This window comes from Apteryx rowi, unplaced genomic scaffold, assembly GCF_003343035.1.
Source record: "Apteryx rowi isolate R43461 unplaced genomic scaffold, aptRow1 scaffold_86, whole genome shotgun sequence".
NCBI classification, from domain to species: Eukaryota; Metazoa; Chordata; class Aves; order Apterygiformes; family Apterygidae; genus Apteryx; species Apteryx rowi.
This window is the reverse complement of record NW_020451160.1, coordinates 279,298-345,439: the sequence shown is the minus strand read 5'-3', so window position 1 is coordinate 345,439 and position 66,142 is coordinate 279,298. Positions and strand designations below refer to the sequence as shown.

Below are 66,142 nucleotides of genomic sequence, written 5' to 3'. Positions count from 1 at the left end.
CCCCCCCCACCCCGCGGGCTGCCTCCGGCAGTGGGAATTGGAGACTGAACGCCGCCCTCCTGGGAGCGGGATTTGCCRAGGGGGGGATTTAGGGACATTCAGGAACGGGGAAGGCTCGCAGGGGGCTGGAGCGGCGCTTCGCCTCCGCTGTCCCGACGGCCGGCTGGTGCCGTCGCGCCTGGCGGCGAGAGATAAGGAGCCGCGGGGGGCGGCCGGGGGGGCCCGGGCAGGCACCGAGCTCCCGCCGGCACAGAATCGACCCAGTGGCACTGACGGTGGTGCAGAGCACTCTGCACCCCTGGGGCCGGGAACGCTCCGGGCACATCCATGACCGCCGGGCCGGGAAGCCCCCGGTGAGGCCACGACCGGTGCAACGGCAGGCGCCCGCCCGGGGGACACCCGCGGTGGGGGGGTTAGCTGAAAAAATGCTGCTTGTGTATTTAAACTCAGCTCAGCTAAAATCAGCCCAAGTGTGCGGACAGGAGAGGAGCAGACCGGGGTCTCCAGCCCTCCCCGTACGCTGGATTTCCACTGCCTGATTTTACCCCCCCTTTTTTTTTTTTTTCCCCCCCTGCTGCTGCTGGGTGCAAAGCCCAGACGGTTCCTGGGGGGGGTCCCGGCCCGGGGCAGCGCTGGGAAATGCTGTTCGCTCTCGTGACTCGGAGCCCGTGGCGGAGCGGCTCTCGGTGCCGCGTCGGCAGGCAGGAGCCGAGCTCGGTGACACTGAGCCTGAGCGCCAGCACCCACCGCCCGCCCCGGCGCCCGAGCACCCAGCTCTGCTTCGCCGGGAGGGGACGTGGCTCCTGGCAGGCAGCGCAACCGGGCCAGAAACGGCATCGTCCCAGTGTCCCCCCGGCCATGCCGTGCCCCCGCCGGCCGCCTCCGTGCTGCGTTCGCCCGAGGGGCCCTTGAGCAAGCGCCTGGCGCCCACGCGCTGCCATCGCCTCCGGGCCTCAGCGCCGTCCCCCGCCGCCCTCTCCCACGCAGCGCGGCCGCCGGGCTCGGCGCGGGGCTGGAAACGGCGCGGGAGAAGGGGCTCGAGTGATGGCAGCCCCTGCCGGGCCTCTGATTACAGTCGAGCCGGGGCCGCCGCCGCGTGCGCGAAACCGGAGCCGCGGTGGGGGGGGAGCAGGGTGAGCAAAGCGTCCGTCTGCCGGCGCAGGTGTCTGTCCTGGCCCYGCTCCAGCTGGGGCCGGCACGGGCGGGCAGGCAGGTCACCGCTGCCCCCGGCCCCGCGTCCTCACGCGCCGCGCCAGSCTCCGGGCCGGCCCCGCTGAGCAAAGGCCTCTCGTGCCCCTGCCAGGCGTCAGCTACGGGCTCCTGCCCCGGCCCTGCCGCGCGCTGGTGCTGCTGAACCCGCTGAGCGGCCCTGGCCTCGCGCTCAAGGACTTCCAGGCYGTGGTGCAGCCCATGCTGGCCGAGGCCGACATCGCGCCCACCGTCTTCGTCACCGGTAAGTCAGGCCAGCGCTGCTGCCCCGGCGGGGATGGGGCTGCCGTCTGGGGCGCGGGGATGACGGCGGCAGCGACGCTCGGCTCTCTCTGCTCTCCTCCCTAGAGAGACCCCAGCAYGCTCACGAGAAGGTGCGGGATGAGGACCTGGCGCAGTGGGACGTCTTGGTGGTCATGTCTGGAGACGGCCTCCTCCATGAGGTGAGGAGGGGGCACGGACACCCCCCCGCCGGGCCAGGGCATGGAGCTGGGGYGAGCGGGCGGCACGGGACAGGAGCCGAGCACTGCTTCCCATGGAGAAGAGGAGCAGGGAAAGGCGTCGGAGAAGCAAAACCCCTCCGAGCAAAGCAAGGCAGCCGCGGTCCTGGCTGTGGGCACCCCGGGGGTGCCGGTGCCCTCACGCTACCTCTCTCCTTCCCTCGCGCAGGTGGTGAACGGGCTCATGGAGCGGCGGGACTGGGAGGCYGCCGTGAAGAAGCCGCTGTGCATCCTGCCGGGGGGCTCCGGCAACGCCCTGGCCGCCTCCATCAACCACTACGCAGGGTGAGCGGGGTGTGCGGGCGCTGCGCTGGCACCGCGGCCGGGCGGAGCGCGGGGATGCCCGAGGCCACCTGCCGCGCCGCGGGGAGGCTGCTGGCACGGGGACGCCCGCCGCGGTACCCACCTCCCCGCGCTCCTCCCCGGGCGGCCCCCACGAGCATCGGGTTGATCCCTGCTATCCAGCTCCCCCCCTTTCTCCTCCCTAGGCTCCGGATCCGGCACAGCTTTACCCCAAAACAGCCAGGGACTGGGCTGAGCTGCCCCAGGGCTGCCCTGGTCTAAGCCCCAAGCCGGACCCCTCTTTTGAGGGCTGGTTTATCCCTCCCACCCCCTGCAAAACCTCCCCCCCTGTGCAGGCAGCCATTCCCGAGGGAGGCTGTCGCCCAGCCGGGACGTCATCCTTGGGAGGGGGGGTTGCACACAGACGCTGGGCAAAGCACGGCGGGATGCTGTGGCCCCGAGTGCCCCAGCCGTGCCAGGGCTGAGCGAGCCGCGGGGGCCGCCGGCGAGGTCCCCCGAGGCTGCTCCAAGCCCAAACTCACCCTGTCGCGTCCTTCGCAGCAACGCTCGCGCCGCCAAGCAGGAGCTGCTGACCAACTGCGCCTTCATCCTCTGCAAGGGGCTGCACACGCAGATGGACCTCGTCTCGCTGAGCACGGCCTCCGGCAAGCGCCTCTTCTCCTTCCTCAGCTTCGGCTGGGGCTTCATCTCCGACGTGGACATCGCCAGCGAGAAGTACCGCAAGCTGGGCAACGCCCGCTTCACCGTGGGCACCATCCAGCACCTGGCCCGGCTGCGGGTGTACCAGGGCCGCCTCTCCTACCTGCCCGCGGACGCCGCGCCCGGCGCCGAGCGCGACGAGCCGCCGGCGCCCGTCCCCAACGGCCACGCGGGCAGCATCCTGCCGCCGGCGGAGACGGAGGCGCCGGGCGCCCGGGGCGAGGGGGCTCTGCCTGAGGACTCGCTCCTGGTGCCACTGCAGCAGCCGGTGCCGGCGCACTGGACCGTGGTGCCCGAGGAGGAGTTCGTCTTCGTCTACGCCATCTACCAGTCGCACCTGGGCTCCGACCTGCTCATGGCGCCGGCGGCCCGGCTGCACGACGGCCGCATCCACCTCTTCTTCCTGAAGGCCGGCGTCACCCGCGTGATGCTGCTGAAGCTCTTCCTGGCCATGGAGAAGGGCACCCACCTGGACTTGCGCTGCCCCCACCTGCGCTACGTGCCCGTGCGGGCTTTCCGCCTGGAGCCGCGGGCCAGCGCCGGGGTCATGACGGTGGACGGCGAGGCGCTGGCCTGCGAGCCCGTGCAGGGCCAGATGCACGGCCGCCTCTGCCGCGTCGTCTGCGGCTCCTGAGCGCCGCCGCGGGCCCCTTCCCTCCGCCAGGTGCAGCGCTGAGCCGCGGGCACGGCCCGCCACGAGGGCGGCACGGCCTTCCTCCCACTCAGGAACACCCTCCTCCTCCTCCTCCTCCTCCCGTAGCCGTAGATCTCAGGGGCCGCGGCCGGCCGCCTCGCTGGGCGCTTCGCCGCTCTCTGCACTTTATGGAGACCAGGATAGCTTTACCCCCTCGGGGCAGGAGCCGCGGCCGGGCCGGCCCTGCCCCGAGAACCAGCCGCCAGCCCCATCAGGTACGCGGTGCCGGCGAGCCGCCGGCGCCTTCCTTTTTCTTCTTTTTTAAAAATCACGGTCAGCGGTACGAGGCCCTGTCCCCCGGGCGGCTGCGGCGCGCACAGCCCCGGCGCCCTCGCCAGCTCCGACGCACACGTTGGCACCGTCGGGTCCCCCCGCCGCGGAGCCCGGCTGCTCGCGGGGGACGCTCAGGACCAACATCTATGCCAGGAAATCAACTTTTCTTTCTTTTTAAAGAGAGCGTTTCTACCTAAAGCTTCCCGTAGAAGCAGAGTTTATTCTTGTGAGAAATCCAATAAAGATCTAGCGTTTGCAAAAAAAAAAAAAAAAAAGCGTCCCCCAGGTTTTAAACCCGGCCTCGATGCTCCCTGCCCGGCCAGGGCTGTTGTGCTGCCGCCCCCAGCGCTGGGGGTCCCGCGCAGCCTGGGCGCGCGGCTGTCGGGACGGGTCTGGCTCAGCGCCGCGGCCCTTTGCTGCCCGCGTGCCTTCCCGTGGGAACGGCGTTTCCCACCACGGTTGCGCCGGGGTCAGGATGGCCAGCGCCCCGCTCACCACGCTGCTGGGAGGGGGGGGACCGCGGCCCCAGCTCCTGCATCCCTCCAGCCCACGAAGGGAAGGGCACCGCGACCTTGGCGGCCCCYGGGGCCAGCTGGAGCCCTGCAGCAGGTGGCTGCCGTGGGGGTTACTCAGGCTTTTTGGTATAAAATTGCAGTAATTAAATCTCGTTTGCAGCGCTCGAGTACAAAGTAGAAGGGTAAACAGCAGCCGCTGTTTGCATTTATTCGTCTGCAAACGATGCAATTAGGATGGCAAAGCCGGGGAAGAAGAGCCCATTTGTTCTCCCCCCCCCAGGCCGCTGGCAGGGAGACGAGTTGGTATTTTCAGGCCAGCAAGGCAGGCAGCAGACGGGAACCACGGCCCAAAATAAAGTTATTTCCCCAACGGCATTAAGTCAGGTGTAAAAATGGACTCAGCAATGCTTTGCTAAACTCTCCAACTGCCTAAGGCTGCTCTCCGTCGGAGGAGGATTAGGCTGTCAGGGAAGAGCCCAGGGCAGGGGATGCACTCGGACCTTTTAGGCTGCCCAGGGGAGCCAAGCAGCTCTGGGTCACAGCGCCCAGAAGACTCTCCGAAGCCTCCTGCACGCTTCTCTCGGGACAGCCGTGCTGTCCAAGGCAGGACTCTCTTTTCCTCGAGTTCCCAGGCTTTGCTGCACCAATTCYTAACCAGATTGCCTCCAAAAACCTGCCTGGCCCCAAGCTCCCAGCCCGTTGCCCCAGCAGCCGAGGGCTCTTCCGGAGAGGCCGCCCCACCGCCGTCCTGACGCTCTGCAAGGCTGCGGCTCCTCCCGTGCAGCCTCTCGCTCCTGACACCCAAAGGACCCCGCGGAAGGCGGAGGCTCAGGGCTTTTAGACCAGTCCTCCAGCAAAGCCACCAGTCCCAAACCCCTGACACGGGGGACGGAYGCGTACCCGGTGGCAGCTACTGCCGCAGGCATGGGGTGTCTCGGCAAGCACACACTTACCTCCGCGCGGCGGCAAGGGCTGGAAACGCAGCGCCGGCGCCGAGCTCGCCTCCCGCCGGGCTTCCCAGGGCTGCAAAGGGCGTCGCGGCAGCCGGGGTCCGGCCCATCTGCCGAGGCAGCGGCCGGCTCAGCTGCCAGCCGTGCCGCGACGCCAGGTTATCCTGCCGGCTGCCAGGCCGTACAGCTGCCCCGGGTAAAGCGCCTGACACGGATGTCGCGGGAGTTTTTTGAGCCTATTTGCAGCAGCATCCATAAGCTGCAGGGGAAAGCGGGCAGCTCCTTGCAGCCCGATGTGCCCGGCTCGCCCGTGCTCACAGCCCCCGCAGCGCCCCCGACTCCAGGCAGCGGGACCCCGACCAGGAAAGAGAAATTAAAAAAAGGGGGGGGGAAAAAAAAAAAAAAAAAAAAAGACAACAGGCAGAACTACTCACAGAGGCAAAATTTAATGGCAAGTCATCTTCCCTCCTTTATTACACCTTGGTTAGCCAAACAAAAAAAAATTCTGCAGGTAAAAAAAGTTTTAATGGTCACACAGCACTTTATACATATATCGTAAGCAACCAAGCATCCACATCTGCACGTGAACAACACACCTCTAAGCATGGCCTCAATAGTCAGTTTTTTTTTTTTTCCTCATTTAAATACTGTACAGAATCAAGGCTACAAACTGATTTTGTTATGCTTCTTCCCCAACCCCAGCACTTAAAACAGTTACAGGCTGTTCTTATTTATACATCACACAGTCGTGTAGCCAGTTTTAAGGCTAACAATATGCATCATGCTTTGGCTTTTTTTTTTTTGTGTGTTTTTAATTTTTTTTTTTTTAAGGTTTTAGCCTTTTAAATTTTGTTACCCTTAAATATTACATACATACACAAAAAATTACATAGCTGCAGTGTGCTCACCACCAACCTCATCACCCAGGGGCTTCACATTATCAAAAGCTTAGAAAATTTGTAAACCTCTGTGCACACTTCGGTTTGGGACAGCCAGCTACGGAGAGCGAGCGATGCTATGGGTAGCGGCAGCCAGGGAACAGCACGTCCCCTTCCAGCAGGCCGATAAACATCTCCTCGGTAGGAAGCCCCAGGAACCTGTGCAAAAGCTCTTGGTTACGATCGGAGGAAACAAAGACTTTTTTGGGTGAAGGGGAGGAACTGCCGGGCAGAGCGATGCCGGCGGCGCCGGGTCCCTGCCCTCCTCCCCGGCGGGTTGGCAGCCCGACCTTCCCCTGCTGCCTCGCTGCCGGCGCCGAGCCCTTGCCCACCACTTTCCCGTGAGATGAGAGAACTGCAGAGCGTAACGGGTGGGGGAAGCAGGACCCAGCACCACCTCCATCTCCCCACCCCGGCCACGTTATGGGCCTAACGGGTTTTCTCCCYGCCGCCGTCTCCCTCCCCGCTTGGAGGGGGCAGAAGGACAGCAGCAGTGGGGAACGCAGCGGACAGAGGAATTCGGCATCTATAGGTCACCGACTGTAATTATGTCCAGTAAGAGGGTTAATCATCTGTGGAACAAGCCTCTCTACTGCCTGCCTTGCCCTTCCCTTGCCCCGAAGCAGCAGCCGCACACCCCCACCCACTCAGTCCTTTACGCTGGAGTTCCCCTTCTCGCTCACAAAGTGATTCATTCATCGAGCATCAGCGACAGCCAGGGAGAAGCCGCGAGTTACACGTTCAGCTCACGCTGCCCTGCCCGCGGCTCAAAGCATCTCTCCATGCCCCAGCTCGGGGCTTGCCACGCTGCCCAGACCACCTGCTTGCCGGACACGGAGGGCTCTCGGGGCTGGAGCGGGTGATCCACCCGCAGGCCAACRCTTCCAGAGCTCTGCGGGTCCGGTCTTCATTCATGGCCAAGTCCTGCTTCCTCCAGAGCGCCGGGAGCAGGATGAACCCAGTGAAATCCTGGCAGCRGATGGTCACGCACAAAGGGCTTGTGTGCGGGCAGGCTGGCTCTAGAGCATGGTGGGGGCAGCTAAAGACACCAGGTGCAGAGACCTGGGTTGGAGGGGAGGGATTTAGGCCAGTAGGTTCAGATCCCAGCCCTTCAAGTAGCAGAAAACACTTTGTAAACACAGTGGGATTAGACTGCTGCTGTTCCCGGTTTCAAAATGAGGAGACCTGGGTGAAGGGTGGGGGGGAACACAGGCATGGCTGAGCTAGAGTAAAGAGGAGTTTTGTCTCCATCCTTACTTCTGGCAGAGCTGAGTGATCAGCCCGATTCCTCTCCAGCAAAGCCTGGCATCAGCAGCTCCCCGTGGCGGCTGGAAGGAAGACTGTGACACAGACTGTGCTCCACATGGGTGCCGAGTGGGTGCTTCTCCAATGCCTAACACTGGGCAAATGCAGCAGTGCTGGAGCGTGATCTCCCAGCTCCAGAAGTGACAGTACATGTGTGCACACACACAGAAAAAAAGGCTTAGGCAAGGTGTCCTGACTAGGAGACTCTGGCTCTGATAAGTCACTGCTTCAAAGTGCTCAAGGTCACCAGCTCAGACAGCTTTCTCGCTGCTGAAACATGGGCTGATCTTGCCAGCYGTTTCCTATAGCAGCATCACAGCACCGCAGTCGAGATTAAGGATGTTATGTGCTGTATCCGCAATGCTACCTGCCACAGGGGATTTGGGCCATCATAGGAAACGGCTGGCAAGGGAAGGAATTGATAACAATCCACACCAACATCTGATGTGCTCCAGTTACTGGCTGAGCAGCAGCACAGAAATGGTCACGAACTGCTGCTGCTACAACAGGACCTAGTCACAACACAACAGATCCTTTCCCTTCAGCGACCCTGCCTCAAACAGCTCCAAAATACCCATCTACAGCCAAATGGTGGAGAAGCAGCAGCCATACCAAGTTCACCATCCGGACTAGCTGCTAGATCTACAACACGCACAAGATCACTCTTCACCTCCTACCCAGGCGAGGCTGAGATCTAGGGGTACCTGTAGTGCTGTGTGACAGCCAGGATGGCTGGGAATGAAAGATTCAGATACCTAAGCAAATACCAAGGGCAGAACCCTGAATCCCATGTATTTCTAGAAGACAGGCATGCATGGTAGGGAAAGGGAAATTTGCCTTACTCTGGAGAATAAGAAGTGGGGATGCCTAGAATTGCTTCCAGAAGAAAGACCAGAAGACACAGAACGAGATGGAAACCCCGCAGCACTACCAGGGCTGAACAAGTACTAGCGCAGAGCTCTGGCTCTGCGTACCAAGTCCTGATCAAAGAACCTTGTAGCTATCAGTGAACAACTAAGACTACAGCAACTCTGTATGGTGTAGACAACTTCAATGCAAACACAATCCAATGTCTAAGTACATATAAGCTGGGGTAGACTTTATAAAACCCATGGTAATGCAGAGAAAAAAAATGAAATATTGGGAGGGCATTGCCCTTCATCTCCAGATACTACACCAATCACTTCTCTTGGCTTGAACCCCAACAGAACAAACTGTTGGGTGTAGCGCTGGGTGGGAAGAGTCTTTGTGTGGAAAGGTGCCCCAAGATGAAAGTGCAGAGGGAATGTGGCTGCAAGACTGCTTCTGTGCAGGTCTCAAATCTTACCATTGCAGGATCAAACTCGCAAGAGGAGCACGTACATAGGACAGGGGGGAAGGAAGGAGGGCTGGGGGCAAAGAGTTATTCATGCTTAGACAACCTTTCCTTGGAGGAGCAATCAGGCCTACCAACTTCTTTGGAACAAACCAAGCTGAGGAAGAAAAGCTGGAAGGAGAAGCCAGTTTACTTGTAACAGCATTTGCCAATTTCCTTTCTGCTGCTTTCCCTTCTCCCCTGCACCTGCCTGTCCCTAACCTGATGGTTTATTTGTCCTCTGTCCACTCTGGGATATTGGCCCCTGCTAAGGCAGCCCGGTACTGCTGCAAGACACCACGGATGCTTTTAATGAACCCCTTGGACAAAGGGAAGAGGGGGAACCCAATATCGGGGTAACCACTCTTCTCCGGAAGGAAACTCCTGTAGCTCTTCCTCCTTTTCTTTGGTTTCACACTAGGCTGCAAGGCAGAGTCCTGGGCAGCCTTCCCCTCGTCCGTTCGGTCTCTGGCCAGGTCTACCTCCCTGGCTTGGCCTGTGCTCTCCGAGTCTGAGTACTGGTGGAGATCACCGGCGTTGGGTGTCGAGGTTGTGAACTCTGACTCATCCAGCTCCTCCTTCCCGTCGAGTGCTGAGTCGGAAAACTCTGCTGCTGCCCCCTGCTCCGAAGAGCTGCCGTACTCCCCCAGTAACTCYGCATTGTCTCCTGGGCTCTCAGACAGGGTGCCGCAAGCTGAAAGGAGGGAGGTGGAATCTGCCCCATTGGCCTGTTCGTGGCTCCGCTCTACCAGCTCGTTCGTCTCCAGCCAGGACTCAATGCGGGACACCAGGCGCCAACCGTTGCAGCGAAAATGCTCACGGATTTCGTGCTCAAAGACTTCCACTGGCCTGCGCAGCAGCTGCATCATCGACTGCACCACCCGGATCAGGGTCATCTCATTGTAGCAGCGGCTGTTCTCATAGCCCTCCTGAAGGCCACGGTCGCTGTCAAACCCTGCCTCGTTGTAATAGGGCTCATTCACTAGGATAAGACCTGCCAGAAGAAAGGGAGAGCAACAGGTTAGAGGAGGAACTTTGCTGGAAATAGTCATCCACAGTGGAAACCGCTGGGCCTTGATTTTTGCCAACATGTTTGAGGTTCAAGTTTCATGGCACTGTCTCTCTGAGAGATGACACCAGCTTCACCTTTCAACCACGTTGATGCAAACAGCTCAAGACTGGCAGGAAGCAGCACAGGCAAGGAAGGCACTGCAGGAGATCATATAGCAGGGAAGTTGTGCTTTGACTTCAAGCACTTAGTAGAGGCCAGGTTGGACAAAGGGGAAGACGCATTGGACTGATATCCCACGGGGAGCGCTTGYGTGAATGGGTCTGTGGCCTTCTGCTAGGGGCTGGGGTTCTCTTAGGCCCTGCCAACGGCATCGGAGTTCAAGATCCTTGGCTGGCAAGCACAGGCTTCCACCAGCACAATGCAGAGTGCACACAACAGCGCACAGGAAGGCAAGAGGGAGGGAAGGAGAAAGATTTTGTAGCTCCCTTCCCTCCCTTTCTGGCAAAACAACCATCGGAAAATTACAAGCAACATGTAAACTAATCTAAACACACCCAAAGCTTTCTCCTCCTTAAATACAACTTTTTTCTCCTCTTAATCGGAAGGCCAAACATAGGTAACCGGTTTGAATCTGGTCCTACTGCTTTTCCCAGAATAGGCCCTCAGACGGAACAGTAACAAGACACAGTGAGTTTGGTGACAAGTCACCCGTACCAAGCTTTCTCCTGCCTGTTTCTAGCTTCATGTAGTTACATGCATGTAGCAACAGCACCAATGCTGCCAGGCTGCTGGCAGCCCGCCACAAACTGCATTAGAGCTGGCAGAGATGAGATCACGAGTCTCTCAGAGCCCAGGCAGCAGGAGGGGGAGAGGAGATTTGTCACTAGCACTAAGGTGCTCCAGTAAAGCACTCAGCATTTCACCTTCTAAATTTGGATCCTCAGCTTTGTAAATGAGAAAAGGCATTTCTCATGGTGTTGTCTCTCAAAAGAAGGATACAGGTAGGCTGAGAGACTTCAGAGGGCCAGGAGTAGCCTGCTGATTCAAGGCAGGAGCCCTTGGTCTGTGTCAAAGGTTTCCCAAGTCACATTCCTGGGCTGTCTGGATAGAAAGGAGGCCTTGGGGAAAACACTTCATTTGGCCTGCCTGCTCTCAAACCAGACTGTGGCAGAGCAAAACCCTGAGGCAGGAAACCCTGAGGCAGGTCTAGGCACACCTCTAATTATTCAGCTTTGGAAGCCGTGTAAACACCAGYATTGTGTGCAAAAATATACTCAATGTAGAATGGGCGGCTGACTTGGGATAAAAACAGCCCCGTGAAGGGAGCCCGGTTTAGCAGCAACTTCAACTCTGTAACTCTAGTAACTGGCTGAGGACACAGTRGTTCACCTTTGTCAGCTCAGAATAACAAGCAGAACAGCTCTGCAGTTAGCTGCTGCAGTGAGAAGGGAAAGCATTGTGTCAGAGACCTGGGATGCAGCCAAGAATCAGGGCATGAGAAAAGCTTGCACCTGTTTGGACTATCGACTTGGAGAGATAAGGAGAGGATGTTGCTTTGTCCAGCAAGGGGAGAGCACAGCTGGCACCGCCTTGCGCACAGGGAGTTGCGGATCCCATTTGCCCCTGCCCCCACCCCACACACTTCGGCCTGCATCCCCTCTCCTTTCCCCTGGCTCTTCCTGTCCTGCAGGCTCTGCAAGAGCATTTACCTTGGATGGAGATGAGTACTTGAAGGAGGCTGGATTTACTAGTCCACCTTTCTGTCCCCTGAAACACATACAAATGAGTCAGTACAAAATAAAGGGCTGAAGCAGCACTGGTTTGCTCTGTGTGTGTGTAGAGTGCTGGATGAAGGCAGGCCCTAATCTCTAGGCTGAGCAGACATAGATGGGAGTTTCAGGTCCCCCTCCGCATCCCTATTGCTAAAGTCTTGCGGTTTGCAGAAGGAACGTGACATGCTCGCGTCCCTGTTGTGCCAACCCAACTCTCCGTCGCCTTCTGCTAGTCCAGCCCTGTGCTCATCACCCCAGTTGGGCCTGCAACGTTGTAAGCTTATTGCATCAGACACCAGCTCCAATCCCCCCAGAGCTACCCCAATCTGTCTACCCAAGACAGACACCATTCCACCAGCTCTGCTTATTCCCAGTCCCCAGCTGGGCTTTGTGCCACACTGCAGTCCTCATCCAAAGTCTAGGTGATGGGGACTTAACCATAGCAGAACACCCCATATTTGTGTTGGAATCTTTTCTCCCTCTTGGCTCTGTCCAACCACAACACAGTCTGGCTAGTTGGACTACAGGCTTCTTCATCAAGATAGGACTGGCAATGGCCAAACACAATCCCAGAGGAAGCCAAAATATGCTAGTTATCTACTCCAGGTATCTAAAGCAGAGCCCAAAGTCTAAGCCCCCTCCCAGTTCAAGCACTATCTGAGACCAGAAGTCATCCAGGACTTTTGGCCTGGCAGGAAGTGGCTTGCTCTGAAAGCTGGCCTTGTGGCACGACAACCATTTCCTGCGGAGGAGCGAAGACAGCATTACCTTGCCTATCCATGTCCCCAGGAGGCTGACGCACACTTTGCCATTGTCGTACAGGTTGGGATTCAGTCTCCCGCTGCACTGGGAGAGGTAGCGAAAGAGAGGCGGGACAGCAGGGTAGATGTTGGGGAGCTGGATATCGAAGAGAAAGAGGCCATCTTCATAGGGTGTGCGCGTGGGCCCTTTTATAAGTGCTGAGAAGAGATCCTGTGGAGAGAAGCAATATGAACTACTAGGCACTATGAATGTCCTCTTACCATGGCAGAGTTGAACTTGCAGAGAAAGGACAGGGGGGGCTACAATTAATGCAGCCCTYGTTGTGGACCTGCAGGGGTCAGCTCAGACAACACCTCTAAGGGCATTTTTACTTCAAAGCTGCGTTTCTACTACGGTCCCATAGCAGACCCAGCCTCTGGGTCTGAAGCAGGGCTTCAGAAGATGGTCAACCCCCACCACTCTGCCCACTGGTTACACCATACCTTGCTGACTGCCGACCTGCCTTTTCTGCGCAGCAGGACATGCAGCCCAGTGGGCCAAACTCCTGAAACAGGCTCCTTGCTGTGAGGAGGTCTGTGTTGTTTGCCACCCCGGTTTGGGGAACATGAGAGAAACCATTTATGATAATTAGAGCCTTACTTAACAGGCTGCACATGTTCATGCAGCTCCAATGCAAGGGATTAAGGCTAAGCAGAGAATTCTACAGCAAGCCACCAGTCTGCAAAGTCCAGCACCAACACACAAGCACTTGAGTGCAGACACTTGCCATTCGGTCCTCAAAGGTTTTGACCATGATGCCATCAGGCAGGGAGGTGGCCAAGAGAGCCATCTCTTTCCGCACGGTGCTAAAGAACTTCTTTGCTTCTGGAGGCTGGAACTCCATTTTCTTGAAGGCATGGGTATCTGCGGGGCAAGGAGCAGAAAGGGATTGAAGCCTGCCTTTGGGAACCGCCACAGGCTTTCTGAATGCAAATTTTTCCACACATTATTAAGTGCATCTTTGGGAAGAGAAGAAATAGGGAATACCAGCAAGGGAAGCTTCAGAAATATCTTGAAGACCCCTGACTCTTGTAGCAACAGGAAGCACCACAACTCCTCAAGCTATCCCAGCTCCTGTGTCAACCCAGACCAATTAAACTTGCTCTGGTGCTGAGCCGGGAGACAGCCTAGAGATTATTTTTTCCCCACACTGTACAGCAGCCACGACCTGCATCTTCTGTTCTCATGGCCCTACACAACATTGCCCCTGTGCCCCACAAGGCACCCTGCCCCATAGCCGGGACAATGATGCATCAGAGTGACAACCCTTTCTCTGCAAAACCTGAGTGCAGCTTGTATTTCTATTTATACACCCCTGCAGGTTCAGAACAGTTTGGCCACCTTTCCTTCTCAGGTCTGGCCCAGATGGCTGGCTTGCAAGCACCTTGGGCTCTGCTGTCACCAATGTTCCACACAACCAGATGCTCTTTTTTATTTTTGGCTGAGTAACATTGGCACAAGTGAACACGGACACTCACCCACCAAGGACACCCAGCACAAGAACACCAGCTGTTCCTGTTCAGCTTCTCAACCAACTCATCCCTGCAGAAAAGCCTGAACAAATCCTGTAGCTTTAAAGAAAGTATCTGCAATGGAAAGTGACTGATCTCAGAAGCCCTTCAAAGCTGTTTACAAAGTAGACAAAAGGGAAACCTGTTTTTGTGGCTTGAGAAATAGTGGCGGTGTTTAGAAATGCCTCCTAAAAGCCAGGTTTAGGTGCCAGAACAAACTGTGCTATAGAGAAGCTGTCTTGAATTTCTTCTCCCCTGTTAATGAACTGTGATAAGGACTGGAAAGACGACCAGACACCCAGTCCAAAAGGCCTAGAAGCAAAGGCTGTAGAGAAGGAGAAACACTGCAAGACAGTCATGAAGGAGAGAGTCTACCAGACTGGCCTGACCTGACAGACACTCACCTGGAGCATACTCCAGCACAGAGAAGACCTCTCCCTTGGCGCTGGTGAAGGTGACTCCAGGCTTGCCTCCGCTCTGCTGACAGAGCACTGGTGTCTCACTGGGCCACTCTGACCTCACCGGCGTCTGGGCCTCTGCTTTTTCTTCCTTCTTCTCTGTCTCCACCATGGCTTCCATCTTTTCCTCCTCTGCAATAGCCACATTATCCAAGGTCTTCTTTAGATTTTCCTGTAGCTTTTTAATGTCATCCAAGAACTTCTTCTCCCGAGTGGGCTTTTCCAGCTCCACAGTTGGGGAGGTGGGAGAGCCAGTCAGCAGCTGCTCCACAGTCATATTTTTCAGACTTTCTAAGATCTTGATGGCCTCTTTTAGCTCCCGGAAGCTCTTTGGGGCTCCATCCTTACCAGCTTTCTCTGCAGCGAGATCTGCAACTGCCATAGCCACAGCTCCCTGGACTTGTTCCTCTACTTTTTTCACCTCTTCTGCTGCTGGTTCCTCTGGCTCCAAATCCTCAATTTTTGGGTGGTCATCTTCCATGAGGCCATTGTCTGTCTCCCAGCTGTCGCTTTCATCCTCCCACTCAGAGGATGCCCCACTGGTGCTGCCATCGACAGAATCATAGTCTGACTCCTCAATCTCCGATTCAATGTTGTATAAGTGCTAAAGGAGACCAAAGTTAGAAAAGACACCAATGTATTCATGACTAAAGCACAGACTTTTAGTTGTTTGTAAATGTGGGCAAGTCAGTCCTCCCCATGAAACGGGAGCTACCAGCTAGAATTTGTTGGGTTGTTTCAGTCCCCTTCCATCTATACTGAATGGATTGTGTTTGATCCAAATAATGYGCTCATGAATGACCTGCACAGATTGTAAATCAGCATAGCCCCATCCTCCACCTTCAAAGTAGTGCACTGTGGGAAAACTAGGGCAGTTTTAGGTGGGCTGCAGCATTCCCAGCAGCTGGAATCCAGCCGACCAAGGACAGTATGCATGCACCATCAGCTACACAGATGTCAGAGGGTTCTCTGACTGTGGAGCTAGTTTAGAAGATATTACATGTTGTTATGTGTTGAGTTAGTATTTCTGGTCTTGCTTCCCCACCAGCAACTGCATTGGCATGGAATCCCAGTTTGGCTGCGTCCGCACTCTGTGCTTCCAAAGAGACGATGCTGGAGCTGGAATAACATTTACACACCAGCTCTCTTCTCGTGCAGCACAGAGTAATTGCCAGAGCTCTGCTACGCTTCTTTAGCTGTTGTACCTCACTGTTGCTTAAAATTCAGCTGGGACAATGAAACCTAACTCAAGCTGCTAAACATACTCTTATGTAAAATAGTCTCTTCCCTTTCACTTCCTGGAAGTTGAACCTGCTCACCTTCCATCTAGTCCCATCTCTTATAATCACGCTCTTGCACACAGCTACATCTCTCCTGAGGTCCCCTTGCAGAGGCATACAAACGTACTCACTCCAACTACAACCTCCATCACAGGAGCAGGAGATTAAGAACAACTTTGCAAGGCTGCATTAGGAGAGCTGCAAGATGGAGTGTTTTATCCACAGGCTTCTAATGCTTGAACGATGGTCCAAGAATCCTCTTAATCTTGCAAGATATGATATTGACCCCAGAGGCTAAAGTACACGGACACTCAGTACTCTTGTCAAAGTCTCGAACTGAACCAGCACTGTTCAGCCAGTCCTGTGCCACCCAGAGACAGGCAGCCAGCAGAGGTTAGCTGGGTTCAACACAAGTGACTGCAGGCAGGAAAAGCTATCAAAACTCACTGCCCTCAAAGCCCTCACAGCTAATCCAAATCTGAATTGGAAAGTTAATTAGCCAGTTACGCCATCTTTATTTTTAGAGCTGAGAAAAAGCACCCAGACAGCTCTTCTCTGGGCACATGGACAGGCATTGATAAATCAGTTTTGCCAACTGATAATTCATGCTCCTGACATTTCCCCAACTCCCATAATTACGCAGACAAGCAGAATCGAAGGGACTGGCGTGACACAGCAGGAGCTGCTGCAGAGCCCCAGCGCCGCAGTGTGAGAACAGCCCTTTGTGGAGCACACATCAGACCTCTGATTGTGCCCGTGATCCAAGCACATGTGACAACAGGGGGAAGGGAGACAGCAGCCTGCTTTGTAACACCCTAGTCCATTGCCATAGTGCAGGCATTGACTATTCTACTGTAATTAATGCAGAGCTGCTTGGTTTAAAAAGAAACCTTGATCAAATACTTCCACACGCAAATGCATTTCTGTAGCAGAGGCAATAGCGTTCTCTGCCACACTGATGGAGATGGGACCCTAGAGAAGGTTTTCTTTTGTCTTTGGGCTGTCTGCCTTAATTTGAGGCAACAAGGAGAAGAGACACAGGATTAAAGTGCATGCAGAGCAGTGAAGAACATTAAAAGACAGTACAACAAAACCCCTGAAAACAGAATAATGCAGAAGGCAAAGGAACGGGACTAAGTGGATTAGCAGTGTGATTCTACCTACATTTTTAAGCTTATATTCAACTTCTTTCCCTTCCCACCTTGGGAAGAGATTATGGTCTGATCCCTAGGTCAGCTAAGGTCACATTGTGTGTCTCTAGCCCAGCTTTTGGGGGAGCTTCTTTAGCCAGGTAAAACACTACGGTGTCATTTCATAAGTGAGACTGAACAATCTGCCTTTTAATTAAGCGGTGATTTAGTTGGGCAATGCAGTGAGCCTGGGCTCAAGTCAGGATTGGGGATCACTGAGTTTTGCAAACCCCTCTGCAAAGCAGCAGGCTCTGGAGGCCAGGAACAGGGTAGTGGTCAGAGCTGTATGCAGCGTAGTGAGCGAAGGCAGCAATAGTCTGCCCATGTCTTCCTGGCAGCACAGTTTTTTTTTTTTTTTTTTTTTAATTCAAGAGCAGTGAAGACCAATTAGTTCCTTGGTCCTCCTGACAAAAGCAAGGACTTTAATGTGCTAACAGAAGTGGGAAGTCACCCTATCGCATGGAAAGGGAGCCGTAAATAGAGCAAGACTCCCTTACACAGTGAATCTCTTTGCACTCGGGATTTAAAACCAAGACTTGTCACTCCGACAAGTCACAGGGATACCATGAGCTAGAAACAGGACCTCACCTGAGGCAGAATGATGGTCTTGGAGTTATCAGCCCACACCACTTCCACTTTACTGCTGACATCCACACGAGCCACCTGTCCGACTGAGGGCTGCAGAAACAACAACAAATTGTCAGTCCCCTTTCTTTCCCAGGCACTTGTAGAGCTGGAAGGTTTTGAGAAACATATCTTCCCCAGGTTGGAGGCCTGCATACCTGGATTCTCCTTAACAATGTTCTCATGCTTGCAATTTGGCCAGAGCCAGCTGCAGCAGAAGTAACAGGAGTCCTGGGGATCCCATGGGAGGGGAGAATCCTACACACAGGGTTTTGCTGTTAATCTGAGCTGACAAAGGCAAGACTACTATTTCCTCAGCCAGTTGCCCAAGTTAGAAAGATGAAGCTGCTGTTAAACTTCCTTTGCAGGACTGTTTTATCCCCACTGAGTCACTGCCATGGAGACAAAGAAAATTTACCCCCCACTTCCTCCACCAGGAGAGGACTGGGAGGGGCAGGGCTGACAGCAAACCCTGACTTCTGATCAGCATCAGAGCCATTCAAGGGCTGTGGCCTCTCTGGAAGGCAGCACCACCGGGGGCTCTGCCAGAAAGGGGACAGGAGACCTTCCTCTGAATCGGGCTGCCCTCTAGTGGGATGCCACGAATGGGGCCTTGGCGCTCAGCCACCCAGCAGAAAGGGCTCTCGCAGCAGCTTTTCCCAGCAGAGAGTAAGCGCAGACATGAACAAACATGCCACAGTTGGCATACGGCACGCACAGTAAGTAGCRTCTTACACTGGAAGAAGGTTATTTGGGTCAGCTGAGCAAGCACAGATACATTTCACACCGCTGAAACTAGAATCGCAACAAGAGCCATTCTAAACCTTTTAACCCTTTTTTAGGGCAGCCATCTCAAAAGCTGGAGGTCTTACAGGCACAATAAGGAAGCCTGTTTCCAAGCAGAGAGTGTATTCTCTCCAAAATGAATTGTTCCTTCTTCCCCGCCCCCCCCAGAAGATCAATCAAGTCAACAATCCAAATTAAATGTGTACATGGTAAGTCAGATGAAAACCAGAAGCCCAGTCTTTTGTTAAGTGAAACAGGTTTCTCTAGCTCCAGACAAATTAACCTTTACTCTTGGCTCAGGAATCCATAGAATGGCCTCATGTTAGAATTTATTCTGAAGTCCAAAGCCAGATTTAATTAAAAACATCAATCTCATGTTTGATTCTTGACTCAATTTTGTTTTTGTTCTGTTATAGCCTCAGTCATCATAGTCAAAGGATTTCCAGGTTATATCTCCACTAGACTTGGAGTTTATGTTACTCAGGAGAGCAGGGCACACTACAGTACCAAATTAGCAAGCTAGGGAGTCCAYGTGGGGCCCAAGGCCATACGTCTCCCATTGACTCTTTCACGTGTCCCAACACCAATACCTCATGACATCATGGTCACATAAGCATGCCCAGGACTCACCTCATCTTCCTTAGCTGTGGCTCCCTCCGAGTTGCCAATGCGAATCACAATGTCAGTCGTGCGGAAGCGGAAGTCTGGATGATCAGCAATATCATACACACTCACATCCTCCTCCTCCCCAATCAGCTGCATTGGAGACAGAATGCAAACATGTCAGTCCCAGGATGCTGCGCTGATCTTCAAAGGCTGCCTTCAACACTTGAAGTGCTTTTTGTGTTATATTTTGCCAATTTCCTGTTGGTCCAACAGCCTGCAGCCCGGAGCTGCTGATGTCCCCTCTTTCCATCTCATCCTAYAGTAAACACCTGCTGCTGAGCAGCAGTGCTAGGCATTAGGCACATCAAACAAGGAGCAATAATGAAAGGGAAAAAGGTTATCCTGTCTCATCTGTTTACCCTTACCTTTTACTTCAGGTTTTATACTGCTGTGATCACAAGACAGAGAAGAGGATTTTATACCCTTCTGAACATCCAGATTTCTCAAAGACAGTTCAGTAGGGCTAAAGGATAGCATTTACTTTGGAAACAATCCAAGATAACAGGAAGCTTGACAAAAAGCTTGTCTATTGATAGGAAACATCTTCCATTTGATTTCTCTTGGAAGAAAAGCACTAGGAGGACACAAATATTAGAAATGGGCAGTAAAGGGGAGCATAACCCCAGGACAGACTGATGTTCTGTTTCCAGGTGCAAGGGGCCCTGCTCAGTTAAGACAATCTGATCTCCCACGCTAAGGCAGAGGGCTGCACGCCAGATTTGAGAGGAACTGAGGCAGCACATCTCCAACTAGTCCATCAGGAGTCTGCAAAATACAGTGCTCCAAGGGTATTAGGGGAGGAAGGGACCTACAAGCAAGACTGACTACAGGCAATGTTGCCTTGCAGAGACAAGTAGGACAAATACAAGTCATGGATTCCCTTTCTGTCAACTAGCAGAGACACGGAAGGGAAAAATTCTTATAGTGGAGTTGAGAAATTAACAGCCTGTGACCGCTCCAGTAAAAACCTTCATGCATATCAGAGCCTATCGTTGATCACATGATGTGAACTCTATTTGCACTGGTCTTCAGTATCTTGGGGGCATCTACAAGTATGAAGTGACACCACCTCTAGCAAGTCTTCGAGGCCCAAAGAACACTACTGTTCCTTTTCTCAAGAAAGAGGAGCTAAAATTCCCAGGTTTATCTGTGTGAAGTTTGTGCAGTTTTGTGGCTGCTTCTCCTAGCCGGTCCCAGAGTATGAGGCACCGGCTACTGCACTTACCTCCACATCATCTCCAGTGGCTTTCAACTTGAACCATTTCACCATGCAGGTACGGCCAATATGGTCACCAGACTGCACTACTCCATACACGCCAGGATCCTGGGAACTCTGAGCTTTTGGTCATGATGGTAGGAAAGAAAATAGAAAGGTTAAGCGGAGGAGCACAACCTTCACACAGCAACTGAGACTGCCAGTCCTAAGCTTCAGCTGAAACCCTCCCTTTGTGAATGGCATCAGCAAGAACAGTTCTTCCTACAAAGAACAGCTTTGACTCTTCCTGAGTCAAAACTGTGCTCAGCTAAGAAGTCACATAATTAAATGGGGACATGGAATGATGATAAAACAAGTTGATTGGACAGGGTGAACACATTCACTTTGGGAACACTTTTAAGCTCCATTATCAAGAGAAAATGGGCCATCACCTTGATGCTTGCTCTCTAAACCAGCTCCACCGTGATTCTGACTGCACCAGAGTTTGTGGGCAGGATGGCCAAAAGCTCCCTGGGAGCAGTCGTGGCTGCCAAACTCTTCCTCTAGGACCGTGCCTCCCACAACAACTATGTTCCACTGGAAGAAACGCACTGGACAAACACAGAAAGCAGACAGGATGCAGGTGGATGCAGGTCCAATAGCACCAAAACTGGGCCTGGACCACCTCTCTGGTTCTGCACTGTTATGTAGCACAGCAGTATCCAGCCACCTTTCTGATTTATGTGGCTGACAAGATCCACCTCCTGGCATCCTTAGCAGAAGGACACAAGGAACTGCAGGCATCACAGACTCTGCTTGGAAGGTATGTTTGACAGATGAGGAGAGGAAAACAGATTTTTCAGAGGCCAAACTAGAAATGGAGCCGACAGATGACTTTAGCTTCCATAAACCATGTCCAAGCCACAATACCAGTAGGACTACTAGTCTCATTAGAAATGGTCAAATTAAACAGCAGGTGCTATTTTTATTGTCAAGGCAGCTTTCCATTTTCCCAACCTCAGGCTCTAGTTCTAGACCTGTTACAACAAGACAAGGAGCTGAGAATCAGATGGTGTGCCATCAGTATTTCACACCCCCAAACTCTAAATCTACCTTTTTTCCTGGAACTAGTAGAGACCCTTGCTAGCATCTCCAGTTGGTATGCTGAAGAAAACAGATGCAAGAAGGTGCTTTTTGATACCCATACCACTCCATGAAAACCAGGGGGTCATGCTGGGCAAGCCATACAGAGACAACAGCATGGGACAAGTTGTTCATTTCTCCCCCCATTCTAGGGCAGAGCGCTGAGCTGTTCGCACTTCCAAGGAGAAGACAAGCTGCCTCTAGTTACAGAAAAGCTGAGAAACCTAGTTTTGTTACTCAGCATTTATTCCTTCCACATTTTGCCTGTTATAATTTAACCTCGATATTTAAATAATAGTTCTTTGCTGACATTCATGTAAAGGCACCTGAATCACTGTCTGTCCCTTGTTAGGCTCTTGTGTCTACCTCAAGTGAGTACTATTAACAGCTACTGTAAAAAGAGCTACAAAGTACACCACAAATCCAGACTGAAGAATACACTGCATTTAAGCAACGTTTGTTCCCTAAGGAGAGCATGTTTTTCACACCCAATACCTCTTTTGTCCACCACAAAATCCCCAGGGCAGAACTCATTGTTGTCCAGATGGTGTACTGGAATCAGCTCGTTCGAACGAATGTTTGTCTCCACAGTGCCATCCTGCCACATCACGTCAGCCGAAGTCATTGTGGTCACCACTTCAACAGCAACCCTGGGAACACAGAAAAGCAACAAGTTACCAGAGGAAAAATGCACAAGCACAACCAGAACGTGAGGCTGCCAAGACCAGGAGTTGAGATGGATCTCAACATTTCACAGCAACACAGAAGTCAGTCATCAGGCTGAGGAACAAGTCAGGAAACCCCCATGTAGTCCCAGTGGAAAAAGCTACACAGCAGGCTCCGTTTTGACAGGTTCTCAATCACCACACATGTAATGTGGCTGCAAACATGTATTGCAGGAGGATTTGCTTTCCAGGGAGCCCATGCTGTGCTCATTTTATTCCCAGTGAAGTAAATTAACATGACTACYAGCACCCACTTTCTACACTTGATGGACAGACAAGACAAGAGCTTCAAGTCTTTGAATCTTCTCCACTGAAGCACTCTCTAGGCTGGCAGTTCTAAAGAGTCTTTGAAGCTAGGAGCATGGGACTGGAAAGGAAAAATAAAGCAGCATCTTCCATCTCAGCCCTTCCAAGAAGAAAAAGAGGCAACACAGTGAAAGTGGGTAAAGTAAAATGATATTCTGTTTAAAAGGGAAAATCTCCTTCCCAGCTGTTCACACACACACAGGTGTCTCTGCTGCTCAAAGATGAATCCTAAGCACACAACAATGGACCACATGCTGCTACTTCACCATGGAGCTCAGAGTTGTTTGAAGACACAAGTTGCTTGGGGACAACTTGGATGGATGGAACAGAGCTGCAGGCTAGCCGGACAGGCTGTTCTAATGAACCCCTAACCTTTTCCATGCCTCCTACAGCAGAGGAGATATTCAATCCCATGCTGGCTTTAAATACTGACTTTATTTTGCTGGCTAGGCCTTCCAGATAAAATACAAGTGCCACATTTATACTGGTTTTAAGTTAAACAAAGAAGATACAATAGGCCAATATAACTGTTTTCCACGGCCCTCTTTTTTACAAATATCAACACAGAAATATTTTTAAGTGAAATTTATGTGAAGTTTTTAGTAGTGCCAGCACTTAACAAAAGAACTTATCAGAAAGTGAAGTCTACAACAGGTCATGGTGGGCAACATGTCAAGAGATGGATTCCTTGGAGGGAAATGTTCAGCTGAGGATGGGAGAGTGGAAAGGCAGGCTATCCACAGAAATGATGTGGTCCTGTCCGTGGAGCAGTTTATGCTGCTTTACAAACAAAACCACAGCTTGGCATTAATAAAAATTGCTACGTATCCTCATTAAAAAATAACCAGAGGTCCACATGCTGCCCAGAGAGCTGCAGCCAGTCACTAAATGAAGCTAAAGCCACATGCTGAGCTGGCTCCCTGCAGCTAGAAGATGGCCATGAGCTGACACATCAGACTTGGTGACTAACTAGCAAGCCCATCCACTGCACTTCTCAGCAGTGTTTGTCAGCACACCTACTGATAGTCTCACCAGCTTCACCTGAATATTCAAACAGTGAAGGCCCCTCATACTGAGCTGTGACCAGCTGCCACATATGCCCTTTGAAGTGTCAGCTGGTTTGCATATTCTGTTTCTAAAAAGCCTGAATTTCTTATACCCTGTGACACAGTCGTCTCTGTAAAGTGTCTCAAGAGCAGAACTTTCTTCCTTGTACTGAGCTGCCCAGATGCAGCACAGGTATAGAGGTACAGAGCTCTCCTGGTACATAGGCAAAGATGAAATACCCAAACAGGCAGCGAATGAAGTTCACGGCATTCTCAAAATACCGGACCCCTCAAATCCTGATAACATCACTTTTCTAGGAGGATTCTCGCATATTATCTGCTTTAGTGGTTTCTGATGCTGGATCTACATACAACTAAGTAGTCCAAGGAAGCCAGCAAGACAGGCTAGCCAGCTGTCAGCTGTCTGTGCTCTGAGAATAAACTGTCCATTCATGCTATCATGGTCTATTCTGAGCCTCTCTGCAGAAGCTGCCAAACAAGGCAGCCAATTAGTGTCATGTTTAAGCTATATAGTCTTTATTCACCTGTCTCCTCCTGTGTACACAGAGCCTAGCGCAACACAGATATTCTGTCGATGCCCTGAGGCACAACTGGGATAGAAAAGCATCAGTGTCACATCACGTGGCCCCAGTTATATCAGAAGCTGGACTGAGACCAAGCTCATTTCACACAGGCCACTGCACAGTCATCACAAGATAATCGCTGCTGGTTACTACCAAGCAGTGTCCTAACCATGCCCAACATCATTCTCCACCCAAGCTGGGGAGGCAGTTTACATTAGGGAGGATTTGGCAAGTACGCCTGAGTTTGAAAATCCAGCTCACCTGTCTCCTGGCTTAAACTCTCGTGAAATCTTGGTCTTCTTCTTCTTGTGCTTCCGCTTCAAGTTTTTGATGGAAAGGGGAATGCTCTTCTTGCGCCCGGTGCCGCTGCCACTCTGGGATGAGGCAGTGGAGCTAGCAGAAGAGGTGACAGAGCTAGTGTCATCTGTGTCATCAGCTGCCTCGTCATCAGCATCTTGCTCCATGGACTGAAGCCGGTAATCAGACGACCCCTCATCCTTCAGCAAGAAGGGGGGCTGCTGTTGTCGCACTGCTGCTCCCCCCTTATCCTTCCCTGTTTCTTCAGGTTGCTCTTCCTTTTTCTCCCCCACACTAGGTGCATTGGTGGAAGAGTCCTCCAGCTCACACGTTGGTCTGGGCTTAAGCTCCTCTGATTTTTGGTCAGCAGCTGCAGCAGACTCTTTGTCAGGAGCTTCGCTGGTAGCCTGAGACTCTGGGGAGCATGACATGATCTTCACTATCTGCTTCTTCAGCAGCCTCCTCACCTATAGAAAGCAGGCCTGGGTCAGGTAATAGGTCCCCACGCTCAGCAAGCAGCCCGCCCAGGGGAATGTCTAGCTTGGTACATGGGGTACATGGCTCCCCATGGGCCTCTGCACACTTCACCCACACCAGAGTATTCTGCAAACCAGCGAGTAAGTCATGCTGGTAATGGAGGCACATTAGACCCATCTCACCACTGCTCTGCCCAGGAGCAAATGCCAGCCGGTTCTGGTGCATTGCTATACCAGTACAAGAAAAGTTTTTGCTCTTTAAGCCTATTTTAAGCATGCTCTGAACTTTTTGTTATGGAGGGTCACAAGAGGCTTCCCAGGTTAATCTATATAACAGAGCTATGCAGGGAGGTCACCATCCACACTGCTAATTCCTGCTATTCTAGGAACACAGCTGCTCTACAGCCAGTACGTAGAAACCATAGCACGACTCATTTGGACTAGGAAGCAAAAACTTTTCTTGTCTCATTGTTAGCAAGGACTTAACTGAAGTTCAACTCCATGAGGAATATGAGGTCATGCTACCAAAAATGACATGCATCTACCAGCCCTGACTGTCAGAGCAGAGCTTCACCCCTGCAAGGCAACACCTCTATGTTCAAGGGTCCTGTTCCTGTTCTCTTGTGGCATTAGCTGCATGCCTCACCCAGTGCAATGAGATYGCTGCACAAGGTGACTTGGTTGCTGGCAACAAGCCACCATTACTCTTTACAACCAGCACTTCAGGAGTCACATTTCATGACCATGTGACTACCAGGAAGATCCCTGCTTTAAAAGCCACAGCAACCAGAAATGCTTAGACAAGTCATACCTCCCTCTATCCCCTCAACATACCTTTTTGGCAACCGATCCTTCACCCAGGACACAGTTCCTCTCCGGGCATTCACAGGTGATTTTTGCAGGTTCCACTTTGTCAGGGAACACATAGAGGCACCTTTCCCCAAGCTGTCTTTGGGCATGGTCAAAGCACCCCAGCCGCTTTACCCTAGTAGAATGGGAGGACAGCTGTGAGTAAAGTGAAAAAGCAATAACAGAACTTGGCAGTGACCAGAGCCTTCACAAGGCTGGCATGCCCTTACACCAACTGTGCTTCTTCTGGGGTGGCAAAAAACTAGCACAAAACACCAAATCTTTTCCATGCAGACAGTTCTAAAGGAGGAATAGGAAAGCTCACCAGGGACTGGGTGGGGACACAAAGGGTTTGGGTGGGACACTAGTCACTCCCCTCCTTCTAGTCCCCCCTCCCAGAGAGGGCTGCCAAGAGGCATTTGAAGTTGGCATTGTTTTTTTGCTGTCATCTGAGTGTTCTTCTCCTCCAGCTTCCTTATGAGCTCCAGACAGGACTATGCTGCATTGTGTTATTGCTCATCTCGCTCCTCACTGTCTGAATTTTGTCCAGCTCTCATTTGTAGCAGCAGCCTGCAGAGGGCACCAGATGCTCCCTCAGTACCAGCCTGGGTCCAGAGCAGGACACCTTGGTTACCTCTGGTACACACACAGAAGKTGCAGCCTCCTCCAGATGCATGGGGAAGGACACAGAAAGCAGGGAGCTGTCTCCAGACACCACTTTCCTCCCATGTCAGCTGGAGAGCGCTTGGAGAGGATAATGGAATGACAACCCCGTAATAGTAACTCAAGTATCTGCTAAGCTACTTTGGAAGCTACCCCTTCACCTTTTTGGAGCTCTGGAATATACAGGCACACAGTTAGGATAAGAATCCCTGGAGGCAGCAGCTTTGACCTAATCAGCTGGTAGGCATGTCACCCATAGTCTGTACAGGCCCTGGAAGCCAGGAGTCAAGAAAAGAATTTTTTTAACCATCTCACCTGGACAGGTTCTCCTGGCCGATTACTGAGGGTGGAGGGCTCACACTGTCAGTACCTCCAGGACAGAAACTTTTAGTGATCCAAGTAACCTTTAGTTCTACCACCTGTACCTACAATGTAAAGAGAGAGAAAGCGGTTAATTTTTTCAGAAGCTTTCTTAGACCAGTGTCTAGGATCTACATGTTTAAGCGTAGGAAAGGAACAAAACCACTTTTGTCAWTTAAGATGGCAAAGTGCAGTTTCACCACTGCAATGCTCCCATAACATGGCACTGGGCAACACCGAGAGCTTCCACAGTTGCTACTTCAAGAAAGATGACATCTGGCCCAGGAAGAAAGCTATAGTACATACACATAAGCAGCCCAATGTCAGATAGACTCGCTAATGGACTTGGAGCTGCTCCCTCTTTTAGCAAAGAGTCAGCAAGATTTCTCCCTTTTTGGATAGTATGCAACATTAAGTTTCAGTAGAAGAGGTGCTTCTGCTACCCTAATGATCGGCAGTACAATATTCTAAGCGTATCCGCACCTTCTCATATGGTGCCAGCAGGGACCCTTGGGAGGAAAAGCCAAACCATGCTCCAGAGTCCTGTCAGTCCACAATGAGAAATTTGTCACATCAGAAGGACAGAGCCACAGTGCATTTGCTCTTGGAAGGTTACCATGGCAAGCTGACTCGGCTCCAAAACGCCAGCCAGGGAACCATTCTGCGCGGAAAGCGGCCGTGTGTCAGCTTGTCAATCCTTACCTCTTCCACCACCACTCTAAACTTGCTTTTTGTGCTCAGAACAGGCTTCACACCCGAGAGCCACTGCACACTGGAAAAGACTTTAGAAGGCCCGATGAGGACTTGCCCAGGATAAAAGCCGTATGAATCATCAAAGAAAAGACCCTGTGGGGGAGAGGGAAAGAAAAAAGCAGCGTAAAGGGCTTTTGCTCTTAAGATTTGGGATTCCAGTATTTCTTTCCCCATTCGTGCTCAGTAAGATTAACTGTAAATGAGAAGTCTCGTCTGCAAGTTGCCCTTCTCTTAAAGCTCATTCCTCTCCTGAAGTCAACCTAAYAGTTTCTATGGCAACCTACACTGTCACACATTCATACAGGATTATGACTCAGTGGGGGAGAAGCAAAGGTACCGGCAAGAAACAAGAGATATGGATTTTGCACAAATGTTCTCAGTAACAAGGTAGTCAAGGTGGGCTGAGTCCTGGGAAAGGACACCCAGTTTCTCCTCCCCGCTCTAATTCAAGCACCTGCAGCTCTCGGAAAGCCAGAGAATTCCTGCCTTCCTTTCTCTCCTTGCCAAATTAAGTTTATAAGTATTATTCCCATCTTAGGTAGGTTAGTTAATATGACAGTCCTTTGAAAATAAAACAGGACTGTAAACAGAGCAATTACTCTCCTAGAATTATTTTCCACTAATATTTAGAGCGACTTGGCGAGTCAAAGATTTAGAACRTGGGGGCGGACAGAGCAGTTTAAGGTAGGTAAAATACTGAGCGCAAAAAATACAAGTCTTGTAATTTGTCAGAAAGGATAACAGCAGTGTGACAAAAACCTAAATCAGGTAAGCATCTAACACATACACAGCAATTCTGAGCAAAGGATCGAGAGTAACAAAGGAGACAACTCATGTTTAAAACCCCAGTGCAAGTTTCTAGATGACTACACATGCTTTAAAAGTGGCCTGACTCAAAAAAGGTATCTCTCAAAATTGGGTACTCAAAAGCCGGATGCTGCTACAACATGGATTTAGGATGGGGAAAATGTGTTGCAAAACTCACAGTAGCAGAGACTAAAATACTGGAGAACATCTAGCAACAGCCACACCTTTTCTGTACAGAACAAGAGAAAAACCAAACACACAGCAGCACATCATATTAAACTGATATTCCATTTACTCCTCAAGTGACAGGCACCAAATTTTAACAGAAATGCAGTTTGAGATCAAAAGAACATTTGCTCTGAAGGTCGGGAAGGATGATGACTGACGGTAAAGTTAAAGAATTATATGCCATTCTCTCAGTCAACTCCCAGTAAAGCTGCTAAGAAAAATACCCAGTGAGGCCCTACTGAGGCCATTTGGAAGAACAAGCAAGCCGTGGTCAACTTTGAAAGGCGAGAAAGTTTACATCCCATCATTACACAGGGAACTTGATAGTCTCGGGCCAAAGGCTACCAAAACTTGCCCTACCACAGGATTTGGACAATGACAGTAAGGAGGCAGGTCTCCATTCAGAGAATGCAATCAACTGGAACAGCAAGAGCCACAGTCTATTTTACATGATCTAGAAATGTTTCTAGCAGAACACCTTTTAAACAATACGCCCTTTTCTGAAAAGGAGAGCCCATTTGAAAGTGTTAAATGAAATAAGAGCCTTTTCAAGCACGTACAGACGCACTGAGAAGGCAGTGAACTATCTTAACATCAGCCATCTGATCCGACTGCATGTTATGCAAGCTGTTTGCAAAGGAAGCAGCTGGATTATACTAATTGTAATACCTCCTGAAAACCCGCTCGTTACTAACATTACCTTTAAGCTACATCCTGTTACGCTACTAGATTTTCTTCTCTTGAAAGTAAAAGTGTTTTTCAGCTGTGATGTATCGTTTAATTTTTAGGATTAATTAAAGACTTTGGTCTTGTCTTCCCCTCCCATCCTGCACAAAAAGCCTACAAAATAAAGTTGATCAAAAAGACTCTCAGGAGAACCAGAAGCTCACCGAGTCACTGACGTGAGGGCAAACATCATACAGCTTGGATCCATCTTCCGTGCTCATAGAACACCTGGAAAACAGACAAGAGACACAGAYGCATTGCCAGAGCCATCCGCCTCAAGAGCAAACAGCACCAGAACAACTGCCGCTGCCTGAGCAGGTCTGTACATATGCCCAGCAGTACAGTACATTGCTGGATCTTTACATGCCAGAGTAGAACATAACTGGTTATAGACACAAGCTAGATAAACACTGGCTCCATTAAAAGGCTCCATTCAGCATGCAAAAAGAAAAAAAAAAAAATCATCCAAGTAATACATGAGGCATAAGCAGGATTTGTCTGCTGCAAAGGTCCCGTTTGTGATTCATACCAACATTGTAACCTAAAGGCTTCAGCAAAAGCTTCATTTCCAGAGTGAGTTCTGCTGGGATTTCAAATGATTTATTAGGAAGAGGTTTTGAAACAGTAACCTCATTTTACATAGCCATACATGAGCTGGTAACAGATACCAAGCAAGGTTTGAAATCGCACCAGTAACTGCAAGCAATACAGATTGAGAAGTGTAGCTATTTTTCACTTCCAGTTTAACATATGCTTAAGAGTCTTCCAGCCTGAGTTAACCAAAAGCTAAAACAATCAAAATCATAGATGCATCCACCAATCATCTGTTATAGCTCTGGCACTACTCAGTTCTCTTAGAAAGAGACTCGGAGCTGGCTGCAGGGTTCTTTTCTTTTTTTTTTTCCTCTCTCTCTTTTTTTTTTTAAATCATCAATGTCAACACTCAATTTACAAGACAGATGGGTTATTCCCCAACTGCCAGGCCTATAAGCTTCTTGGCCCTTCATTGGTTCCTTCCTTCCCTTGCATCGATAATAAAGTTTGTTGGACAAGACAGGCCTCAGTAACAGAGTGAACTTACTGAGTTCAGAGGGTTTTAGCTTTCCAAGCAACTGTTTGACATGCACAAGGAACAGAATTCAGCTCCTTCTACTGGCTTTGCAGAACTACAAGATAAATTAACCAGATACTTCTTTAAATATCTCTGCTTAAATCTCTCTCTCTAGAGGTATGACTTAGGATTATGTCTTCCCAGAAAAAAACATTCCTCATACAGTTACAAACAACAGTGAAGATAAAGCAATGCTGATCTTAACAGCTCAAGTTCAACCTTGAGCTGCTTTTTGGACTCCAAAAAACTGCTAGCCTGCTGAGTTTCCATGCTTCCACAGCTGTTTTAAGGTAAGAATCCTCCCTCCTTGTATCTCAGTGAAGGTATACTCTCCTACCGAGCAAACGTCTGGAGTAGGTGTGATCCATCTTAAACAGTCACTTTTCCAGAGCAGAAGTATTTTTAAAATCAAAGCACCTTAGTTCTGGAGAACTGATCTGCTGGTATTAAAAAACAAAAACAAATCGCCTTTCAGACACCTTTTTCAGAAAGTGACCAATGAACCTTGATGGTCTCAGAGAAAGACATGAATTCTTACTCCTCTACATCTGAAAATAATGCAAGCAGATGACTTGCCAGTGTGTGAATGAGAAGCCAAGCCTGTTTCTAGCTCTCCTAAAATAGATCAGGATGATGAAACCCAAGAGAAAGGGGGACAGTCTTCAACAGAAAGGAGAGAAGTACCTGGCTCCATTGGAAAGCTTGAGGATGACCTGGTTCTTCAAATCATAGACCTTGCCCAGCCAGCAGTCATAGGCTATGTAGTCACCATACATGAATGGCTAGGAACAAAATAGGAAACAAGCCTTATAAGCAGCAACCCTTATCCTTTGCATCATCAAGCAAGTCCTCACACAATGCAGCCTGGATAGCAAGCTCAGAAGGATTTAGGACTGAAACTGCAGACCTGGCTGCAAGCTGGAATTAAGGTACATGGAAGAGTGTTTGCTTCGCAGTCAGAACATAGCCTGGATTCTCCAGACAAACAGCTCTGGCTTTCTGAATTCTTCCTCGGATCTTAAACTTGCCAGCTCAAGTGTCTTATTCTGTTCAAAAGACACTCTGCGAAGTAGAGGCGTGCTTGCACATGCCTTCAGCCAATATTGATTTTTTTTATTTTTTTTTCCCAATCACTGAGCCTAGGTACAGGCCTACTTCTGGAGAAGGGTGGGTTTGCAGCACTCCTCTCCCAAATCTTTTTCTCAGAGAAAGAAAAATGATGAAAATCCGATCCCACTTGATATCTGGAAATCACCCACTCGAGAGGGAGAACCAGGTATGTCTCAGACTGCTCCAGCTGCACAGAAACATGCTTGACTCCTATCAACGTTTTTATAACCTGTTGATACATTAACAATATTGCAGCTCAAAACCACTGTACTGTGACTACAGGGCTGTGACAGTCAGGTCAATAAGCTAATCTCAGCGCAGAAGCTTTCTCACAAGATTTAATGTCAGCCTAGCCCTCCAAGTCTAATTGGTCTCAACAGTGTGATCAAAAACATGGAACAGATGGGGAGAAGATGAGATGTTGCATAGTCCTCTTCCAGGGAGGATGCTTTTGCCAAGTTTAGAATAAAACCAAGTTCCAGATGCACCCTGCACAATACAGATGTTTCCCTTGCACACGGTGCTTGGAATACAGCATCATCTGTCCAAATAACCGAGCCCTGGCTCCCATGCGTATTTTGACTCCATTCTCACCCAGATATGTTGCAGGTCTTTGCTGTTGACAGGGTAGAGGATACAGTTGGTTCCTACCAGCTTCACAGCACACTCTATGTTGACATCAATTACAGTCCCACACTGGCTGTCCTGGAAACAAAAGAGAGAACAAGGGTTTATCACTTCGGGAAGGTTCTACATACACAAATACATGTTCTGGGTACAGAGCGGAGGCGCAGAGACAAGTCTCAAGAGTAACCCCTCCTCTCCCCCCTTATCGTTTAGAGAAGTCTTACACAAGCAGAAGACATTACAAAATTTTCCTAATCTCCTTGCACTGAAGGGCCATTTCACATAACATAATACAGCTCAAAGACCAAGATCACTATTAAAGACCGGGAGCATTTTCTTTCCAGCTAACCTTGCAATGGTTGTTGATGCAGCAGCCCAGAGACTCCCACATCTGTTCAAATAAGATGACGCTATATCGGGTGATTAGCATTTGCTTCCTCTAAAATCCCTGGCTCCTTGGCCTGTTCAGCTGAGCAAATCTCTGCAGCTCCATCGAACTGCCTTGCAGGTACTGCCATGAATTGGCAAGGGCAGGGAGAGATCATCAACTCCAGAACACAAAAGAAATCTGTAAAAGCTACCTGGGGCTTTTCATTTAAAACTTGATTCTGCAGGACATTATACATGGTCTTCACTTGCTGCCAGGCTAAGAAAAAAATCTGGCACCTTCCATCAGATTTCAAGGTTTCAAGCCAGATAATTTACAGTTGGTCCAATTAAAATATGGTTGTTATCTCCCTCTTTTTTTTTTTTTTTTTTATAAGCAAAGTTTTATCTTTTTTGTCCCTAAGAAAATAACGCATGCTGTCAAGAGCCTTCTGGGGCTGCTTTGGCAGGGAGTACACAAGACGCACATTGCCTACGCATATGGCAGAGGCCTGCAAGGAAGGGCTGCTAACCCAAACACTGTCAAACGCAGCAGCTGCCCCGGCCTCCTTGCAGCTGGGACAATCGATACTTTTATTTATTAAAGCCCACAGTCCTTTAGAAAAGCTGACTGAGGGACGGCACAGCAAATGCCCTAATATCAGCAGCTTCTGAAGTTGCCCTTATCTCGAACATCAAGGTCTCTGCCCAGCAGAACTCGGGCACGCGCACTCGCAGGGCCGACACATAGCGAGCAGTGGATTTGTTTGCTCAGTCCACTTATAAACATGTTGTTTTGTCAACCACGTTAAATATTTATTCAAGCCTTTCGCTGGGAGCCCTGGGCAGCCCTTTAGGGAGTTTATGAGTTTGCTGGTGCTCAGCTCATCCCGTCTTGTCTTGGAGATGGGTAGTTAGAGCAAAGATGCCCTACGGAGACACAGGCAGTCTGACATAATTCCTGGACAGATTGCTCAGCACAGTTGTCTGGCTTGCCCGCCATCTGCCCCCCGCGAGTCCCCTTCCGAGCGCTGCGCGGAAACCCTGCGTTCCCCAGCCCCGCTGGCTCCCGAGGAGCGAATACAGCACAGAGCGGCTCACTCGCACGGGCCCTGCGGGCAGGGGAGAGCACGGGCCTGCCCAGCATGCCAGCACCTTCGCGTCCTTGAGCGCTGCCCACGCGGAGCCGTGCCAGCGTCACCCAGCAACGCAGCCAAGAGGGCTGCGAGCTGGGCTGGCAGAGCCCAAGGCCGTAGCGGTTATTCTCTCCAGCTGCTTCACAGATTGCTGCCGGTGCTTTCTGCAAAGGCTGGGAACCAAAGGGAGCCTTTCCCAGCTAGAGCTGCTGTCTGTCACACTGCAGCTAAGCCTAGCTTAGCTGGTAGCCAAGCATGGACTTGCATGAAAGAGCTGCAATGGAGCTGTAGTATCAACTCTCAGCTTGAGACCTGAAAATGGTCTGTTAGGACCCTGTCTCCGTCTCCAGCCAGCTGCTGCTAGCACAGTCCCAGCCCTGCTCAGAAGTTGCACCTGCTGAACCAAACCCCCCAGCTTCTGAGGGCCAAAGCTCAGCCACTTACCCTGCTCTTCCTCCAGATGAAGCTAGATTAAATATACCCAATCCATCTTCTGCCCACGCTTTTCAGTTTCAGGCCTGTTCTGGATTCTGTTTAGTAGCTGGAGACCAAAAAAAAATCCCACAAGAAGCAAATCCCTTGCCCTGCACTAAGCATTTCAGAATTTATTCTTCCTTTATCAGCAGCCAGCATGACAGCAGTTCTGGGACACAATCATTCCAACACCTGCGGTTTCTGTGGCTCTTTTGGTCTCTGGTTCTACCACCCCCTTTTACCAATGGTAAAGGGACAAGTAATACCACAAGAACTGGGGTGACTGATGTACAAATACCATCTCCGCACTCTCTAATCGACAGTTTCCCCAATGTGCCAAAGCTACCCAAACTCAGCAGCTCAAGGGAACTCTCCAGCCACGCTGTCAGACAGGGGCACTTTTCCATGAACAGACCAGAGTTTCCCAAGACACCACATTCCATTAAAAATGCTGAAGAGGGAAAGAAGCCCCTGTAGAGTACAGAAGGTGCCTTGCACCACCCCACAAGCCTGTCTGCATACTGCAAGTCCAGACTCCCCGGCTGCTCGTCTCCAGAGATCTCCCGGCCCACAAGACTACGGAGATAGCTTGGCAAGGACAGCTAAATGCACAGTCTACTTTGCAAGAGTCCCGAGAGGCACCAGAGTTAACAGCAAAACAGCCTAGCCAAGCCCGTTGAAAAAGCTGTATTGTTGTCAAGAGATTATGGAAATTGGTGGTAAAGATCACATTGTACAGTTTCTCCTTCCACGCTGCAGCATCCCACTGGAAGCAGGATTTCCAGCTAAGGGTGGATTAAGGAGGGCCCCCATGCTCCTAACCTAACAAAACCCTACCTGGGTACAGACTCCCTGCAGACTGAGCCTGAAGGAAGCCACTGCTGCTCTGGGATTCGAGGTCTCTCATCCTGCTAAAGTCAGTTTAAGTTACAAAGCACCAGGCTTCCCATGGTAAAAGCCCTCTCACCATCAGCACAGGAGAGCCTAAACCAGAACCGTGTCAGAACCTCAGCGTCTGGCACCCRCAGATCCCATTTTATCCAGCTGGACCTTATCTATTCACAGGCAAGAGTGTTGGGTTTAGTTCAGTGTGCACCTCCTTCCACTTATTCAAAACCTTGAGAGATAACTGTGTTGTACGTGATCGTTAAGCAAAGAAAGTGGAGACCAGTGTTGTGAGCAGCCTTAGAAGGCTGCAAGGCTGCTGAATCACAGCTCTTCCCTCACCTGCCACTGAACCTTTGGTTATTACGAGGTTGTTTTACTGTCATATGAAACAGCCTGCGACAGGGAAGGCAGACGTTGCAGGCTGAGACGTTCTGCTGAATCACGCCACAAGATTCTAGCAAGGCTCAGCAATGCAGTCCCAAACAAGCCAACTCGTCTCTTGTGTTCCAGCACAGGTCTACGGCCAGAGCCCTGCTCTCCCCCAGCCAGCTCAGACAGAACTGTCCCGTGCTACTTATTAGATGCTCCAAATGAGAGAGAACCAAATGAAACAAGCTGACATTTCACAGTTCAGTTATAAAAAAATCAATTCTTCTCAATCCCACCAGCGACACTACAAAACAAGGGAGGTGACTGATCTTTGGGTGGACTGCATGCTCATTAGAAGGGCTGACTGATTCAAGCCCCATTCACACCAAAATTAAGCATCTTCCCTAGACGTTCCCCCTGCTCCTGGTATCTGCATGCCATGCGCCACACTGGAGATGGTGAGTATTTAAGCAGCAAGTAGACGGAGAAGCGATTAACTTCCTTTGCCATCACAGACAAGACTTTAAGGCAGGCCAGCAAACTCCCATCTGAGTGAACAGCAACTCAGCAAGTGTAGACTTCAACTCCATAGCTTCTACCTCCTGCCCTTTGATTCTTTCCCTCACTGCTCTCTTTTCTAATAAGGGGATCTTCATGCCACCCTCTTATTCCTTTATTTAAAAGGGGAAACACTGCCCAGCATCCTTTGAAGCAGCAGAAGGCAGGTGCCTGACAGATTACAGACCTACTTCCAACCTGCTCTGCAAACTAGCACACCACCTGCAAAAATGAAGTCTGCTGCCTCCACCATTTCTCATCCGACTGGAACAGATTTCTGGGTCCAACAGCATGCAGAAAAAAGCATCTTGTTTCAGGCACTGCTCACTGAAGCACTAACTCTGTCTTTCCCCAGACACAATGCTAGATGAGAAGCACACGAATTTGAGTCAGTTCTCTTCTCTTGAGGAACAGAGGATTTCAAGTCCTTCCCTCTCAAGGTTAAAAACAAGCCCTAAGAGAGCATGGTGAATACCGAATAAGTTCCACATTGTGCATTTGCCAGGCCAAATGGTACAGGGCAACCGTCCCACATTCTGAATCTGGCAGACAGTCCCTTGCAGATTTTCTATTTTAAATGCTTTTGTAATTTTGGGACTACATCTAGTTAACAAGTGAGTTTTCTTTGGGATAGGAGTTTAGTGTCTTATTTATCACTGACATTTAAAATATACTTGTGGGTAAGATGAACTGTAAGTAATCTTCATGTTTCCTATATTTTTGAATAGAGGGGAGAGAAGAAACTGAGTTATAAGCCCACCATTCCATCAGTAAAAAATTATCAGCCGCTAGTACAATGGTCAAGCAAATGCCAGTGCTTATACACGCAACCGGACAATAACGGAGTGGGCAAAACAGCTGCTGGAATGCACTGAGGTGTCTCCTGRTACGCATGCAGCAAGCCAGAGAAGACAGTTTCTGCTCAGATGAGTGTGGCAATTGCAAACAAAAGCAGCACATCCATATTTGCCAAAAGGAGAATAACTCAAAGTCATCTTAAGCTTTCAGGACAGTAAAAAGCATCGGTGAATAAACAATTAAGAGGCAGGACTCATCAGAAAGCATCCCTCTAAGCAAGAGTGATATGCTATTATCCGGCTGCGCCAGGTACAACGGCGCGAACAACTGATATTTCACTTTGCTAGCAGCTCTGTTTTGGATTGAAACACATTCATAAAGCTGCAGTTTTAGTAAAAAGTGTTGACTCAAAATTTCCATTTCAAACACAAGAATTAAGTTTAAAGAAACGCTTTGTTTCAGCATCTTTTGAATTACTCTTCAAGTTTTTCTCCCTTTTCTTTTGTTTGGAAGATTCTGTGCAAAAGGGGAGGGTCAGCTTTTATCTATTTATTTTTGCAAAAATGGTTTTATTTGAAAAACCACCCAGGTCAGGGAATGGCCTTCCCCATCCCTGCACCAGGCTGCACACCATGTGGTGCAACTGCATCAGTTAGTGGCCAGCTGCCTACTTCACCACCACCTCAGTAGCTACACTGCTGGAAGCTAGTCAAGAGAAGATACAAGCGTACACATGGCAGGCCATATGGCTCGGGGTTATAGGTTAGGTGTTAGCAACAGCAAGAAATTGCCAACCTAGCTAAGCTCCTAAAGAGATCATGTCTCATTTGATAATCAATACCTCAATAATCTCAGTATTCCCCTCACAAAAATCAAATCCACACATCTCCAATAAGCACATATGCTGTGAAACTAGAACGGAATGACTAAGACTTAAAATAGTAACCAGGGAGAGTAACGGGAACAATTATAGGCTGCCGGTTAAGACTCAGCTTGCTTTCTGCTGACCTAGCTGTGTCAGATGCTTCAGCGTGTCTTGCTTCAGTAGTGCTGGGCTTTGCTGTATCTCTTCTGGRAGAAGTTGGACAAGATGGTGCTTGTTGGAGATTCTGAGAGGTCTCCCTGAAAATACTTCTTCCAAATAACACTGTCCACAGCCCACCAAAAGGCACATGGTGACAGAGTCAAGCGATCTGCCTCCACACCAGCTTCTCCTTCAGGGCAGAGGGAGAGCAGGTCCACATTCCCTACAGCTTGGACTGGCTTGGCTTAAAACTTCAGGGATGGTAGGATGGGCAAGCTTGTCTCATTACCTGACATTATCAGACTCTCTTGCTCAGGAGACCTTCATATCTTGCAGATATGCACCAGCAGCAAGGCAGCCTTATCAGCATTTCATTTTCAAAGGATGCAGCTAGATCTACTAAACATACTAAAAATAGAATGTGCTCAAAGCATTACTGTTCAACTCCATTCCGGGCAATTTGGCAGGTCTTAGAAATCCATACAGCAGTATCATAATCGAAAAGGGACGCAGAAAAAAATGCACTTACGCTGGAGCTCATGTGTCTGACCACATCTCGAGGGACTACAGAGCGATCTTCAAGCTTCAGCTAGAGGAAAAGAGAAAGAGACTAGATTTAGTGACCCCAGATGACACTTCGTTAGAAATAACAACATGACAAATAGAAATGCACAGTATTCCACCCCTCAGGGCGGAAGAGATTTTTAGCAGAGGATGCTGAAGTACTTCCTTACACAGAGTTAACCCTCTTGGCACGTTTGCAAAATCCAATTTGCAGATTTGAAACACAGCAATTAAGCAACCTATTCATGACTGTGCTGTAAGTCAGGACACATCAGAAAGGATGCAGACATTCCGATTCGTTCACCACTTTTTGTTATTATGTCTCCCTTTTCTCTTCCTCCCTCTGCACCACACACCACTGCCCACCCACACCCAGTCTATGTTCTGGAGAAAAGAGAAGGCACAGGAAGAAGTGCATCACACCACTGCGCTGCGTTTTAGCCTGCATGTTTTCTGCAGAAGATATTCCAAAAATCTGGGGGAGATCCTGTTTGCTCTGGAAGATTTTAACAAGATACCGTACAGTATGAAATCTTAGTCGGCCGGGGAGTTGGCTTTGGCGTCAAAATCACTGCAGGAAGCACTTGCCTTAAAGAAAGCAAGGAAAGAAATCCTTAGCTGTGAATCAGAAACAGCACAGAGTACTCAGTCACACAGACACTGAGAAGCTGATTATGGCTCTTGCTGCACCCAGTAGTCCCCAGGTCTATGCAGGTAGAAAAAACCCTCAATAAGAGCACGGCTAAACTCACAGCACTACTCATACTCCGGCTTCTGCAAAAGCACTTGCTGGCAAAGAGCTGGCACTGGCAACAAGAGGTACAGCTGAGCCATCAGTACATATTCTCTATTAGTTTACACAGAGCTGTGGGGACACTAGGACTCATAACTGATAAGGGGAGGTACTGCTTGATGCATCTCCAGTGATTACTGGCCAGTTAACCAGGCGACATCCTTCCAGAAGTAATCTTTCATCAAGCTATTTCAGAGATTTGAAGATCACTTGCAGACTATTTTATTAAGTGTTATCAATAAGCTCAAAACTGCAGAATGCTTTTCACATCCAGTGCATTACCAAGATGCTGTACGTGGGATAATGTTCTAAGCTTGCTAAGAGGGAGGCCACAACACTGAACTCTAGTTTCAGGCTTGCTCAGCCTTACAGTAACTCTGAAGATTTCCACTTCTGCTGCACGGGGACAAGTCTGATCTATGTTTCAGTGGTTGAGCATATATTTGCATTGGTACAACATCCTGAGCCCTGCAAATACACTAACTGCATACCATACATTTCAGGAGGCACCATGTGAGCTGAGTATCAGGGACAGAGCCTCTCTTTCACATCTTTCTTTCAAAATGAAGCTCTCTTACTGCTGTATCCATCCGTTTTCCTTGTTGATCCCCAGCCCAAAATTGACTGTGCTTTGTCAGCATTTTGTACTAACCCACGCCCTGGCTTACAGCCTGCATTACTAAATTAGTCATAAATCTATAATCTGAGGACAGGATCCGGAATCAAAGAGAAATACCTGAGTATTTATTGTCTTCTTGACTGCGTGTTTCAGGAAGAGAGGAAGAGACAGTCAGCTAGGCTTTTACAGCACAGCTTTTGGAGTCAGAATTCCACCAGAGTGGGAAACCTGAAGCCTCCTTCAGCCCATTTCCAGATTGCCAAAGTGTTTTTATCACCTCTCACATCCCACATGGGTGCAGAGATCAATTTTTATCAAGCTTTCTAAAATTACTTGGCAAAATAAGCACTATACGTGACAGCCTCTTGACATCCAAAACCAAGCAGTAACATTCACATTGCAGTAAGTACTCAAGTAGCATTTGGGGTATTTTAACTAAAGAGCTCTCTTCCTCCAAAACTCAAAGTGTATAACGCTACTTTCATTTCAACAGGCATTCGAGCAATTTAATCTCTGATACTTGCTGTTTAAATCAATGTGTTATTGTTTCAGCATATCACTAAGCCATACTGCTTTGTTCTGTATTAAAAATAGTACCCGAAGAACCCAAACTGACAAGACTATCGTATGCTACCTAGCAGTGGCAATATTTGAGTATTATTCCATTCTGGCAAACTGTAAAAGTAGTAAATGAGTAGTCTTCCCAGCCAGTCACACCCAAAGAATATAATCGCACACAAATTCTTCCAAAAGCAAGGTATAAGACTTTGTCTGCAGAGGAACTGCATTCAATCTATTTTCATATCTCTTGATTTTTAAAGGCTGCACAACTATTTTCAGCTTCATGTGCCAGACCCACCTGCCTTGGTTGCTAGGATAAGCAAGCCAAGTAGTAGGCAGAATATCAGCACCAACAATAAATACGTAGCAGGTCTGTCAGCACACAAAAGACAGTCAAAACCCAGAAGAAACCTAACCAGAGAAAACCAGAACGCCTGTTCCTGAATACATGACAGCTGAGTCATTCTTCCTCTCATATATTATACCTAGAGTAATGCGATCATCAGCCCAAGGTTAGCCTAGCCCTCTCGCTCAGCAGCGAGGGAACTCAATAGTGGAAAAGCACTTTTAAAGTAGGTATGTAATAGCTCAGTTGCTATATTTATTTCTATGAAAATCAATATTAACATGACTAGAGTTTTATGTTCTAGAATCACATGCCTTGATATAGCCCCAAGAATCAGCAATATGAGTTCCCTAGGGAGACTCTTAGCTAGTCCTGTACTCCTACATGCCAGCTGTACACAACACCCTTCCAAATAAAAGGCAGGTTTTGTGTTGCTTTGTCTTCTAAAAATTCATGTTTATCCAATAACGCAAGCCAGAGACACTCATCACTGCGTACACATCTTACCCAGGCACGAAGGGATGACCAAACACACACCAGCAGTCGGTCACGCTGGTTAATGTGCCAACGACAAAAAGGAGCAGGACAGAGGCAGAACAGTTCTGGCATCTCCATCTCTTCCCTCTGCTATTCAGATGCTCTGTCTTGGTGTTCAGCACCAAATCATCAATGTCTGAGCTCCACAGCAGATCTACTAGTCAACAGGCATCAGCTTCAACTCAGCAAAGAACACGTGCAATATTTTACTAGGTTTGATGATGTTCTCGTACCACACAACAGGAAGAATACAAGTAATTTTGATTTTTGCTTAGGAAACAAGCACCAACATGATTGTGTTCCCCTTTCTCAGCTGAGTCACCTCAAATGAGAAATAAAGGAACCATCACAGCTTTCACCTGAAATTGGGTAGATTAAGAGAGGACCATGATTCCAGCTCAGATGATGAGCACCAACTCATTAAGCCTTAGTAGCTTGATTGCTTCCAATCATTTGTCTAATTTCCTCTAGCAAACAGACTTGTGATTTCCTGAAACTTTTTTCTTTTCTTTTTTTTTCTTTTTTTTTCTTTTTTTCTTTTCTTTTTTTTTTTAAGTGCAGAGGTTGGGAGGTACACCTGCATTAAACCTGATCCCAGCTTTAGCAAGCAATTCAGTAGCTAGGTATAGACATCCCTGGGTAGGGGCGAGTTAAACACACCTTGCAACTCTTTGGATTTAACCCCTCAACTCCATAAAGCTCATGGCCAATTTTCCCTTTAAGAGCCACCTTCTGATAACAGATCAAAAGAGAACAATTTATTTTGATGACTCAAAACAGCCACCAGTGCCAAAGTACTGTGGCAGGTAAATCAGTAGCAATCAGTTCTGAAGCTGTTTGTGACAAATAACAGAGGAGCTGCTGAGACTGCTATATAAACAACTAGCTCTGATTGTTGCATATAAAAACAAAAACAGTATTGAAAGTACTCAGCAGTGGCATAAATCCCTGGTTACTAGCTGCATGCTTAAAAGCAGAGCTTAAATTCACAAATTAGCAGCTCAGGTTTGCTTGTAAGGTCACCACTACCCCCCAGCAGACAAAAGCACCTCTATACAGGCTCCAGTGACCAGCTCCCTCCATGCAAACATCATGTTCTATCCAAAGGGGAAAAGCGCACATATATGCTTACTCCCAGCACATCATCTCCTCCCCTATCCCCATAGGGTCTCTGCTCTGCATGGGGCAGGAGTATTGGTATTTTAGGATTAACAAAAGGAGAAGGCATTTCTGCAGAGAGTAATGAATATTTTGTTTTGCTACTGCTATGGTTCACTACAAGTCAGCAATCTCATCACGTGAGATAATTATGAGAAAACTGTCCTTTGCTCAGAACAAACCAAGACCGCAAGCTGGGGAATAACCTGAAATGCAGCAGTTTTAAAGAGCGAACGCATCCTAGATGAAGTCACTGATCGTTCAGTTTCAAAAATGCCAGCATGCAGCTCACGCCGCATTTTGCACCGGCTCCCTTAGCAGCTTGCGGAAGAGCCGACTACTCAGTGGATCTCGCAGATTCAACCCACGTTAGAGAATTCTGCAGTGCAGAATTTGGGCACCAGGAAGGGCACAAGTTCCCTCGTCACTAATTATTTGTCATTCCCAAGGCAAAACTTCAAATCACAGTCCCGTGATCTTTAATATTCAGTGACACACAGACTTGGGAGTACAGGTTTCATCTGGATCAGCCGTGGCTACACAACTGTGTTTCTGCTCAATTACCCTGTGACACAGAGTTCGCACTGGCTATGGAAGACGACACCTGATCCAGCATGAAGCTGGCCAATAACATGTTAAACTGCTGAAGTTCACACTGGGTCAGCGCTGTCTCATATAGCTGCAATATTCGACCCAAGAAGAGCAAAACATGCTCTAGGGTGCTAGGGTGATCCCACCGCCTCCGTCTTCAAAACAACCATTATGGTGAAGAAACATTGGTTTCTGTTCCAGCCGCTTTCCACTTATCCTCTAAAACAAGAGCTCTAGCAGCAAGCTTTTGAGGATGGAGGAGAAAAAGCAGCCAAGAGAAACCCTCCTTCAGTAGCTGCTTAGGCAAGAGGGAATAAGAGACACCATAAAAGCAGAGAAAAGTACAATTGCTGGAGATGAAATGCTGTGCATTCACCTTAACTGCTCTAACACTGAACGGGACGTTTACCCAGCCAACAACCAATGGAGAGTCAGAAGGAAACCACCCGAATCAAATGGCAGAAGTAACTTCAATAACAAAGTGGGACTTGCCTAGCAGTAGTCACCAACAAGAGACCAGGGAAGCCAGGCTTTGACCTGCACAGACCTGCCACCATTATTCACTCTCGGCTATTTCTCCATCTCACACGTCCCAGCACTTTCCTCACACAGCTTGTGTAACTGGTCTCATTTAAACCACTGTTTCCAAGCTCTAAGTTAAAATAATAATAATAAAAAAAATTGCTTGTGATTTTACAAAGCCTGTCTTACACCAGGGATGGTGGTAAGTTCTGTCAGCAGGACTAAGAGAAAGAAAGGGGAAAAATAATGCCTTTGAAAGCTATTATTTTCTATGGTCTCCTTTCCTAGTTGAGCTGAGGTATTATAAACGGGAAACATGTCACCATTCTTTTCAGCCTTCTTTCTTTACACACCAGTGGACAATGTCCTGACGGAGAAGAGATGAACTAGATATTTGACTTCCTTCCAAGTTTAATGGTTATGATCTTAGTCTTACATATACCTAGGTTTTTAAATTATACTGGAGAGAGCTCTTGGCAAGCCAACTGACCGAGTCCGTTCCGGAGTTAAAAATTAATGATCCTCCCTGGGACAATCCCTCCAGGTCACCAATTCCAACTGCAAGTGTCCAGCAATCCCCATATTAGTATTTTTATTCTGAAGTATTATCACCTACTTGTTAGCTTGGAAGTTGTCATGGAAACTTGTAGTACCAATGCTCAAAGAAGAAGGAAAAAAAAAAATCAGGTTTATAACAAACCTTCGGGAAAGCAACCTACTGCAGCAACAGGTTACAAGCTACTGCAGAAGTCTCCAAACACCAAAACACATTCAAAAGACAATATTCCATACACTAAAACACATTCAAAAGACGATATTCCATAATCAAAGCTAAATCTAAATGCCTGATGCTGTGAAACAATAAAATCTTGTTTCCTTCAACTGATAGACAGGCTCCTCATAGGTCTTTCAAATGACCTGATCTCTCGGCACCAGTAAGTCCATGTGAAGCAGAACATGGGGTACCACATCTCCAGGTCTGGTTTCCGAATGTGAAAGGAATCAAGCCTTTCCTTTGAAGGCAAGGCCTGGCAAGCTGTGACTCAACCCAGTGCCAGGCAGCTCTGGTTCATGACTGGGACCACCAGAGGCCCCTTGTGGAAGTTAACAGGAAACCTTCTTGCTATTTGAAGCAGCTCCTGGACTGCCACCGGTTCTAGTCCTGAGCATTAAGAGAAAACAGAAATGGTGCCTGTTCATGCTATACCTAGCTGCAAACAGGAGCAGCTCACCAGCTGCTTCACCGCAGAGATGGCTGAGCTGTCCGTGAAGGTGGGAAAGGAGAGCACACCACTGAGAGCAGCCTTGGGAGCAGCTGTTCCAAGGTAACACATCCTCACTCAAGTCACTACTCCAATTTTTGGGGGACTACAAGGTCTTATTACACACCCAGATTCACTTTGGCTAAAACAGTAGCCTAACAATTGTCTCAACACAAGCTGTTTTTATTTAAATCCAAATGAGGTGTCTAAAATAGCAAGTCAGCCGTCCAAATATAGCGTGGCTGCACAGAGTTAGATGACAAAGGTTCAGAGTTTCAAAGATTCAGAAGATCTGAAGCCAAGATATTTTTAATACAACTTCAGTATCAACATGTTACTAGCAGCATCACATACTATTCTTAGGGAAATATGTTCTACATACAAAGTTCACTTCCCTCGAAAGACATTTTTGTTACATTGATCATATTGCATTGCACATGAACCGTCTGTAATAAAAAAGAGGGGGGGGGGGAAGCAAGAACAGAGAATCCTGTGGAAGGCAGGAGTTGGTCTATCCCGTGAAATTTAAGCGGCTCCTGTCACTTCACTTACAACTGGAAGCTCCCAGCCAGACAGGACTTATGGGGCAGGGGAGAAAGGGAAGAATGGGGCTTAAGAAGAGATACTAGAAATTCAGACTGCTGAAAACTGAAATCCCACCAGCCAGAAGATATGAAGAATGAGCTAGAGAATATGAAGGATTACAAAAATAACCCTTGAGGGAAGGGGCTGCATAACAGTAAGAATATATCTTTTCCCACTGGCAAAGAAGTTGTGCCCGTGGTAACTCCTGGCTATTCCTACACAGCAACCATATGTAGCCTGTGGCTCTTCCAAAAGGCTTTCAGACAAAAAGTTCAAAATCGATTCCAGGAGCAGGAGGTTGTGAGGACCTCAGCATTACTTACAACTATGCGCTTCTGGGACATGCTCTAGATTTCTGCCTGGTCAAGAAGTAGATATCAGAGTTGTATATGGCACCCAACACCCTACTATAGGGCAGAAGATAGTCTGTCACCACTCTGCCACAGAATTAATGCTTTTAGATAAGTCACTACACTTCAGGTTTTTAGTCATTTTACATTTTAACATCATCATTCTGCATTTTCATAATATCATGATATCACCTGCCATCTCAAAGCACTCAAAAAATTATAGAAGTAGAAAACAGAGACACTTAGCAATTGCACCATGAAGTTAAAAAAAGTGCTGTCCAACATGAACTGCATTAAACAAATTCACAAAAACCTTGAGTGCATCATTCAAGAACATACAGTTCCCCATTTGGATTGGTAAAAGTGGAGAAAGGACTGAGCAGGATCTTTGTTTTCTAGATCCAATTTGAAAGAGTCCAAACACTTGTTCGTGAGGCTGTTTTGGGCAGTGCAAAATACCATTCCATGAAGGTCAGGATTAACTTCCACTGCAGGAAGAACAGAACAGGGGTACAGCTAACACGCTCCTCAAAACTGAAATAAGCGCTTTAAAGGACTTCACAGAAGCTGACACCAGCACAGCTTTACAGCACTCAGCACTACCTGCAAGCAGTTGGCTGATAATACATTACAATTCTTCACAAAACTAGCAGATTAAATCTATCAATCATCTGACATTCAACATATGCTCAACTAGCAGTATGAACTAGAATTTGTCGATAAGCCCACCTCAAGTAGTGCCAGTTACTAGCAAACTACTTTGGGTTTAATTTTACCATTTAGATTATCACATGCATTCAGACAGCAGGCAAAAGGCATGACCTGAAGTCGGATTTCCTATTTTAGCTCACTATCATCCCACTGCTGGCAGGGATGAAAACAGCCGCTTCCAGCCCCAGGCAGCCACACAGTGCTCTGAAATAGCTTGCCTGTCACCAGATGAACGTCTGCAACAGTTTTAGAGCCCTTGTCCTAAAGGGACATGAATTTTTATCAAATTACACACCAATTATTTATCAGATTGCTACAGACAGGCAGCATCTGCTATCTTTCAAAGAGTCATTTACRAAACAGTCAGCAGGTGACTGTGCATGGACGGCTACAGAGGAGGGAATCCTTTGCAACACCCACAGGAGATCAGGCAGTCTGGAAAATGAGAATTGAATCGCTGGTTCTGTGTTACTGTTCCCTTCCACCACTGCTTGTGGAGCAGGAAGCTTTTTACACTGACATTTTCAAATCCAGGTGTGCCATTAGTCCTTATAATCTCTTAACATAGCATGCCTCTCAGGGGACCTACAATTCTCGTAAGAAAAAACTGACAGCTCTAATTTGTCTTTATGAGATATTATGGAGACACATAGAAAGCTGAACTTGTGTCGTTCAGTCAAGTTCCTTCCAGCTTCAGAATGAACCTCCTCCAAGTCTCTCCTAACAGCACGTCTACCTGCAATCAACTTAGCTGCTTTTGTCCCTGTCTACCTTTCTAATCACTATCTGTGTTTTTTCCGTTATTTCTGGACAGTAAGCTTCCCAGCGGGGAAGAGCATCTTTCAGGTCTCTGTAGGTATGGAACTCCTCCTGCAGGTTCTGGTCCTTGCTGTGATATGCTGCAGTATCTCCCCCCGTCTCCCAAAAAGCAGCTTTGAGCCTTCTGGCAGCAAGTTACGGTGCACTTTGACACCAAAGGTAGTCAAAGGCTCTATTACCTTTTCCAAGAAGTGGAGTTTGGCTAAGAAAAATCCAAACAGATCACTTGATGCAACAAAGTTCACAGTTTTAGTCATAGCATGGGTAAATGCTGTGCTTTGGAGCAGAGGAATCTGGCTTTAACATAAATCTTTTGCTTAGCAAAAGTAAATCTTTTACTTAGACCTCCCTTGTCCAAGGCTGTCAAACATTATTTATTATACTGGTAACAAATCACTTCTATAGCTCTGCAAATTTACATGACATTTTAGAAAACAGCGCAAGATAGATTCCCTCACCTGATAAGCCCACCAATCTAAAAAGGAAGACAAAGTACAAAGGAAGGAAGACAAGACGGGAAGGTTACTGGGTTTTTATTTAAAGTGAACAAGTTGGCCTGGGAGAATTTCCCAGCAGAGGGAGCAATGAACCGGAAGGAGGAGTTGAAAGGACAGGAGGAGCATGGTGGGTAGGCAGCAGAGGCAGGTATTTGAAAAAGGAGGAGAGCCTGTGCAAGTGTCACAAATCTACTCTTCCCTCCATTTTGCTTGGAAAATGAATTACAATTAAAGCTGACAATAGCAACTCTCAGCTTTTTAAACAGCCTTAGCCTCATATTTCCATCCCATATGCGTAAGAGTTGAACATCACTGCTCATCACAAAAGRTGACCCTGCTTGAGCAGGGGGGTTGGACTTRGACCATCTCCAGAGGTCCCTTCCAACCTCAACCATTCTGTGAAAAGGGATACAGCAACAGGGAATCTACTCTTGTGTGAGGCTGAAGAAGGAACAAAGCAGCAAAAACAACCTGGCACCTAAACTGCCAGCTCTGGCCTGAAGGAAGAGGTCCTATAAAAGCCTATTGATTTTTCTAGACTCAACAGACAAGAATGATCTTCAGGGCGATTGGCGGGGGGGGGGGAACCAAACAGAAATAAGTTTGACTTTGTCCAATCTTGTCATTAAGCACTGCTGAATTATTTGTTCAAATAGTCTTACAACCCATATACTCACACCAATCAGCAACTAGGTCATTCCATCTGGGAAAGCACAGCAATACCTGTGTGCACGTAAAAAGGTTTAAAAAGCCTTAGAAGAAAGCTGAAAAATAATCCAGAAAGAACGTAACGATGCTCAGAAACACAAGGGCTAGGAAAACAAAAAAGGAAAGAGCTTGTAGGAGAAGGCTTATTGAATAGGGTCACTTACAGTCCTACAGGGACTCTTTCAAAGATGTCCCCAAATATAGGACTTCATCTAATCATAGGATTTTTCTTGTTAGCAGCAGCTTATGATAAAAGATATCCCCCTTCTCAGTGTTTATACTTCTGCTTCATACACCCAGTCTTCTGGGTACACCAGTTCTGGGAAAATCAGTTGCCTAGCAGAAAAGACAAGCCAGGCCTAAAGAATCTCCTCTCTGGGTGCAAAGTGCCAGCAGCACAAAGCATTACAGACTGCACCAATCTTCTTATAGTAAGATGGCTGAATAAAAGCACTGACTCTCTCTCCTACTACCTCTGCCTAAGAATTTGAGAAAAGCTTGATAAAGACTTTTGAGCTAGCACCAGATGGCACTGTTACCTGAAAAAAATCCACATGAGATGCCAGTTAAAGACACAGAAGAAACTGGTTGGAAGCATGAAGCAGAGACACAAACATTTTGCCCGTACATCAGCTAACGCTTCTCACAGATGGGCTGCCTCAACACTGACTCAGTAAAGCCACATGTAAAACACGGGTCAGGGCTAGCAATTCCCATCAAGAGCAGAGCTGTGGGGCAGCACAGCAACCACAGGAGCACAGCACCTACTCTGAAATCCAGACCACCTTGTTTGGAGATGCCCAGCTCAAACAGGACCTAAAGGGACAACTGTGGAAACCTTGGTAGTACCCAACAATCCAGGGTGAAAGCAATGATTGTGCTGATGTGGTTGGCAGTATCTAACAAGGCCTAAGTGGGTCTAAAGAACAAGATGCATCTGATGACTAGGACAAACTCCCCTAAGGAAACGCTCACTTCGATGGTTTCTAACACCAGCTGGTGTGAGAAGGAGAGAGCAGGCCATCTCAGYCACCAGCCTTGACTCCTGGTATTCCCTGCTATTCTAGCTTGCTGATTAAGTAGTATTCCTCCTTACGTGTGAAAAGATCAGTCTAGTAGCTCTTTCTGCAGCAAAAGGATCCCTCAAGTTGTTGGCCTAGGAAGGAGACGTCAGTTATGCAATAGGTTTTCCACCTTCTTGCTGGATCGCACTGGGGTTGACATTTGGACAGCGGAGCTGTAGGAATTAGTCACCTGCCACTCCGGGCAGCACGTGAGGCACATTGCCAGGCCCGGGGCCTCTCTAGCCTCCATCTTCCTTCCAAGAGGATAAAACAGATGCTACCAGGAAAACTGTATGACTTGATCACTGACAGATTTGCTGGTGAGGTACAATGTGTCTAAGTGCACCGGACCTTTCTATGTCTTTGTGAGTAGGACTAAAAAGTGTATCTATGTAAAAATATTCCTTAAGCACTGACCTGTTCCCACACTTCTCATTTCAAACCATATTTGCTGTTTTGTCTAGCCTTCCCCCTTGCCCAAGGGGGGGGGGGGGGAACAGGGGGGACTTTTCTGCTGAGCCCAAACTTGGCAGGGTTGGTGGTAACTCTGCACTAGGAAATGAAGCGTAACTTCACCCCTCTCAATCAGGTCAGCGATGTGCAGGAGGCCTCATTATTAGCTCGCAGCGAGAATCCACCTTGCAAAAACTGCCAGGGAACAAGAAGAGGGAGACATATCAACAGAAAAATCACTGTGTCTGCTTTCCAGCTGGTTAGCTCATATGCTGCTGCTGTGAATACAAACCAGCCATTTAAATTAGCTTCTAATTGTTCACAATTATTCAGAGACAGCATAACCTGCAAGCAGCTTTAGGAGAGGCAAGAAAGAGAGAAATGATTTAAGATGCCTCAGTAAGGTTTTTTTAATAAGATTTATACATTCATGCTTTGCAAGCCTCAAAAAGCTTGCAACCTCCAGCAATGCCATTTCTCTAACAGAGCCCGCTGTCAGATGTGTGCACTGCATGCATTAGAGGGAGATCAAATAAAGCTGTTTGGAAGAAAACCCGTGGATGTTTCCCCCACTGAAGTTTCTACTTTCTCACTGGACTGGATTTTTGGACTGGATTGGTCCAAAAAATTAAACCAGTAATATTTTGGTCTACTCCAATCTTTCATAGTCTCTGCACACACAGGCAATTTGAGCAATGCTATTTATAAAACTGCTTAAAATTCTGGACACAGCCAGAGCTCTTTGATAGGATGTCAGCCATGCGACACCCAAATGTAGGAGGTTGACACAGGATGGTTAGTGTAATACAGCCCACGGTTCTTTCCCTTTCTTTCACCCAGAGCCTCCACTAACACCCTCACAAGAGTCCCTTCCCCCAAACACAGACATTAATGTTTCACAATTGCAGCAATTTTCTCTCCCAGGAGAGAGGAAGGATATTACAGTCTATTATCTTTAAATCCACAACAAGCAAGTTTCGGTTCACGCATGAGACCCAATATGAGTCCAGTCTGCAGGTCAAATCACTTTAGGGGACTGAATCCAGGCACATCTTAATAATGAACTTCCCTCCCATTCAGTGATGCTTGGATCCAGAGGTGCAGCACTGCTGTAAAGCCAAAGTGTTCATCTACATCTTGGGAACACTAGCAGGTATAATAAACTTAGGCAGGATTATTTCATCAAGTACAGAATCTCCTAGAGAAGACAAAGCATCTCTGGAAAGCAATGTATAAAAAGCTCTAGTTGAGAGCACAAATGCTGTGTCATGCTACTCTCCCAAGTCAGTACCGGGCAGCAAGTGCACGGCGCTGACCRGCTCCTCCTGCAGCTTCTCAGAGTTTCACGTCTGCTCTGAAATGAGAGCATCTCTCCGGAGAAATATTCTTGGTTGATCTCACGTGCAGAACACRCTCCCAAAACACACTGTAACGCCTTACTGCTCTGCTACGTATGAGGAATGCTGCAAGGACGGACGAGCTGTCTGAAGTCTGAGGAGAAAAGGCAGAGCATTTAATTCAATGAAGCGGATAAGGACCAAAGTAAATTTGCCAGTTTAGCATAAAAATATAAGACTCTCAGGCTGGCAGTGGGGGGATTTTCCCCTACTAATGATTAAGAGTGGTCTGGGGAACCTGTGAAACTTAGCTCACAAGGGATATTGGTATCTGGGGTCCTCGCTCCAGTTCCTCCTACATAGCACAAAGGCAAACACTGTTTTAACAGGTACAGTGGCTAATGCTAGCAGCAAGACAGCTGCAATGTTCTGCAAAAGCTTTCTGTTAAATAACATGTCTTTTGAAGTCAGATATTGCCTAATAAATAAATAAATAAAAGCCTTTAAGAGCAGTTCAAGCAAATTCTGGAATCCTAGAGACAGAAGCTATCCAAAAACCCAGCRAGAGGATGGGTACCTAGTGCATGCATTTATTTCTGATGAACAGCCCAGCCACTCCCCTAGCTCACACTGCAGACAAGAGTGTGCAAATGCTACTGGGACAATGCAGCACAATTGCATCATTGCCCAAAAAACCTCAGCTGCATTTTCTATTCATTGAAAGAGTTTCAATTATCCTCCCCTCATACATAAATGCCGTACTCGCCGTTACAGAAAGAAGGAACAACCCCTATTGAATCCATAGGCCAGGCTATACAGGAGCTCAGTTATTTAACAATTGAGTTTCTGCAAGCCCTGCACTATCACATGCCTTTTTATTCAAGAGGCGAATTCACCACTTGGGGACTGGCTGGTGGAAAAATTAAAACATCCTTCAGCCAGAGCGGCTTTAATTCATCGCCTCCTTCCGATGCAGGCTGTTTGTGCATCCTGTAACACAAAAGCAGACAACCTTAAACTCTTTTCAATAACTCTGATAAAATCTCACAAGGACTGGTGACAGCAATGATGCACTAGGGACATAAGTGTAAAAGCCTTTCAGACCGTGACTTAATTCTCCTACAACAAGGTATCATCTTATCCCCTTCGCACCAGTAAGTCTAGTGGACTGACTTTTTTCTTCCCCTCTTAGCCACAGCTCAAAGCTTTCAAGTTCATATTTAAAACCCAGCGATGTAACCATATGACATGGCTATATCATTTTGCCTTCAGGTGTCTTCTGTGCTGACTAAACTGTTTATCACAAGCATTCCAGACTTGTGCCAGCAATCCAAGACAACACAGCATTTTAGCCAGCAAAACATCCCGCAGCTGCATGGAAACATCTCTCTCCTTTCCTGGGTCACTTCTGCGGGTATCCTTTCAGTTATGCAGCAGCCTATTTGATACAACACAAATTTGAGATTATAGCTCAAGGAATCTACCCCCATCCCTTCCCGGGCAACCAAAAAGCATGGATGTATATCACTCACAAAAGTCAGTCACTGAGCCACCAGTGTAAGCGCACATATAGAGCAACGGACATAGAAACCAGAAAAGCAGTAAGTCAGATGTCTTCTGATTTTGTATAAAGTACACACAGTTCCTAATCTAAACCTGCTGAAGTTAAACTACTAAGTACCTCACTGTACACAGGATTTAAGGCCAAAATTCTTCAGACTTGCATTAATCCTTGCCAGCCCTTCCTCTGGGCATAGTATACAGGCAACAGCAAACCTCATGCAGGAACACGGCTTTGGTGTAAAAATCTAGGAGGCCTCAACTCCATACAGGCTCTACAACACAACGTAGTCCAACAGCTGTACAGCATCGTGAATCACAGGAAAAAACATTTCCCAAGATACTCAAATCCAATTTTCAAGAATGGTGTAGGTATTTAGGAGCCCAAACATCAGAAGAGTCCTTGGGCTTCCTCAGGAGCAGTGCACTTCTGGGCCAACCAAGAAGCTGAAGTCTTCCATTTTTAACAAGACACACATAAAAGAGGAGGAGGAATGAGGTCTCTGAGAAACTCGAACTACCCCTTCATGAGAAGCACTTGTAAAAGGTCATCTCTTACAGGGAAGCAAGGGAAAAATCAACTGTTAAAGGAACTCACTGTGAAGTTGACTGTTTTCCTATAAATGTCAGAGACTAAAGTCTCAGAATTTTCCTAAACGAGTTTTAACAAGGAAGACTTCCCCCTCCCCTTCTCTCAAGGCCCATAGCTGCTGCATACCTAACCTCTGCCTCCAGATCAGCAGTTTTTTTAAAAAGCCTTCTCTAAATTTGTATGCCTTCAGGAGGAATACRGGAACCCGTCTCCATTGCCTTCCTGGGCTAATGACGAACATCAGAACTTTCAGCATAACAAAGTCACCTGTAAGATGCTTTAATGCAGATCTGGTTAGAAAAGATGCTAAAATGGCATTGGGGGATGTCACGCTTGACTCAACAGCTCTGTCAAATGTTGTGCATTTATGAAGTGCGTTGTTCCCCTCCCGCTTCAGACCCGCAAATTCAGCCTAAGGTCTCAGTTAAGCTGAGGTCTTTCATCTTAAGCATCTTCACTGCCTCCATGGATTCTCCCAGGTGCAACTCGGCTGGGTGTAAGCAGTTCTGTTGAGAATGCCCTTAGAGGGAAAAGTGCTCATTCCAGACAGCATGAGCAAAAAAAGAGGTAAAAACCCATTTGCCTGAAGTCAGCAGATCTGCCTCCAAGCAAACACAGATCTAGTCAGTGAGAGGAGTTCTTTAAAAAACATTCATCTTTCAGAGCAGAAAGGCACTGGATTCCTAGCACAGCTTACTTCGTCTCGTCCTGTACCTGTGCCAACAGCCTCTTGGGAGCATCTGAACCCCCCAAAGAAAAAAAAGCTAAAGACAAATGATGCAGCTAATCAATCACAAAGCCACTGATCCCTGTCCCTACAGCAGCGTGAATCCAAATGCATGTTTTGCACATCTAGACATCTTTGCATCCACACACTGAAGAATAAAAGCAGTCTAGAGAACAACTAATCAATAGCCACCGTCTGCAAAATACATTTTACCTTTTTAAACCAAGTCAGTTATCCTTGACAGGGAGCCCCACATTTCCTGGAACTGTAATTCACTTGATGTCTACTTCCTACAATGACTTTTTCTCTGAGGATATATTATGTACATGCACCGTAGGAAAGTATTTTGCTTTAATACCGGACTCTTCATTATGTGCCATACGCATACCACACTCTTCACTTTAATGACTTTAGTTATAATAGAGGGATTTCAGCCCATCACAACCCCAATGAAACACTGAGCCATAAGCTCAGTTAGAGTAGTTTTGCAAACACTATAAAACACAAACCTTACAAGACGATTTAGAAAGCTCTGCTCCCCTGACAGCTGGAGAAATGCTCTGTCTGCTCCTCTTCATACTTTCTGCTTGCAGCAAAATGGAGGTTAACTGAACTCTGGCTCTTAGGAGCATTGCAAAAATGCCACGGTGAGGATTGCCCCAGAAACCCTTGAAAGACGGACCAAGCTGTGGAGCCCCTGACTGTGGAAGGTAACGACGGGATAGCCGATTTCGGAGTCGCTGAAAAGCCACACATCATGAACTGAACTATATCAGCACAAGTGTAAACAGCACAAGTGTAAACTTCAAGGTGCTGAGCCCCAGCTATATCCGGGAAAGGTTGTGTGTATTCATAAGCTGTGGGCTGCATTATATGGGCCATCATTCCTAATTAGACACAAAAACTAGGTTCTCCCTCGCAACTGCCCCTCCTCATTAACTCTCATTGTATACTCAGCAGATTTGCCAGGTTCCGAATTTGATGTGCAACTTATAGCAGCAACTCCAAGTCAGACCAACCACTACCAGGACGCTCCTATACTTACAGTAGTGATTTTTTACTTGAAAAGGATTCCTCAACTTTGCAAGCCACATGTACGGAAAGACACTTTCACCAGCCACTGAAATGCAGCCATCAATGGATGCACTGCTAGATAGTGGATAACAGGAAGCCAAGCACACAGCACCCTCTTCCCTTGAGGGAATATATTCTGTGTATAAAACTCAAGACACTGTCAGGATTAAAAAGTATATTGAACATGCAGAAAAGACAGTAAAAAAAAATACTTTTGTCGCTGCAAATATGAAATATACTTTGTTCTCTTACTACAAACTAAAACACCCCAAAAGCACCTGATGCAGCAGAATCCTATAGTTAAAGGTCCTCAACTGTGAACATCTGCAGAATATAACTATAATTATCAGCCTTAGACTTGCTGCCAATAGGCATTCGTTGTCTTTCTGTCAGATGTTTTTCTGATGCACCACCTCCTTTCTGATACCCCTGGTTGTGCGTCAGGAACCTCCTGTGCATTGCGACATGCACCTTCATAACAGCTCCATTCGGAACAGGTAAAGCATTTCTTTCTCCACACAGAACTAGCTTCCATCCCACTTTATTCATCTGTTCAGATTCATTTCTCATCACCCTGAAGCTACATGCCTGGCTTAGACAGCCATATATGCAACATTACGTTTATCCTATCAGGTACTTAATGGTGCCTCACACTTCACTGCTTTCCTCCTTTACCCTTGCCTTCAGCACGGATGGCTGAGAATACAGATTTGGACGGAAAAAAAAGCAGACAGGAAGATGCACCAGTCAGGATGCTAACCCTATAGCCTTAAAAATCACACGTGCCATGGCTTTTAGTAGGGCTGAAGCTGTGACTTAATTAGGTTTGTTTAATGAGTCATATTAAATGGTATATATGTACGAACAGGTTTTCCATTAGTGTGAGGACCTCACTGGATTATCTAGGTGAAACGCTGCCATAACAATGAAGCCTTTTTTTATTTTATATACTTAACTACGACCTGCATTCCTTGGCTCAAAGGAAGCCCATCTCCAGAGGGAACGTGTCTATTTAGTTAGCTCCAATATTTTTCCAGGATTCTGTAGGGATGGATGGAGTAGCCTCATGTCAGTTCAGACAAAACACAACTTACAGAAGCTCCAGGAGACAGGACTAAAGTAGCCATCGAGTTCATATGAGGGCAGGCAGTAGCTGCAGCTTAATCTGACCTGCACCCTTTGTTCCAGAAACCGTTTGGATCAACTAGCACCAAAGTCTTCACATGCTGCTATGAGCCTGGCCAGCTGCTTTGCTGAGCGACGGGTTGTCTCCTGGTGTAACTGCGACCAAGATCAAGTTTGAGGAGGAGACAAAACCAGGAGAAGCCTTTGAGGGACTCAGCAACTTTAATTCTTGTCTCTGCAGGAAATGAATCCATGAGTTCTTGGGACAGTGAATGTACATGCAGACTCACCAGATGCATTAAAATACAAGTAAAGAGCAGCAACTCCTGTATAAGGATTACACCTTACTTTGTGTCTCCTGCATTGGCACCAGTCATTTCACACTGCTTCCAAGCTACAGCCCCCCCACCTCTGCTAAGGCAGAGGCAGCAAACCCCTCCTCTCCCCCCAACCCCCCCAAAAAAACAAAATAAAACCATAGCAAGCTTAAGAGGAGGAATTTATGCAAAGGTGTTCAGGGGAATGTGTCTAGGGAGACAGACCCGCTTTCTCAGGCCTCCACCCCGAGCTTCTCACCACAGCTCACAGCTTCTTTCAGGCACATGATGCCACCTTGGACGCAGCCTGCCTCTAAGGCATTAGGCTACAGGGGCAATAGCTCGTTCCCTAAATGTGTCAATGCTGCACTACAAACTGAGAAGAGCTAGAAAGAGCAACTACAGAGGAGTAACACATGTTAAACTGTCATGACCTTGGTGGGGGGGGGGGAAGGGGGGAGAAAAGCTAATTTGATCTATGCATTCTCCATCAGAAAGAGTTTCAGGTTTAGGCTCTTTCAATCCCATATCAGTTTCACAGATTAAAAAAACTGACAGATTTTACAAGCTAAACCACATCATTTTTTCCTGCCTTCTCCATCACCACCAGCAATAAAGATCCCAGACATTTCAGGATGCCATGAGCAGTTTTGTTGATGCATGAAGCAGAACAGAATACGCCCAACACTGCAAAGCCTCGGCTCAACAGTACTGACAGCAGTAAAAATAACTCCTGTTTTAGTAAACCAAGCAGTTAAGATCAGGAGGTACACAGCGAACATGCATACAATAAGCTGCCACAGAACAACAAGGATCATGTTGCACAGAAACAGACCTGAGATTTAAACAGATACGAGATCACCAAGGGTGTGTAACAAAGCCACAAATTAAAGATTCCATGATTTTTCCTTTTGTTCACATTATCCCAAACAGAATTACCAAAGAGAGCAGGTTTAAAGTTCCCTCCAACTGGAAGGAAGCATGACTATTGCTCTTCTTACAGAATAAAGTCCCTTCTTTCAGAAGTGCAACTCCGCTACTGAAACACGAGGCTGCGGGATGTTGTGAAAAGGCCTTGCCTCTTCCTTTGCCTGCATCAGGTCTGGAATCAGAAAGGCAGATCTGGCAGCACTGGGCGCCTGGAAACCAAACTGCATCCAGACTCAGGCTATCTACTGCAGGATGGACCAAAGCCTGAACCTCGCACAGGGATAGGACCTACCAGCTGAGGTACAGCAGCAGGCCGGTGCAGCCAGGCTGTACCTAGGCCCAGCTGTACCACCAAGCCACACCGATTCACCAGCATGGGTCTCCATCAAGACATGCCTATGGGAGACAAGTCTCCCTTGGTTATGTGGGAAGATCAAAATCAGACTTGGAATCGAGTGAACAGACTTAGGTCTGAAATTAGCAGTCTTCATCTTCTTGCTCCAAAACAGGTGAGGGACACCGACTGGTCAAGTAGGCTAAACGGAGGTATCAGTCGGGTATCCGTACCACGTTGGTGGTAAATGGCCATATTTTGCCAGTCCTTTTGGCTCTTTTCTGGGGTTGCTAACCAAGACATGCTCTCACGCCTGCTGGGGCACAGAGACAAACAACTGCCCCCCAGGAACCACACTGAGAATTGGATTGGGAATTTGACTCTGCTTATTTCAAGCTAGGCAGCAAGTACTGGCAAGCTGCTGTCACCCTGAACATGCTGTCAGGAAGAGAGAAATTCCCACCACCACCCATTCCTATCCCCAAAAGTTCTCAAACAGGCAGGTCTCAAACCAAACCAAGCGGAAGACAGCAAGACCAAACCCAAGTCTAAAACCAGCTAAACTATTTCTCTCAAATCAAAACTCAAGTGAAAACTGATGTCCCTAGCAGGGACCTGCTCAAGATGGGAATTATTTGCACCCACTGTAACTGCAGCATAATTGATCCAGCCTCTCTTACGCCACAACTCACTAGCATGCACAGCATAAACCCGGCCGCCCAGCTTTACCTAAACTGGCCCTAGCAGGGAGCAGGCTGTATTTCCAGTCCTCTTCTCCCACGGCAGAAAACACTGTGGTGCCACACCAGCAGCTCCTGTAAACACACCCACTGATGCTTTCAGCCTGAGCTGTCACCAGAAACCCCATGGGTCTACGCAGAGACACACACGTGTTTCTCCACTGGGCTGTCTGCGTATAAGCACAAAGCAGTATAATGAAAGGGCAGGTTAAGGACACCCAGCTCCCATTCCTACCATCTTCTACACCCACTGGCACCACTCAAGGCCCTGGTGCAGTTCAGCATTATATTTTCTCTCAAGATTTTCTATCCTGTGTGCCATAGGGCAATGAAGATACCCAGCTGAGCCATATTCAAACATGTATTAGAACATGACGGGCCTTGGCAAGGAAGCTAGGGATGAAAAGGTGAAGTCTGCTCGTCTTCCTGCCTCTCCTCCCAAAGCCCTTTGCAGAACTAGTTTCCTTTGCCATTTTAAGTGTTGTTTGCAAGCATCAGCCAAGCAAATGTAACCTGGGATTACAAAGCCATTAACTAACTACTTCCGGCCTGAACTGGAGTCCAACCAACTAGAGGAGAAAGAACATGTGGATTTTCCAAAGGCTTCAACCCATTATGGGCTGCCTGCTCAGAAATAACCATTCTCACTGAAAATCCATACAGAAAAGTTTGTGGAGCAATGCCTCCACTGGTATATGACATCCTCAAGGGCTGCTGAATATACTAACTGTAAATTGATCCAATTTCTTTACTTCTGTCACTGCTCCTACCTTAGAACAAGAAGATAGGTTACTTTTACATTTCAGAATTACTTAAAAGTATCAAGAGCCCAGAACAGAATGCTTAGATCCATTCAGAAGCCAAATCTAACCCCAGATTTTGCAAAAACTTAACCCAACGTTTATATTTAATCTGAAACGTAACGAGAAGGGTCTTCCCCGYCTCTCCAGCTGATTAGTGGTAACACAAACTGTTTACGGCAGATCCTGGGGAGAAATGCAACACTCACCGTTGAAGCCATCCCCTGCCCACAAGGGTTGCACYGATGGATGGATTTTACTTAAGTACTGCAAGAATTAGCAAATTATGAATTGAATAGCAGGCCTCCATTTTACAGGTCTGCTATCAGAAATCTGCATTGTCCACTTGAGTGTGGCAAATACCACGTTCCTGGGCGAGATGACTGTTAGGAAGCTTTCAACTCTTACAGGACTGATTTCTTTACCAATGGGAAGGGAGTCTCCAAGTATATTCTTACCACTTCTATGCCCTCCATGCAAAAATTGATATGTTGTTTCAACCCCAGAGTCACAGTTCTTTCTAGGTTTCGGTTCAGTCAGCAAGGTATGCCAAGATGTTAACTGGAAAACAGGAATTACTAAAAATCCTCTACACAAGGGAGCAAGTGGTGTGGTACATGCTCATCCGTTGATGCTTGAATCTTCTGCAACAGCCACGTTCCAGAATCTTTTCATGATTATGTTGTCACTGTATGTGCGCAGATGTCAGCGCTAAGCCTCCTTGACAGTCRCAAGCAGGATAATGTAAAGATAATTTCTAAGCATTTTCAGAAATTCCACAGGCTTAGGGTGTTAGAGATTTACCAGTACCTTATTAGCTTGCTTAATAAAGCCATGTCATTTACAATAACGATAATGGAAAAAAGACACTCGCCAGTCAAGCGTTCCATCCAGCTACCTGAAACTCCAAAACCCTTCAGTATTAAAACATTTAAGTGTTGTGCACCTTCTGACCAGGAGCAACCCAAAGATCAAAAGTTGGCTTAAATGTCAATCACCTAAAAATCCCAGATCTATTCCATTCAGCAAAGATGATTTTGATATGGTAGCTTTAAATAAGATGCTAATCAATTTTAAAAAGAAGCTGCTCTTACCTCAAGAATTAGTGAGGATTGCTGAGTTCGTTATTTCAGAAAGTGATCAGGATGAAGCTACATACGTTTTACAGTTGAATCCTACTTCTCTTCTATCATACTCAATCACAGGCTTCTCCACAAAGTGCAAGTAACACTCCAGAGTTGAAAGGATCAAGACAAACTGAGACTTTCCTTTTGCAAAATACCTTAGTTTTAGAAGCCTAGTCCCACAATGATATTGCAGAGCAGGCACATGATGGCTAAATATTTCAGTGAGAAAGCCTCCATAGTTTACCCTTTCAGAGGACAATTATAAAAAGAGAATTGTGAATAATACTCAAGTACTGCACCAAGAAGCATATTGCTGGATGTTATGAACAGTCTGGGCACTCAAACAACGCTGCTTTTCATAATCACTAAACCCCTTGCAATGTACACAAAAAAGGGAACCGAAAAAGTTTAGAATTTCCTGAAAACACGTCAGAGTGGGGGAGTGGGACAGGGATAAAAAAAGACRGTACATACCTATCAATGTGACATGTTAACAACTTTGGGGGGAATGGAGCACTGAGGTGATTCAAGAAAATATAAGTTTCAAAACACTGCAAAAAAAGTCTGATAAACAGCCATCTCACCAGTACAACATCTCTCATCAGAGAAATGCACAGCTTGTGATACATCACACAGAGCAAGACAATGCCTCGCTCTGCTAAGAGATGCACGTTCAACACATCCCTCAGATTTCACCCAAGTGACATTTCAGTAGCACCTGCCCTCAGTTAAAATACCTATTTATAGCAAGACAGGTGTCCAGAAGGGTAATTTCCCCCACCACTAGAGGCCTGGGTTCGAATCAGAGTGCATACTGTCATTTATGATCAAAAGCTCTTCCTCCCCCTGGTCGCTAATGGAGATTGGCCACCTCGCTAAAGCAGTGTGTAGCTGAACGTGACGGGTACCTTCTTTTCCAGAGAGCCTGAGATAAAGTCAAAGGCAGTGCTGAGAGGAGGCTAAGCCAGAAGCAGCAGCACCAGCTGTGCACTCATCACTCGCTAACCTTGTGATGTTCCTGCTGGGGCCTCACTTTCACATGGGAACATAATAAACATCCTTTGCTTTACTCTTCTTCAGAATGCAGATAATCTAAACCACTGCAAATATCCTAAAGCAATTTAGGGAAAAAGACGCCCTTTCGGGACGCATACCAGTGTCATCCATTAGCAGCAAACACTAAAAACCCAGCCTCGCCATCGCTCCCCTGTTCAGATGCAACACTGAGGCTAGCAGGTCATACCTAATCAATTAAGCATTTCAAGAACATCTGGGGATTTTTTTTTTTTCTTCCTAATGAAACTGGAAAAAATGAGAGGGCAAACAGATGCCCTGCCATCTGGGGAGAAAAAGCATCAAATCAGACAGCTCTGCCAGTGTCCACACCTTAGTGACAGTTGTCTCAACAGTGGTGAACATGTTATCGTCCTGAATAACTTAACTGCTAGAGGAAAACAGCAAAGATGAGGGTGGTGAGGATAAATGGGTGGGGGAAGGGGCCTTTCAGGTCCCAGAGACCCTGGTGTGAGGAGAAAAGTTAGTCTAATCATGGGGCATGTGCACTTAAGGGCCTCTGAAGCAGCAGAACGGCATAAAAGCTGTTTAGGGAGAGAAGGGGAAAAAAGGCTAATGGACAAGACAGCTATGAAAAAAGACCTGCTACCACAAAAAACTTTGTCTCCAGTAGCAGTTAACACACCTGATCTTCTAATACCACAGAAGGAACCAGCTGAGCTAAGACTCGAGCTAGCAAAGATCCAAGAATTGTAATTCGAAGTCTTTTCTGCCACGCTCAATAGTACATGTAGGTGGACAAAGATGCTATGAATGTCATTCTGGGTCTACTCCTTGATCTTTTGTTTCAAGTCTTCATTTAAGCACTGCCAGCACTATAGATCACAGGCAGGCAATCTGAACTGAATTGCAGCTGAGTTAAATTAGCAGCATTAAGAAGAACAAATGGAGTTTCACAAAGATTTCTTATGCTGCTTTCCAAAACAAGCGGAACAGACTCTTCAGTTCCTGGGGTATTGCAGTTCGCTGTCATCATCACATTGACACGATTCTTTCGGCACCAAGGAGATTCAGATACGAGCTGTGCAAGAGACTTGAAAGATTGTTCATAAACGCTTCTACAAAAGGGTTTGCTAGACCAATGGTATTAAGTAGTTTTAAAGATCCAAGTTCTGGAAAATAAGCGCTCTCCACATTGAGTTTGTTACCTCCCTCTGCACACGCACACCCTTAGCAGCTTCAGGGAGCAATGCTCTTTTAGAGAAGCGGGTACAACAGCACAGAGACAGGAATCAGCCCTACAAACATCACCTTTAAAAGCCAGCCTTTTCAATCGCTAGATGAGTTCTCATCACAGCTCCCCTAACAGCAAACACTTATTAATGGCATATTAGAAGAGATTAAGTTAAACTCAAATTAAGTTATCGCTAGAGAAAGACAAGGCTCATTTCACAGTCACTACGGGCAGTAAAGGATGTACAACAAAAACTATCAGGAGTAGAGCGGGTGATGAGACCAGTTTACTCCACTGACTGTGGCCAAGAAGGTCAAATACAGTTTGCCAAGCCAAACAGGTACAGCTCATCAGCAGCTCGACACAAGCACTAGGAAAAAGCAGCCGGTGCTTTGCAGTGAGCATGCCAGCTATGGGAGTTCTCAGATAAGACTATTTTCTCTGCAAAACTACCTCGCTTGCATGGTCGTACACGTGTTAATCAAAAAACTGCTGTAATCTGAAGAGAAAGCAACATTGTGGGGCAAAAAACAAAAGAAGCCAAAGCACCATTGTGGAAGAGACAAAATTAGGTCCAAATACACATTGTGTTTTTTCCACCTGAATGCCAATTAAATAGCAGAATACACAGAATTAATGCAATACTGACACTAATGTCACATTCGCTAGGCTAACATAAGACATAACTAACAATTATTTTAATCATCATGCAAGAGCCAGTAAATTGGAAGTGGAGGCCAATATCTATGGGTGGCAATCTGGCACTAAATCATATTACTGAGAACAGAAAAAAATATATAGCCACAGCTTGATTAAGCAGCCAGGATCTTCACTTGGATTTTTGCCAAAACTCTAAGTGTCAGCACTGGGGGAAGGGACCGGGGGGGACGGGGGGACACAGAAAGACTCGCCCAATTAAAGATCTTACATATGCATTACAGTGACATCAATTAGCATATCTGCGGTATTTCCTATAAATTATTAATCTTTCCCCGAGATGACCAACAAAACAAGAAATCTGAGAGCTGATCACATAATACTACTGTGAAATACAGATAGAGTGCCTGATATGGGAGGTGTTAAGTTTTAAACTAGCACTTGGGCTCAGATAAAAGCAGCCTCAGGAAGCAAACATTAATGCTATTCAACAAGGTACTCGAGGAGGCTGATGAAGGCGACCAGAGACGCTGCTGATCAAGAAAGCACTGTTCTCGCTGGAGCAGGTGCAGAGAAGGGCTGCAAGATTATCAAGGAAAGAGCTATCTTGCAAGGARGTTAGAGATATATAGTCTGAGAGTGAAAAGGGAGAAAATGGTTGTGCTTCACCACACAAGAGCACATTTATAAAGACAAGCAGCTAGTTAGGAGCCAGGTTTGCTTTTTACAAGAAGAGATGGATGTAAACTGCCTGTGCGTTTATGCTGCGAATGACAAGTTTTCCCATCAAGACGGGAACAGCTTTCTAATCCAAGAAACCAAAGCGAACAGCTAGCTCATTTTATGACAGACCTTCACTGATATACAAACAGGCTGCTGCAGCCCTCGACAGCAGGGGACTGACTCAGGAGGTCCCTTCTAGTACAACGCTGCCAACAACGTGGACTGCCTCAAGAGATCCAGGTTTTGAACTCCAGGAGATCTGTTCCATCCTCACTTGCACCCCCCCACACCGAGAAGTAGCCCAAGCAGAGGGTGCTGGCGTAGCACCACCTGCCTGCATGGCGCTGGGCAGATGTGCAAGCCCAGCTCCTTCAACTAGCTGTGAATGCATGACATGGTACGGACCTCTGCCTGCGGAGCACTCGTTAGTAACCACAGGGAGGGGTTCTTTTTTCAGCACATGTTTTATTATAGTCAAGTCACCCTGTACTTAGCACTTTGCTTTATCATTACAGGGCAGATTTAGTCTGTGAACCAAATGAGACCTTTCATTGTCATGTACCAGCACAATCCGCACAACACACAAAACTAAACAGAGGAAGTTTCTAGCCTGAGAGTCAAAAGGGCAAATAAGCTAATTCAGCTATGCAGGTCAGGAGATGTTCTGGGTGAAAAGGTAGTTAATAAACCAATAATTCACTCCAAATCTTATTGTCTAATTTTTACATGTACAGCAAGACCTCAAAACATTGAGAGGTGGCACATTAGGATAGTAAAAGTATCAACTAATGCATCGTGGAGGAACGATAGGATTTTTTTTTTTTAATCTAAGTACCCATGCACTCGTATTTCCTGTGCAGTGTCACCTTCGCAGCTGTGTCATTCCTTAAGGTGCTCTCTTCTCCTCTTGTATATATTTCAGGAATATATAGAGAGGCATAGTCTAGAAAGCAACTTGCTTTACCCTGTGAAGTCTGCTCCAGTTCAGAAAGCTTCCACAGCTAGGATAGTTCAGGTCTACATTCATCAACCACATGCTGCATTAAATACGCTTCAAGGAGGAAACATTATATAGCGCTCCAACTTATTAGGAATAAGCTCCCAGGTTCTTCAGAGCACACCCGAAATGCTGGCTAGCCTGCCTCTTACAGGAAGCAAGTGAATCATCCACATCTGCAGGCTTTAAAAAAACAAAACCAAAAGTTTTCCAGTAAGGACAGACAGCTTTTTCCCCTCCTTTTTCTGCTATAAACTGAAGTCCACAGACAATTCACTATGATGAGATTATGCTTCAGCATGGGAAGCCAAATAAACTTTTACCATCTGGACCCTGCAGTTTCCTGGGGCACAAGGACAGAGGAGAGATTTCTGGCAAACACTGCATGCATTAAGTACAAAACAATATATATGAAGAATCGGTTAAATATGTCCTATGCACAGCCTGTCACACAGCTACTTAGTAACTCTAAATTTAGAAAACGTGACTATTTTGTCTCAAGACACTGTTCCAAGGAACTGGCCTCGGATGCTGAACAGCAGCGTGAATACTTTGTGCAACGGTCATGAGAATTATTCATTTGGATTAGATGTGTAACCCACCTTCAGAGAATAAAGCATTCACCTTCAAAAGCAGTTAGAAAAGCAAAATCAAAGGACAACACCTGTAGGGCCTTGCTGGAAATGGCATCAATTCTGAACAAAAATATTTTGAGTGATACTTCATGTACGCTCACCTCCAATACTAAAAAGTGGAGCTCTGAGGGGAGCAGTCCAGCCACACCATCTGCCACTAGAGACAGACAGAAACAGTAGGAAGCAACTGAGAAGGGCAGCAGAGTCCAACACTGCTAGTTACCGAAACGTCCAACTCTTCTCTCAAGCAGCAGATAAGGAAAAAGCAGCCATTTTAGGGCAACCGTACAGTAAAGCTGAATGAAGAAAAATACCAAGATCCTTTGGTGATCAGAGCGCTACTCAAATTCTGATCATGTTCAAGTGTAACTGTAGCCAACAATTTTACTGAGGGCTAAGATCTAGGACCGGTTATTTAATCAGAACATCTTGAGCCAGGAGAGCTGAATAGCCATTTGATTCTAGAAATACCATTAAGAACCCTCAAAGTTAATGGCCTGCATCTAAGTTATACTTCACTGACTACATTTCTAACCCAGCCTTACAAAACTGTCACAGCTTACTAGATTTATAGTTAAACTAACTTGTAAAAATGCTAGGTTACTCATCAGTTTAATTAC

At 47.6% G+C, this 66,142-nt stretch overlaps 2 protein-coding genes across 3 annotated transcripts; one reads left to right on the top strand and one right to left on the bottom strand.

The window, feature by feature from the left end:
* The first annotated feature begins 68 nt into the window (after positions 1–68).
* SPHK1 (sphingosine kinase 1) lies at positions 69–3,605 on the top strand. 2 transcript variants are annotated; one of them, XM_026090523.1, is made up of 5 exons: positions 69–353; positions 1,304–1,453; positions 1,558–1,652; positions 1,879–1,994; positions 2,553–3,605. In XM_026090523.1, exons 2-5 carry the CDS (start codon positions 1,411–1,413, stop codon positions 3,343–3,345), a joined length of 1,047 nt encoding a protein of 348 aa, XP_025946308.1. In that variant the 5' UTR covers positions 69–353; positions 1,304–1,410; the 3' UTR covers positions 3,346–3,605. The 2 variants fall into 2 exon arrangements, with proteins under 2 accessions (XP_025946308.1, XP_025946309.1); XM_026090524.1 differs by lacking the exon at positions 69–353 and having other exon boundaries at positions 1,201–1,453.
* Positions 3,606–6,612: 3,007 nt separating this feature from the next.
* On the bottom strand, positions 6,613–38,857 carry UBE2O (ubiquitin conjugating enzyme E2 O). The gene is made up of 19 exons (XM_026090569.1): positions 38,790–38,857; positions 38,547–38,577; positions 37,989–38,048; positions 31,814–31,924; positions 30,794–30,891; positions 29,163–29,226; positions 27,187–27,330; positions 26,440–26,549; positions 25,447–25,597; positions 24,101–24,603; positions 21,674–21,828; positions 20,066–20,178; positions 18,805–18,930; positions 17,353–17,442; positions 14,241–14,898; positions 13,053–13,189; positions 12,293–12,496; positions 11,462–11,519; positions 6,613–9,734 (listed from the first exon to the last, which is right to left on the bottom strand). The coding sequence occupies exons 1-19, from the start codon at positions 38,855–38,857 to the stop codon at positions 8,971–8,973; spliced, it is 3,645 nt and encodes a 1,214-aa protein (XP_025946354.1). The 3' UTR covers positions 6,613–8,970.
* Between the last annotated feature and the right edge of the window lie 27,285 nt (positions 38,858–66,142).